This window comes from Tinamus guttatus, unplaced genomic scaffold (assembly GCF_059628265.1).
Source record: "Tinamus guttatus ecotype Peru unplaced genomic scaffold, ASM5962826v1 Tinamus_guttatus_pri_ptg000397l, whole genome shotgun sequence".
NCBI classification, from domain to species: Eukaryota; Metazoa; Chordata; class Aves; order Tinamiformes; family Tinamidae; genus Tinamus; species Tinamus guttatus.
In genome coordinates, this window is record NW_028288931.1 from 2974021 (window position 1) to 3034968 (window position 60948).

Consider the following 60948-nt stretch of genomic DNA (forward strand, 5'->3'; position numbering starts at 1 on the left):
ATTTTAGCTGCAACTCAACAAAACACTAGAAGGATCCAAAAGACTCTCTTTACTGGCCATCTGACAGCCTTGCCAGCTGAGTGTAGTTTTAACCTAAATAATTGCACTGCATTAAGAGTTTGAAACAATAGCTTATGATTGTATTGATTAAACAGGGACAGAGCAAAAACACCCTTTAACTGAAAATTTCCTTTAGTGAAAGAGTTAAATTCAGTTAAATTTATGGTATTTTCCTTGAGTAGTTTCACCGAATCGTTAACCTTCTGTTTTGTCCAGTCTAAATGTATTTGTGTTTTCTCCGCTGCATGTGCGTGTGAAGTGACGTGCACAGTTAGAAGAAGCAGGCAGCCTTTGCTCAGGTTCTTCATTCTGAGGAATAAAGCAGCTATGTTAGTAACAGCTGACAGGAGGAAATGTGGCATTTGTGAGCCTGTAGTTGCAGACAAACAGGTTGTGATACGCTGCGAGACACAAGCAAGGAGGATGAGAGATGAAACACGCAGACTGCTTCAGTTTGCACAGGTATTAGTCCCAGTCTTCAAGAATCTGCCCCACAGAGATGTGTTTGCAAAGTGTGGTTCCTCTCTGTGCATGTCAAAGTCTGCTTGCAAGCTGCCAGGTGCAAAACCAGGTTGATCTACTAGTACCTGCAAATGGCAGAGCTGCAAGTTGAGCACAGATGAGCTTTTTTTCACAGGTTACATTTTTTTTCTGTGAGCTTGCAGCTCCGCAGATACAACTGAATATGAGCTGAGACACTGAAGCTGTTGAAAATCGGAGCCTGAATATTCAATGCCCCTAATGCAAAGGGGCGTTCTGGGAAATTCGAATAATTTTGAATTGCCAAACCACAGTTCTCAAAAAGAGAATTTACTAGACAATAGAAAAACGATTGAGAGGAAGAGAAAGATGAAAAGTGACTATTTTAACTTCTTTTTTGCTCCGCTACTCTGTCATGTGTTCAGGCTACTTTAAGCAGCTGCTTAAGGAGACCTCCTCTCCGCTTTTCCATCAGCCTAAGTGGGGCTGCTCCGTGTGCCAGCAGGTTCCTCGGCCCGCTCAGCATCCCGGCAGGCCGGTCCATGGATGTGGGCTCCCCCATGCACCCAGAAGAGGCAAGAGCCCAGCAAGAACTTGCTGGAAAGTGCTGACCCGAATACGTGGGGACTGCAAGGAGGTATTTAGAACAGCGGCCCAAATGGCAAAGCACACACGGCACCGTGCCCGTGCATCGCATCGCTGCACCGGGACTCGGGAGAAAGGCCAGATCCCCATGGCCTGTTGAGTGCAGGGGGAGTTTGTTGGCCCACGGTGCAGCTAAGCAAAATACAAGAAATTCAAGCTGTGGGACAGATCACAGCTCAGATGAGACGGTCCTGTAACCAGTCTGAGAAGTGCTGGGCCCGTGCCAATGAGCTACTTAAAACACACAAGGAACAAAGACAAATTTGTCTTTGAACCATGCTGGTCTATATCCTGAAGAAGACCAGTTGCATTTCTGTATGCAGTATAAATCATACACCAGGTTTACTACACTGTACTTATTCCACACCAAATCCCTAGGTTTTCAACCCGAGAAAAGAAAGCAGCTGGTTTGTGATTGCAGATCCAGCATGGGAGCCCGTGCACGGACATTCCTGCGGGTTGCACCAGGCGGTGGCAGCCGACCTGCTCCTGCAGCAGCCAGAACTGCTCCTGCCATCCCAGCCATCAGGGTGGCCCTGGGTGATGGGGACAACCTGTGTTCAGGCCTCTGTCTTCTCTGAAACACAAACAGCTTATGAAAAAGAGATGGGAAAACTGCTATTTCTCAAGAGTTGCCTACTTAAAACTGGCCTTGTGGAGCTGTGAATTAGTCACTGCTAGAGAAGGTTTCTCTTCCAGAGATGGAACTAGGGTGCAGGGGAGATCTGGCCTCTGTCACTGTAGATCTGATGGAAGCTTTTTTAAAATCCGGGCAATTAAACTCTGTTTCCGCAGCTTTTTCAGGAGCAGAACAATGAATGTTTAAGATGAGATCCAGGGTCTTGATGGTGGCCGCAGTGTTTGTCTAGCAAGAGGATGGCCTCAGTTCGGTGTCGCTGGGAAAAGCCGGGACCGTTCTCTATAGACCACATTCCTCCTGAAGGCAGGGGCTAATGAAGGGGGACCAGCTTCCAGGAGCAGAGCAGAGCCATCCTGCTGGCATGGAATTAACCCCTCTTCCCATATAACCCTATGGAGAGGTTTTTTTACTGCCGTCAGTGGCAACAAGGATCAGAGTAGCATCTTAAGGCTCTTCCCCTGTAGCTCAGAGGAGTTTAATGGGATGGGAAGTCTAAGTTGTCATTATTTGGCTTCTGCTTCTCCTGCAGGAAAGAGTTAATGAAGGCAAAGCCTGTCTGGTGGAGGGACTGGTAGGGATCCAGCGGAGCCGTGACTCACACGCTGAATATCCTGCCAAGTACGGGGCAAGCTCCTCGGCCTCAGCATTCCTTATCCCAACAGGAATAGTGTGAATAGAGTTGGTCCAGCATCATGCTTGGAAAGGTTCGTCCCATGTAGCATTTGCTCTTTGCACTCAGCTCAAAATTATTTATGTTCATAAGAGACTTTGCATCATTTTCTCTCAGACGAGATGCTCCACATATGACTATATCACGTATTTCTGCAGCGCTGACACCAACAATCGCACAAGGGCTCTCTACAGGACCAAAGGAGTTTAGCAGAGTAATTTAAATTGGTAAGGAAATGGCCAAAGGGAGGGACAGACAAAGAAAAAACGATGGGAAGTGACCCACAAAGAGAAGCTCCTAGGGCAGTTGTTCAGAAAAAGATGAGTCCTGGAGCTGACCACGTTTGATACTTCTCATGACTCAGCTTGGCTCATAAAGAGGAGCAGAGAAATGAAAATTGTTGATGGCATCAGCCTCACAAAACAGGATTAGAAGAATAGGATGAAGTTGAAAACTGGAGTAATAAAAATGTAATAAAACTGCGATGAATTTCAGTAGTGCAAATACCTGATAAGAGCAAGAACTACTACTTTAAACAGGAACTTAACCAGACGGTAATGATGCAGAGATTCGTCTTAGATCTTTATTTTATCCCAGATTACGGCGCTTCTGGCATGGAGCCACAGGGAAGAAGGCAAAGGCAACTGCTGGATGCACTCGTGCTGCTGCAAGGCCATGGTGAAACATCACTGAACGTGCAGGGGACCGTGATCGCCTGTGGCTGAGACGGCCTCATCACCCTGGGAGAGACACAGAGACGGGTGGACAGAATCTGAGGAAAAACCACCTGGTCATGGGCAGATGACACTAAAGGACCTTGGCTAGCTGACCCTAGTGAGACAAAGACATGGAGAGGACATATTTGCTATAATATGTCCCATATAAATACATATTGATTATAAATACAATATGGGAGAAAATACATGGAAGGAAAAAAGCTTTTTAAGCTATGGGACAAAGTTTGCAAAAGAAGAGAGAGATACAAAATGACAGTGACTGCAAGAAGCCTGAAACACAGGATTCAGGCCCTGGAACACTTTTCCAGAGAAACTGTGGAGAAAAAGCATGCAGCTGAGGCTCAAAGGCCAGGGAGCTTTTTGACATCTGCATATTCTTCCACACATGTCATTTTGGATAGTCCAATGACACGAGTCAACCTGGGAAGCCTTGCCTGTCGGTGCTGAAAGACCACCTCCGGAATCACGTACTGACAGAGCAATCAGTGGGGAGGATAAAGAAATGCGCCTGTCCTACCCTAAAGCTGTTTGGAAAATGATAAAAATAACTGTTTTCCGAGTAATCCGCATTGCTCAGCAGCCAGGTTTTGCAGGTTGCTGCACTCTGACTGCAGTCACTGCTGGCCAGCGGCAAGGGACGAGCGTCCGAGAGTGCCCGAGTTGGGCAAGTTCCAGGCACGGAGGGTCCTGAGGAGCCTGTGACTCGTTGCACACCGGGGAACGTGTGATGGCTTCTGCTTCAAGCTAGAGTTGGTGTTAGATTGACAGGATCAAGTGACAACACAAGGGTAGACACCTCTATCTGCTGCATGCATAATCCTCCATGCTGAACCCCCACCAAACTCATCCCCAGGTCTTATCTTTCCTATCCTGAGTGTTTATTCATGTGGTTGTTTTATGTAAACTGCAAAGAGCCTCATTCGTTATTAAGGTGGAACAGAGCTCGGAACACAGCGAGATGTTCAGTGAAATGGGAAGGCTGCTGTGTCACTTGGGGGTGAAATATTTAGTGCCTTGGGCATCAGCTGCTGCCCAGGGCTCAGCCCAACCATACCCCAACCTTGCAGCCTGGGGCTGAGGGGCACTTTTTTACCAGTGGTTTTGCAGACAGAGCCCCACAGCACAGGAATGTGGGTGCTCTCAAAGTAAAACACCAGCATTTCTGTGATTCCACATTCTCATGTATTTTATATATGCTAATGAAGGATTTTGAAAGGAGGCAGACACAAGTGCTTAAGAAAGTACAGGCGGTGAACGTGTTTGCGGATGATTTCTGCAGTATTCCCCTCCGTCCCTGCTTCGCCGGCCATGGGGATCATGCAGCCGCTGCAGCACATCCAGCGCCACGCAGGAGTCACAGCGTTCTGTTCCCAAGTGGTGTGCAGTGGCTTATCTGGCTAAAATGAGAGAAGGTAACAAATCAATATTAAAAATTTGCATCTTTCTTTCCAACAGGCAACTTTTCAGGGACAGCTTGTTTTCCACAGCAAGGAACTGCCTTTTTATTCAAACCGTTCGGCGACATTAGCATGCTCGGTGCAAATCTGCACGCTGTCATACTTCTTATCTCAAGGACAGAACCTGTGACAGCAAAATGCCCCATCCATCACATGGAAATATTAGCAAGTGTCCAGTCCTCTTTCGTGTGAGTAAAGCCTGCGACTCGCTGGTTTCCTGCCAACTTGACCACTTTCCAGAGCTGTTACACACTGCTCCAGACACGAAAACAGACCGTTTGTTTCTTCGTGGCAGCGGGCGGGCATGATTAAGCCATCGTCTGCTTGTGAAAAGAGCTAGAAAAGGTAGAAGGTGACTCGAGTGGGAGCCTGTGAGCAGGACGGCCGCGCTGTGCCCAGGCCCCGCGCTGCTGCCTGGTCCTGGTTTCTAGCCCTGGTGCATGTGCACTCTGCGCTCCCGCGTGTTTTGCTTGGCTCTTTCAATCCCCTGGGGCATATCTCTGAGCTGGAGAACTTTAGAGCTGATATCGCTTTTTAAAGTGGGGATTATGTAAATGCATATTATGGGGCTTTCATAAATAGGGATTATTTGCCGAATACATTTGAATGCTTCCTTTGGAGCCATTAGGGTCTGTTGTGTAAATAGGAATTTAGTGACTGCTTAAGCTAGACTTCATTGATTCAATAAGGACTACAACAGCATTTTTTGTTTCAATTTTGGCCTCATGAAGAACTATTATTGGACAATTTTCAAATTATTACAGAACTGTATATGAATAAAGCTAATCATACTGGGCACATGTGTATTAGCCATTCTCCACAACTCCTTTGCTCTCTCTTCCTTTCTGGTTCTGTGGGTAGGAACACCGTAGATTCAGCCACCGACTTGTTCATTATCACTCGCCAAGTCAAGAAGGTGTTTGCAAGTCCAGGTGAGCAGAGTAAAACGATCTTTTACTGAAAAATGCAAAAAGTTACAGCTGTCCAAAGAGTGGTAGATTAAATTACCTGTGCTCTCCTCCTTGATGAATGGCATCTGAACAAAGCTCCAGAGGCTCTGGGAAACACTGTGTTGCCTGCAGAGAGGGCTGGGAGCTGGGCAGGAGGCAGCACCTCGTGGACCCGGCAGGACCCCCGGGCCAAGGGCTCTCCCCGGTGCTTGGCCTCGGCGCTGGCCCTGGGAATAGCAGGGGTGTTCCCAGCAGCTCTGCTCCCCGCGGGAAGGCCCCTGGGAGCACAGCTGGGCACATCTGCAGCAGCTGCACAAAGAGCCCATCGCCCTCCCTGCGGGTCCGTGCTTGGCTTCCCCCACAGCTCCTGGGCATGGGGGTCTGTCCCCACTGATGGGGTGGCTGAGGAAGGGGCTGAAGGGGGATTTCTCATCTCTCTCTGCTATCTATAATGTTTAAATGTGACTTTTATTGAGCAAAACAAGCCCAATATGCTTTGGTTGGCAAAGATCATTAGATCAGGCATAAACCAATATTACTGTCTAAATGGTCTGTGATGGGGCCCTAAGCCATCACACACATATTTTCTCCTTTGGTGAATTCTGAAATAGATAAACAGATAAAAGTTTGAAATTAGATCCAGTCCTTGGCCTTTGGAAACGATTAACTTCTACTAATGATTTACACACAGTTTATTTGCATAAAGTTAGAGCTAAGCACATTTAAAGTGGATATAAATATCCAAAGCAATTGGCTACCAAAAATTTGAATATTCTGGCACTGCATTGTGGAAAGCTGACATGAATATGAGTCAGGGTCAGGAAAGAATACACCGAAAATTCTTATCCAAGTATGCTATTTTGCAGCATGTCACCGAATCCTTGGGAAGGGTTTGCAAACAATATATTTGAAAAAAAAAAAAAAAAAAAAAAAACTTCCAACCAGTGCTCCTGCAGCCAAAAATTGCCCTTTTCTCACCCACGTGCGTGGGACGTGGCACAAGCCGGGTACAGAGGGACGCGGCCGGGGCAGGAGTGTGGGCGAGGGGCCCCATCCCGCGCCCCTCGCGGCCTCCGCCGCCCTCTGCCCCGGCAGCCTCGCACCGGGCGGGCCCGCGACACGCGGGGCGGCACGGGGGTGGGCGTGGGAAAGGGTGGGCGTGGCCGCGGTGTGTGGAAGTGGGCGTGGCGTGGGTGTGGGCGTGGCGCGGGACGGGCGCGGCGCGCGTGGGAGCGGGCGCGCGGCCCCGGCCCACGTGGCCGGTGGCAGCGCGGCATGAATGAACCGCCCTCGTCCAATGAGCGCCCACGCTGCCGCCGGGCGCCCGCGGCCCCGCCCCCGCCAGCGTCCGCGCCGGCCAATGGGGCGGCGCGCGGGGCGGGCAGACGGCCAATGGCGAGGGCGGGGCGGGGCCGTCCGGCGGCGGCGCGGGCGGGCCAATGGGGCGCGGGGGCGGGGCCGGCGCGCGGCAGCGGGCGCCCCGGCGCGCGGCTCTAAAGCGCGGCGCGGCGCGGGGCGCGGGCGCAGACGGCCATGGCCGCCACGGCGCAGTACCTGCCGCGCGGCGCCGCGCTGGGCCCCGACGGCGACCGCCTGCACCCGGGCGCCTACCGCGAGGTGCAGAAGATGATGCACCACGAGTACCTGCAGGGGCTGGCCCCCGCCGCCGGGCACGCCGTGGGGCTGGCGCACCACCAGTGGCTGCCCAGCGCCGGCACGGACTGGGGCAGCGGCGGCGGCGGCGGAGGGCATCTGCCGCCCGCCGAGCACGGCAAGGGCGGCGCGGCGGGGCCCCGCGAGGAGCTGCCCGGCGCCTTCCACCACCGCGCGCACCTCGGCGCGGCGGCGGGCGCGGCGGGCGGCTGGGCGCAGGGCGGCGCGCACCACCTGCCGCCGCTGTCGCCGCCGTCGGGGCAGCCGCTGCTCTACGCGCAGCCCTACGCGGGGCTCAACGGGATGCTGGCGCCGCCGGGGCCGGCGCTGCACCACGGGCTGCGCGAGGCGCTGGGCGCCGAGGAGGCGGGCGCGCACGAGCTGGCGGCCTCGCCGCCGCCGCCGCTGGGGCCGCCCGAGCCGTCCGACGAGGACGCGCCCAGCTCCGACGACCTGGAGCAGTTCGCCAAGCAGTTCAAGCAGCGCCGCATCAAGCTGGGCTTCACGCAGGCCGACGTGGGGCTGGCGCTCGGCACCCTCTACGGCAACGTCTTCTCGCAGACCACGATCTGCCGCTTCGAGGCGCTGCAGCTGAGCTTCAAGAACATGTGCAAGCTGAAGCCGCTGCTCAACAAGTGGCTGGAGGAGACGGACTCCAGCACGGGCAGCCCCACCAGCCTGGACAAGATCGCGGCGCAAGGCCGGAAGCGCAAGAAGCGCACCTCCATCGAGGTGGGCGTCAAGGGCGCCCTGGAGAACCACTTCCTCAAGTGCCCCAAGCCCTCGGCGCACGAGATCACCTCCCTGGCGGACTCCCTGCAGCTGGAGAAGGAGGTGGTGCGCGTCTGGTTCTGCAACCGGCGGCAGAAGGAGAAGCGCATGACGCCGGCGGGGGCCCCGCACCCGCCCATGGAGGACGTTTACGCACAGGCGGACTCGTCGCCGCTGCACCACGCGCTGCCGGGGGCCGTGCACTGACTGCGCCGCCCCGCCGCGCACCGAGCGGCCCCGGGAGCGGGCGGCCCCGGCGGCGGGACACGCTCTAACTTATTCCTCAGACTGGCCCGGCCGAGCCGCCCGCGCCGCCGTCGTATTTATTGGCCCGCCCCGGGCGCCGGCTGCCGGACACAGCAGCAGTAGCCAAAGGTTTGCGAGCTCTAATTTATTCCCTCCCCGGCGGCGCCGGCCGGGCCCGCCGCTCGCCCGGACGACACGCCGAGGCTCCCTCCCGGCCCGTTTCTATTTATTTGCTAACCGTGCGCGGAGCTCTCGCCCTCCCGTTGGTAGGTTCGGTTCCTCCCCTTTGGGTTCGGTTTTTGTTTGTATCTTTATTGAGGGGGAAAAAAATGTAGACTGCGAGGGTACGTTTCTATTTATGTTATAGTAAATATTTTATTACTTACATAAACCATTTACCCAGGAACCGGTCTCGTGTGGTCTTTGCGGGCTGGAGGAGCCCGGGGCCGGGTCTCGGCAGCGGCGCTGCCCCGAGCGACCCCGGGCCGGGCCCCGTCGCCCTTCCGCGGCTCCGCGGTACTCGCTCTTCTCCCGCTCTCGGGCTTGTGCGCTTGTGTCCTGTCCGCACCTGTGTAAAGTGGCCAAGAAAAACGGGTTTAAGACGGACTGACATCGCTCAAATGACACAGCCGCCCGCGTGGTGCTGGGGGTGCTCGTGGCGCAGCTCTCGCGGTCCCCGCCGTGAGCAGAACATGCTCGAGCCGAAACTTTGGTGCATCCCGGGCCGCAACAACAAGCGCTGCCGAGGAGTCTCCCCGTCCTCGCGCCTATTTCTGATGTCGCCAGGTGTCCCCTTCGTGGTATCATGCCCTAGCGTTTTGCGGTTTATGCAAAGAAAACCTGAAAACTTAATTACTGCATTCTCTAGAGGGTTCAAGCTGTGTCTCTTAAAACCCTTTTCATTTAGCAAATCTCAGCAGAAGTCACACGTGCGGATTCCCCTTTCTTTTCAGATACTTTGTTTCTTTCAATATTTTATGTGCGGGAAAACTTCCCGAAACTCGTGCCTGTGCGAGCTCTTGGGCTAGTAAAATAACTGCTTAGCTGAATGCGGGGTGAACGACCGGATTTTTTTTTCCCTCTCCTTTCTTCTTTTTTTCGGAGAACTTATTTGTCTCGGGCATTTGGTGCTTGCTGGATTCCTTACCTTACCTTGGTGCAATTTCTATTTTGCGAAACAGCAGGTTTAAATGATTTTTTTTTTGTGATAACCTTGCTTCTTGCATATAGGTCCAGATATGCATATATATTTTTTACATATCAAATATAGTTTACACTTGAAAATCCACGCGTGAAAATTCTGTTTTGCTACAACTTTGACCTTTTTTTTGTACTCTGTGCCTTTGTGTGTGTGTGTGACACTTTGCTAAGCAACTGCATTTGCAAGAGATCATGTTATAAATTATTGCAATTTCCACGTCTTTTAAAATGTTATTGTACAATAGATAAAAGTTTTAGTTCTCATTCAAAATCTAGTGAGGTGATTTTTTGAGCCTTTAAAATAAAAAGTCACTTTGAACAGTTATTGCCTTAAATGCTTTGTTTGCTCAAATATGTAAGGAAATGTTCATCTTGCAGTACATATAAGATGGAAAATACTGCAAATTAATGCATTAGTAACTTTCTTCAGCATACAGAATATAGTAAGAAACCTTAAAGGATTTGGTGTGAATTGTATGTTTTTGACAGTTTTTGCTGGGAACTCGGCTTTCTTCCGTTTTTTTCATAAGACTGAATATTTTTGTAGAAAAGCACAGAATTACAGAAGAGCTATAGAGAGCCTGAATTCAAAAAAAGAAATATTGTAATTGCCGAATATTTACTATTTTCCAGCTTGCTGAGCACATGGAGTAGCTTAGGTGAGGTACTCCTGTTTAGGGGGAAAAAAAAAGTAAAGGAGCGTGGTTATAAATTAATGGAAACAAAGGTTTGAGCCTAATCATGTGAATATTTTCATGCTGCGTTTTCAATTTTAATTTTTTTTCCTCAGCTACTGTGTGTTCTTCCGTGTGTTTCAGGCACATAGTGCTGCTTTTAAGGTTGGGTAATGCTGCAATTCTGCAGCCTTTTTTTAAGACTCTCTGGGTGATAATCGCGCATCAGGGGAAGAAAAAGAACAATCGGACGCGAACAAAAGTGTCTTTAAAAGAGAAAAGAGCCCCTTGTCCGCAGCTGAGGCCGGGCTGTGCGGAGGGAGCGCGGCCGCCTCCCGCGGCGCGGATCGGGCGCTGCCGGGCGGCAAAATAGGAGAAACTTAGTTTCCGCAGTGCTGAAATGCTCCGCAGCTTTGACTCGCTTGAAACGTGTTAGTTCTCTCGCTGAAAGATTAAATAGAGATTACGGCGGGGCTGGTTTCGCTTCTTGCCGAAGCGACAGTCGTGGGTTGGTGCCTGCCATGAGGCCGAGCGCTGGTTCGGGGAGGGGGAACCGAGGCTGGACCGCGTGGGGCGGGATGGAAGGAGCGGCCCGGGGGGCTTTTGCTCCGAGTTGAGCCGTGGTTCTGCACCGAGCACGGCTGCGGTCAGCCCGGTACCAACGCGGCTTTGCCGGCGTGGACTCTGCTGCTCCGGCTGCCCTGCTGGCGCTTGCGCCGCTTTGGAACCATCGGGGTGAGCTGAGCTGGTTGGTAGCCAAGTAGTCTCTGGCTACCAGCAGCACTAGGGACTTGCTCAGCTCCGTGAGGCCGCTGTACTCATCAGGGCGCTCTGCCTTTCCTGCTTTTGTTCCAGTAAGATCCAAGAGGCTCTGGCTGTTTCCTACTGTCGGGCAGTTCATATTGGCCCGTCACGGCCAGCGCACCCTGAGCTGGCAGTGACTCTGGCCCTGGGCACTGTGCAGGGCCGGTACCTCCAGCGCTGGCTGCGCTCGCGCGTGGAACACACAGGGAACACACACACACACGCATATGGTCCCCGTTGGACCGCGGCTGCTCTTGGGCCAGTCTGCAGCAATCGGAGGGAAGCACCTGGTCAAGAAAGCTCCCTCTTCCTGGGTTAGGGCTAGCGAGACCCGGCTGCTCCGTGCCGCGGCGTTGGCGCTCGGGGTGCTGGGTGCGGGGTGCATGTCACGCTGGCCTCGTGCGCGGTGTGTGCTCGCGCTCAGCGCTCTCGCAGCGGTGCCGGGGAGCGGGGTTGTGGCCCGACCCCAGAGGGGCCAGGCTCATCCCGACGCGGCGAAGCTCTCTCGTTTTTCCATGTGTTCCTGCCCCTGGGCAGCGCTGCTTGTGCACAGGGCGGCCCATGGCGCTGGGGAAGCGCCCGCTCCGTGCCAGCCCCTGGCATGGGTATCGGAAACCTGGGGGCATTTCACAGCTCTTGGTGTTTTTTCCCCTCGTAGAAACTGGCCCTGTGGTTCTCCATTCCCATGAGCTCAGAGCCAGTCCCAGTGGATTTGCAGCACTGAGGCAGCACCTGGTTTTAAATTCTCAGGCAGCCAAAACTTCGGGAAGTAGGAGAGCAGCTGACCAATGTGTTTGCATCTTTTGTGGTCCTTTACAAAAGGGTTTATTAAAAGTCTGATGATTGCACCAGGTGATTTAATTGTTTTGTTTATGTATTTTGTGTATATCTGTGTACTTATATACAGACGCGCATACAGTTTCAGGCTGGAAAAGCTTTTTCACGCTCATGTTTAGCAGGGATGGAGGAGGATGCAGATGATGCAGGCAGGTGCTGCCCTTGCAAGGAAATCCACAGAAGCTTCAACGGAGGCGAAGCGGTGGCAGCAGGACAGAGAAGGAGGTTCTACTGCAGCAGCAGAGGTTTCCTCAAAAATCAGTGTTGCAGCTGCTAGGTTTTATTCAAAGGTCTCCCGTTAACATCTTGAGGTCAATGAGAACCGTTTTTGTAACTGTGCTCCTTCGAGCAGCAGGACTACAGCGGCTTTTTGGTATCAGGGTCGTTGTGAGGCCCATTCCCACCCACCGGTCGCAGCGGGTCGGTCCCTGCTCATCCAGGAGGGATGAGGGATGTGGTAGCAGAGGGGTCGTTGGCAGCGTGAGCGGCTGTGCAGGTGCAGCCCCTTCTGGGTCACAGGGCGAATCCCGCGGTGCCGGGTCCTGTCTTTATTCCGTCTCTTCTCCTCCGTGTGCTGCTGTCCCACGAGCTGGAGCTGCAGTCGGCAGCCTCACAGCAACCGGCCCAGCCAGCACTTCCATAACCTGCAGCAGCACTGAGGGATTTCACCAGCACTGGGAGGATCCTTGTCATTTTGTTTTCTGAAAATGGCTTTATTTGCTCTCAATAGCAACAGGCATGCTTGGTTTACAAATAGCAGAATACACCCCCTTCGCCTGCTCCTGCAGCACCCCTCTGTGTGGCCGTGGTGCCCCACGTGCAAAGCCCAAAGCTGCCCTGTTCGTGTTGGCAGAAGCACAGGGCCCTGTGTTGAAACCTGCAGTGTTTGATATTCTGCTTGGCGAACACTTGCTCTGTCTTTAATTATTGCTGCTAAAAGCACCAGGGGACAGAAAGCCAAAGCCAGGAATAAATAGCAAGGGGTGATCAATTGGGAATGAAACCCTTGTTATCGATCACCTCTAACCTCTGCTTAAGCTAATGACAGAGCTGCCCTTTAGCTGTCCCCGGTGCAGCACCACAGCTGCCGCCGGTCCCCTCTGTCGCGGTGGCCTGGGATGGGACCCAGACCCTGCCTCGAGGCTGGGATGCGGACTGTGGGGATGGAACAAGATGGGACGAGACAGGATCCTTCCACGGGGATGGTGTCTGGGCCGCCTCAGGAGGTGGCAGGAAAGCCCAATCCACCATCGCTTCCCCTCCCAATGCTGGGATGGGCGATCCTTGCAGGCTCCAGTCTGAAGCACCACGAGGAGCCGCGGGCGCTGCAGGGCCGGCCGTGTGGGGTGATGCCGCGTGGTGCTGGGGCTGCTCCGCCGGCGGAGCAGGACACGGAGCCGTGCCGACGGCAGCACCGGGCAGGGCAGGACACGGAGCCGTGCCGACGGCAGCACCGGGCAGGACGCGGAGCTGTGCCGATGGCAGCACTGGGCAGAGCAGGACACGGAGCCGTGCCGATGGCAGCACTGGGCAGAGCAGGACGCAGAGCTGTGCCGGCGGCAGCGCCGGGCGCCGCGGGGCCTCCCCGGGGCACTGCGCCAGGCCGCGCTTTGGGCAGCTGCTACGGTGACACATTAGGGCGCTACATCCTCAGGTCCCCTGTGCCTGTGATGCACAGCTCTGAGCGCGGCTCCCAGCGATCCCTGCCCCGGGCACGCAGGGGAAAGCTGTTTTCCTGCAGGAACGCTTCCCTTTTCCTGAGGCGGCCCCAGATCCACCGGGCATCGCGTGCATCCCGGCGGAGCGACGCGGGGGTGGTGGGAACACGGCCCGGCACAGCACGGCTTGGCACAGCTCCTCTCCACGCAGCTGCCCGGGCTGCAGCCAAGCCCCGCACTGCACGCGGCTGGCATGTGCCCACTTGCGTGCGGGACAGGGGCCCTGCTCCCACTCGAGCACAAGACATGGTAGGGACAGATGGATGCTGCCGGCAGCACCATCGCGGTTGCCCTCCCTGGCTCTTGCTCCTGCACTTGTGCCCTGCAGATCTGGTAAAGGCAGCGTTTGGGAAGCTCCGCGGGAGCAGAGCTGGGCAGCCCCGTGTCCCTGTGTGCAGCGCACCCAGCCCGGAGCTCCGTGTCCTGGGCAGTGCCTGCTGATCCTGGGGCCTGTGGCACCGCGATGGCTCCCAAGCTACAGCCCCATGTCCACGTGTACCCTGAACTCAACAGGCTGCAGTGCCTGTGTGTGCCCAGCGCTCCCCGCGTGGTCTGGTGCACGTGCACCGCTGGCAGCCCCACATCCCCGCCGCGAGTCCTCGGCACTGGGTTCTGCCCTGTTCCCGTCTCCTCTCTCAGGCTGCCTTTGCCTGGCAGCATCTGCTCCGTGCGCCAGGAATCACTGAGTCACCTGGACTTTCCTGTTCAGTTCCCAAGAACCGCTCCGCTCTGGGAGCTCCCGGCCCTGCCACGGAGCCCAGTGCCACCCAGCACAACGGCCTCCTCCGGCGCCCTGCGACGGATGCCACTGCTGCCATGCAGCTGGTCCCACGGATGGGCATGGAGCACACCAGCTCTCCCCAGGTCCAGCTGCAGCATTTGGAGCTGCTAAACTCCTGGCCCCTTTATACCATTTTGCAGGAGCTGGCCTGAAAAATGCTGGCGCCGTTCTCTGTCTGAGTCTCGGTGCACCGAGGCTGCTCACCCCAGGCCGGCGTTGCAGCGCGCGGGCAGCTCACGGTGCACGAGCGCGTCGCTGTCGCAGCCCCTGGCCACGTGCAGATGTTTTGCCCTGCATGGACACTTTGCACCGGCCACATCCCGAGACTCTCCCAGCCTCTCCGCAGGACGAAGCGGGTGCCAGGGCGGCCGGTGCCTTGTGCAGCAGGGCTGGGAGCCGTTTCGCAGCCTGGGCACGGAGGTCCACGTGCTGCCGCCACCGCTCTGAGCTGGCAGGACAGCCCTGCTCCGGGCGCAGCACCGCAGCCGCCTCAGCTCCCGCTCAGCCTGTGTTTTTCCCCATTTAGTGAAAGCAGTTGGATTGTCTGAAATCGCCTCTCGACCCTCTCCGGGTCCCGGGCTGCCAAGACCTGAGTGACGCACTCGGTCACAGCAGTGGGTGCAGAGGAATTTGGCCGGAGCCCAGGCGCACACTCTGCGGTGCAGCCGTTCCCGCTGGGCTCGCCCGGCCCGCGCTGTGGAGCTCCCGCTCCCACCAGGATGCGGATGTCCCCCATCCCCGGGAACACAGGGACATCCGCATCCACCCGCGCGCAGCACGTGTCACTGTCACGAGCTGCCTCGGTACTCAGCAGCATTCCTGTGTCACAGCCTGCCCTAAGCAGAGCAGCACCTCATTCCCCAGGGGCCTCGACTGCGACTTTGGGGGATTTCCTGCACATTTTATGTGCACATTACCCAAACTGGAGCCCTGTGCGGAGTGGAGGGGCAGTTTGGGCAGCTTGTGGGAGCAGCGCATGAAGGGTGGGAGAAGAGGCACGAGCAGAGGGGGCTGTCACATCAAGCAGAGCTTTGCAACCTCGCGTCCCCTCATGCAGGACACCAGGGCTTCCCATCCCGTGCGGAGCAGCCCGGCAGGACCCTGCGGCGGGGCGCGCGCGGGGGCAGCGTGCGGGCGTGCGGATGCCAAGGCGCATTCCTGCGGGCAACGCCAAAGAGCGGCTTTATGCCGCGCACAGCGCGGGCCGGGCCCTGCCCGCGGCACGGCGAGTGGGCCGCGGCGCGGCCGCGCGCCCGGCACAGCGGCCGCTCTGTGCGGCGGCCCGGGGACAAAGGCGCCTTGGGGACAGCTATTCGCGGGGCCACGCTGTAGGTGGACGGCAGCGGATCAGAAGGAAATGCTATCTCTCGGGGCAAGTTCACAAGGACAGATGAAGCGAACTGGCACGGGCTGAGAGTGCCCATACACGCCCGGGAGAACAAAGTGCTCAGTGTGGGCACTCACCAGGGCCTTTTCTTCCCTGCAGGACCACAAAAGTTCAGCATGAGACCAGGGGCCACGTGTTGGCCGTCAGTTCACTACAAAGAGCGTTTGAGCCCGGGATGGGGAGTCTCAAAAACATTATTGTCTGTGTCCTGGGGCATTTGTTTGCTGGGGCAACACAGGACTGAAAAAATGTGACCCTCTCCGCAGCTGTGCCTCGGTGCTCTCGTCACACATCGGCCACCACGCGCGGCCACTGCCAGCCACCTCCGCCGGCGCCCCCGGCTCTTCCGCAGGTCGGGACACAGAGGTGCAGGGGTCCCGCCTCGCTCTGTGGCGGAGCTCAGGGCTTTGCTGCAACCCTCCTACTTGGGACCCTCCGTAGCGCGGCCCTGATGGCAACGTGCCCAAGTCCTGGCAAGCAGCCGGGCTGCCCTTCTGGGGCTGTGGGAGGATGAAGTTGGGTTGGAGCGCACAGGACCTGGTGGATCCTCCTGTACTTACATGGGTGCTCTAGGCGAGTGTGTTCAAGGCACCTCTGGGTCTGCTGCGACCTTCCTCAATCAACAACACTTCACCAAAAAGTGTCTGTAAGGTTTTGATCTAGTTAAGCCTATGGCCAGACTGCATAAGGTGCTTGGAAATCTGCGGGCAGTTTTCAGGAGGGTTTGTTTGGCACTTGGATGGTCTCACTTGCAAGAGGTTCAAGTCTGGTGTGCGACAACCCCAGGACAGCTCCAGAGTGGCCCAGGCCCCAGGGAAGGTGTTTCTGTGCCCCACGAGTGGACCAGCACCCCACAGGAAGAACCCAGGTGTGGGTGCTAATCCAGGCCCAGCCTGGTGCGAGTGTTAATCCAGGCTCAGCCAGGTGTGGGTGTTAATCCCAGCCCCGGCCAGGTGTGGGTGTTAATCCCAGCCCTGACCAGAACAATCATCTGGGAAGGAGAAGTCTCAAATGCCCTGGAGCAGCAGCAGGGGAAGGAGTGTCAGGTGTCGGCCTGTTGCTTTGTTGCCTGGAGCTGTCAGGTAGGAACGGGGCTGAGGAGTGGGATGGGGACACAGGGCAGGAGGGTCTGGAGAAGCCTCCCTGGGTGGCTCTGGACCGTGTGGCTGGGTCTGGTGCTGCTGAGGTTCCCTGGAGCCCCGGAGCCAGGCCCCGCGGCGCTGAGCTCCCCGCCGTGTGCGGCCCCGCCACGGTCGCTGCTCTCACAGAGATAAACTGGCCGTTGTTGCCAAAAATAAATGTTAGTGCTCTGAATCCACACTTCAATAGCACCAGCTCATTAGAGATGCATATCATTTGGCTTCAGTCCCACACCTTCCAGCTCGTTATAAATATGCAGTTGCTGCTGGCTCTACCCCAATCATCTCTGCAATCAGAGCTTTTAATTAGGTTAATTAAATTGTATCAAACCTCACAGGGACGCAGTTCACTGATGCTGATGAGGCAGCCAAAACAGACCTTAGCTCTGGCTCTAATGAAGGCCTTGCCACAGCTAACGACAGCGCATAATAAATTAGCGCTTCCCTAGAAAGGTGCATTGGGGCAGCTGCTCGGGTGCGTGAGGAGCCGTGTGCGCTCGATCCTGCTTCCCGGTGCTTCCCGCTCCAGGTCAGCGGAGCCAAGGGTGCCCGGGCACCGTTGGGCTCCTGCCTGCCTGGCCCTTGGGCTCACGGGTGTCCCTGGGGCTGCCTGCAGCCTGGTCCTGCTCTGGGCAGGTGAGTCCTTTCCTCTGGGATTTATTCCCATCCTATGGGACTGGAGACCCATTGCTCCGTTGGGAGGGGATGGCCAGGACCAGGGAGGTGCCTGGCAGGGGCACTGAGATGGGCAGCTGTGCCGAGTAGCAATCAGTGGCTGCTATTTTGCATTGCCCACCCTCCTCATCACGGTGTGAGAGGCCACATCTTGAGCAGAGGACCACAGTGACATGGGGCTGCGCTGCTCTCCAGCTCCTGCAGCCTTGGCCCAGCGACGCTTCTGCTGCTTGTGCAGCAACTGTTGCCGTTGCCCGGAGGTGCAGACTGCTATTAGCTTTTATACGTGGTCATTATCAATTGAGCTCTTCAGCTTGAAGGAGGAATTACATGAAATTACTGTACGGTGGAATATTATTGAGTCACCTGAAACCGGAGTGGTGAACCCGTGGGGTGTTTTGATATCTGTATCTTCCAAGCTGCAGGGAATCTCCTTGCTAGAGAACCGGTTGGTTCAGCCTCTGATGCTGTAATTACGGCAAGCAGAGAACAGCTGCGAGCGCTGTCCTTGCCCACAGGGCCAGCAGGAGGGTGGTGGGTCCCACCAGCATCTCCTCGCCCCTGAGCGGTGGCGGGGTGCTTGGTTTGGTTATGAGGCACTAACTCTTCCTGGTCTCTGGCAGAAGCATTTCAGTACTTTAAGATAAGGCAACTGCACTAAGGACTTCAGGGGTGGAAATGAGAGCAAGGGCTGGCAGAGGGCCTGGAGGGAAGGGTATAGTGACGTGCCCTGAATGAGCATCTTTGGTCCTGGGACTGACTCATGGGGAAATGGACCTGGGAAAGAGGCATCCTTGGCCATGAAGTGTCACTTCTGCTGGGGCTTTCATGATGCCACATATGACCACGTGCTGTGTCCTTGCGGTGGGGCATCCTGACAGGGCACGGGATGGCAGATGTTCCCCAGTGCCACGCTGGGTGCCCTGCAGCCCTTGGCCTGCAGAGGGATGGGAATGGCCATAGGAAGCGCTGGACCAGGGCACAGTCACTGCTGCAGCTGCTTCTGTGTGTCCTCCAAGGCTGCAGCTCCTTGGTGCAGGCAAGCAAATAGCAACACAAGTGACCCAGCTCCCAAGATACCCACCCAGGGTGTTGGCAGTAGTGATGTGCACCAACAAAAAGTCCCAAATTTGTATGTCCCAAATATATATGCGAATTCTCTAAGCTAGCTGTCCCTTGCTCTCTGTTTCTCTGGGTAGTGCCAGTCTGCAGCTTCCCAGGTTAATGAGTAGCTGGGCTGACGTCGTGTCGTGTCCCGGGACCCCTGGCTGCTCCATGTGGCAGTTCCTGCCACCCCACAGCCCTTGGGCCATCCCGCACTCCCCTTCCCCAGCAGCATCGGGGAAACCTTCATAGTGAGAAGCGCGATGGTTCCCCCTTGCACCTCCATGCTGTTTCTGTGAGGAAGAAAAGGAACTTTTTTTGCTATGTAATTTTTTTTCCTCTCGAGTTGTTCTGCATTGCTTTTATTCCGTTCTCCCAGTAGAAGGGGAAGACTTCTTATTCCATAAGCATAAGTCTTAACTGCTTTTAAAAGTGAAATACAGTCCCTCACTTAATGTTTCCCATTAAGGAAGAAAGCAAATAGATAAAGCCACATTTCTTTTAACTTGGTGATCTTTGTAATTACAAGAACTATATCCACTGCTACACTGAAGCTACACTTCAGCACCTGAGAAATTTTCATGCTTCCAGACAGGCTTGAAAAATCTTTGGATGTGGGAAGACTTTGAGAATCTTTTTTGACCATCTTGCATGGGCATGTGCTATTGGCAGCCACAGTGCAAGTGAGAGAGATAAGGGAAGGAATGTTTACGCCCCGGCTCTCCCGACTTGCCTGAACGATTCCAGGACACTCCAGGATGTCTCCATTGTTCTCGCTGGAAACCCTTCTCCAAGTACCAACACAGTGATGAGCACAACATAAACAGAGCACAGAGCAGGACAAAGCTCCGTCCTGCATTTGGCAGAAATCTCAGTACTGCCTCTCTTCAAAATTAGTAAGTTCTACCAGAAAGTCCTTGTGGGAGGAGCAGTGCCCCTTTGTAAGATATGGGATAAAGCAAACAAACAGCCATGTGTTTACACGTACTTCTTTGCAAGTAGCAAAGTCATTCATAAAGGATGAAATCTCTCCCTTTCCTGCACACTGGAAGCACCAGTAGCACCATTCCTGACTGGCCTTTGGCTAAGATGGTGCCTGAATTTAGCAATGTGCTCTCAGCAATGCCTTTCACCTATAACGTTTCAAGGGGAAACACTTTCTGCAGATAAAACAACAGAATAAGCAAAGACAGTTGGTGGAAAAAAAGGAAAAAAAAAAAGTGTTTAGAAAGATAACATTCAACTTCAACCTAGTAGAAAACTGATCTAGAATCTTGTGTTTGTGGCCATGTGGTCTGCTGGCCACAACTGAGGGTAACAAAAAGCCCGGGATACCATTTTTGTTTGTGTGCTGCCTGTTCTGCATCTTAGTTTTGACGCTGACATTTCAAGGACTGTTTACAGTGTACTTCACTAGCACACTTGGGCACCTCTTGTGGGTTTACACTGGAAACACCATGAGGATAAACTCTTGATTTATTAATCCATTAATTAGATACATGTTTATAGCTACAGAAGGCCCACAGTAATTTGTTTTGACACAGCATTAGACTGCAATGGAAGTCAGACTGATGTTGACAGCCTATCAGTACTTCATAAAGACAATCTTCCTTCTTCTACCAAAGCTTACATTAATTACTTCATGGAACAGTTAACGTTTCCGCTGAAATTTGAACTTGTAAATAGCTGGACTGTTTGTTGTCTCTTTCTTCACCTTCACTTTCTGTGTTTTGTCCTGGAAGAGAAAGAAAAAAAAAAATCTGAGTAACACAAGCTCTGCCTGTGACTGAAGAGGTGTCAGTGACAAGTGAGTATTTTCCACTATTCAGATAGGGATTATAATTCCATTTGCTTTTCTGCCTTTGGTTTGTCAGGTACAATCTGTTCTGCTCACAGGCACCAGAGGGTGGCAAGCTCAACTAAAAAAAGTAGTTTTTGGTCACTGGGATTTAGAAGATTTTCTTGAAACCTATAAAACTGCTTCCTTCCCTCTGCTACATGAAAGCATTATTCTGATACTTGAGAGGTGACAGCAATATTATTTGCTAAATCTTTGTCCTTTCTAATATGGTAGAGTTGTGATAGCAGATAAAATTAAAGTTACTAGTCTGTTACAAATGGAATGCTCTGAAACTCTCTCCTTGCATTCTTCATACCAAAGTTACCTTTAGGAGTCACCTAGAAATGTCAGTAGAAGACTGAAGTAATACATATAAAACTAGACTTAAAAACAGTACAGATCCAAAACAAAACATCCCTCACCAAAAGGTCTTTGCGTGTCTGAATTTTCTGTGCAATTACAAACATTGTCTTTTCTCGCTCAATACGCTGCTTCAGGAGGTCATACTGATTCTTCCTTTGTTTGGCTAATTTCTGGAGAAAAAACAAAAGCATTTTTAAGACAAAGAAACAAAACATGAGTCTGGAATTGATCTCAGAGGTTTTTTAGCATTTTAAATCTTAACAGTTTTACTAAAGAATGTTGCTTTTATTCTGTGGCTAGATTCCAGAAAATTGTGTAACATTGTTATCAGACCTGAGGTTTTCTAGTCAGGGCTTGATTCTCCTTGCTTGTTTTAATCTCTTAAATCTAAACCAGAAAAAAAAAAACTTCTAACCTGGCTTGAATATTATGGAGCCTTGTTTGGTAGGTGGTCTCTGGAAACCTCTTTTTTTTTTTTTTTTTTTTTTTTTTTAAGTCATCTGAACTTTAATGCTGAGTGTAAGAGAAAATTTAACTCTGAAAAGAAAGCTCAAAACTTTTATTCAGAGTGGGGAGGAAAAAAAGACCTGTGACCAATTCCTGAAGTGCCTAGAAATTACAGAGGCCACCCATCATGCAATTTGTTTGGTCATGTTTATCTGCTAAGAACTGATGGCTTTCCCAGCACAAAATAGTATTACTGCAGGTGTGATTTAAGTAATAATATCCAAAAAGAACAGTTCCCAACATGCTTACAATATGACTCAGACACTCAGAGAAGATATATCAATCTAAAACTTGTCCAACTGCTTTACTGACAAGTCAAAATGAGAAAGCTGGCTACAAGGAAGGCATCTGAATCAGAAGACAACAGACTACAAATTTACTAATCGGCGATTTCAGACAACTTTATCTTATACCTACTGACTCAAGCTTTTAAGAGTCTCCACTACATCAAACCTGCTTAGGCATTTACAGTGCTAAAGGCAAATCTAGCTACTTCAGGACTGAACTGCTCTGGTATTAAAACATCAGAATCAAAGTTGATTTTGTGTAAGTAATTAATGCTGAAGAATTATGACACATTTTAATTTAGGAAAGCTAAGAAATGAGAGCACAGCTTAAATGTCTTTGAGAAGAAAAGTGGGGGGAGAGCAGAAAGAGATGAGCCCTGAATCTCAAATCATATTATGCTCAAAACCTAACAGTAAAAAAAACAGTATGAGATCAGAATCCTAAATATTTTTATTTCTGCAAGGCAAAAATTACTATGATTGGTCACAGATATATCTATATTGGAAGAAGCTCCTTCACATCCCTTATCCAGAGGTAAGAGGGTATTTTTCACTTGTGGAGAGGACTTAACAGTGGGATGCTGTAAAAACTTAACTATGGCAATCTAATAAAAAGATATTCCCATAGGTATATGCTGTGTAACAGGAGAAATCTATCAAGTTTCTCAAGGAACATCTCTAATCAGATCTATAGCGCTCCACTGTGGCCCATAGTTCTGCAGAGTACTATAGACTATTTTTATTATTTCTGCAGAGAAATACAGATTATTTTATAATCTATAGCAGTCTGAGATATAAATGAACAAATTCTCCACATTGGTCCAGGATTTGACTATAAAGCTACAGATACTTCATGACTGTGACATACAGTATAGCCCCATGTCTCCAATAAAAATTCTAGGAAAGCAGAAAAACTTTGTGCTTCTCCAAAACATGCCAGGGAATCCTTTTGAGGATTTATTGCATAGAAGATGTAAAGTGTAAAGAGACCTATAATACAAACAGTGGCAGCACAAACTACCTTTAGGTGGGCAGGATCAGTAGCTCCTTTCAGTGACTCTTTCTGTAACGTTGCAATGGTCGGGCGGTTGTACACCCTGTCTACCAGCTCCGGAGCGGTGTTCAGATGAGTTGCAATATCAAACTCTTGAACTAAAAAATAAAAAAACACTCAAAACATCTGGACTAATACTCATTAAACCATCCAAATGTAGCTTATGTACAGTCAGTAATGGAGAGAGCCCATGTGAGACAGCTCCTGTGGAAAATAAGGCCTCCTCTAGGTATAAAATAGGAATGTTCTGAGCACTTAAGATTATTCTATTTTAGGAAAGTATTTTATCTGACAACAGATACATAAGATTATATATATTATTAATATATAATAATAAATATAATAACAACAATAAAGAAAGCTCTGTGGCATTTTACAGATTTTACACAGCCTGAAAGAAAACGTCAAAAAGTCCTGGACTTTATGTGCCTTGCCTTCTTTTTTGGTATCAAAGAAGAACACATGTTTGTTGGGCTGCTTCCCCTCTGCGTCCAGGAGATGGAGCTCTGACTTCAGCCTCTCGATTTTCTGCAGAAAGGAAAAGTTGATCTCAGTTTTGATAAACATCTGTAACAAGGTGGATTGTGTCTCCCTGAAGGAAATTCCTATTTGTTTTTCAAAAGCATCTGCACCTAAAAATTCCTTCTTGTTTCAATATTCCTTCAACATATCTAGTCTATGTGTTGACTATATGTTGTTTCCTTAAAACCTTCTCAGGTAGGTTACAATAACAATTTCCAGTGTTACCCAGGCAAATATGTAACATGCATTTTCCAAACAGGAGTGACCTGATGGCAGACAAAATAGAAAGGATCATCTTGATGGTACTAGGAAAGGTTGGATGGAAAATCCAAAGCTGACTTTCTTCAGCTTTTTTGTACGTGCAGAATGCTTCAGTACAGTTTCATTAGCAATGATGTGCAGAGCAATAACAGGCAACACATAATTTTCAGGAGTCAAATGCATGCAGAATATCAACCTATTTCAGTAAGGAGCCTCTATTCTTGCTAAACACGAGACGCCAAGTGAAGAACACGGAGCACAGGGCGGTGTTACCTTGGCTTCTGCCACTCGCTTCATCTCCACGTACTTGAGGTCCTGCGTCCGCATCACTTTGGCCTGCTCAGGAGTCACCTCGTCCTTAGGCTGCTTGACCACGTGAACTCCGTCCTGGAAGCAGAGAGGGGGTCACCCCGGTCGGTGGGAGCGGGGCCCCCCGGATGCTCTCCCGGGCGGGGGGCTCCGCTGCTCCCAGCCCGGCGCGGTGCCCACCTGCAGGTTGCTCCGGACCATCTGGAAGTAGAACTCGTCGGGGTTGCGCTCCAGCGCCTTCCTCTGCAGCGCCCGCAGCGCATCCTGCTTCTTGTGGTAGTCGCTGCGGAGAGGGGACGGGGTGAGGGCGGGCCGGGCGGCGCGGGGCCCGGCCGGGGCTCGGGGAGGGTGCGGGGGGTCACTCACTCCGCTCGCAGCCGATAGTCCTTCTTCTTCTCCAGCAGCCCCAGCTTCCGCCGCGCCGCCGGCTACGGAACACGCGGCGTCACGTCAGGGCGCCGCGAGCGCCGCTAGGCCCGGCCGGGCCCGGCGGCGGCGGAGGGCCCGGCGCGATCCGGGGAAGGGGCGGGATCGGGGCGGGAGGGAGGTTCGCACCGACCTGTGCTCGCTCGCGGTGCGGGCGCTGCCCCGACTTGGCGGCTTTCCTGAAGGCGGCCGACATGGCGGCGGCGGCGGCGGCCACGCGCGGCCGCGGGGCCCGCACCGGCGGAAACGCCCCGCCCCCGGAGGCCCCGCCCCTAGGGCCGTCCTACCCGCCCCGCCCGGCCACCGGCGGCCCCGCCCCTGCGAACCCGCCCATCCCTGTAGCCACGCCCCCTCGTCGTTGGCCCCGCCCCCTGCGCAGAGTCCCCGCCGTGCAACGGGGAGCGAAGCCGGGGGGCGGAGAGGCGGGAGCGCGCGTGTCTCCATGGCGACAGGCGGCTCCCGGCGCCCGCCCCGGCCCGGCCGCCCCCGGTGAAGCCGCCGCCGGGACCGTCGTGCCGGGCCGGGCAGCGCCGCGTGGAGCAGGAGCCGGCGCGCTCCGCGCGGCGCCGGCACCGCCGCTCCAGCCCCACCGGGTGGCGGCAGGCGCCGCCGAGCGGGCCTTGGGGGCGGCCCCGCTCCGCTCCTCCCCGCCGCGCTCCGCCTCCCGGGGCGGGCTCGGCTCGGCGCCGCCGGCGGGGGCGCCGCTCGCCGCCTGCCTGCCCAGCGCCGGGACCGGCGGCAGCAGCAGCAGCAGCAGCGAGCGGCGCGACCAGGTGGGGCCGGGAGCGGGCCGGGCTGGCGGGGCACGACCGGGTTGGGGTTCCCGTGTCCCCAGGCAGGCGCGAGCCCCGGGCGCGGCCGCGAGCGCTCCCGTCTCCGGGACCGGGGCTCGTGCCCGGCGCCGCCGCCGCCGCCTCCCCCTGCTGCGGAGCGGGGAAGTTCAGCGGAGCCCCGAGCTCGGGAGGGAGCCCCGGGCACGCGCGGCCGCGTGGCCGGCGCCGCGGGGGCCGCTGGTGCCCGGAGCGCCCGGGCGGGCGCGGGTCGGGGCTGCCCGGCGCCTCCTTTGTTGTTGTTGGAGGATGAGTTCAGCTCCCAGCTGGAATCTCCTTTGCAAACTAACCGAGCAGCCCTTCAGAATGTGCTTCACTGAACGCCGTTTAATTTTGCGTTGTTATATAGGGTTTTTTTTAATTATTGTGCTTCTGTTTTGTTATGCTTCTTTCTTGGTTCTTACTTTTCTAGGGATTTTTTCTTTCTTTCCCTTTGTGCGTGTGGTTCTATTACTCACTTCCCCCTTCCATGAAAGCTCCTGGAAATGCTCTATACACTCTATGGTTATCCCAGCCGAAGCCTGTTAAGAGGAGTTACTCTGCGCTTGTGGAAAGCTGGAGAGCTGGGATGGGATCTGTCCTCACTGTGCTTTGATACCGAGTGAAGTTCAGATTTAATCTGATTGTTGTCTCCCTGTCTTAAAAGCCATAAAGAGATATTGCCAGTGTGGAAAACCTCTTGTAGGAGCATCGGGAAGGCCTGGATGGGGCCAAAGGCCTGGAGAGCCGGTGGCCAGGGAGGAGCTGCGGGTCCGGGTGCATCTCGGGCTGCCCGACCAAACTCGAGAAGCCTTTGGCTTTTCCAGCTGCCGCTGATGTGTGGTTATCAAATATTCTGTTACTGTTCACTTTTGAGAAGCCTTTTCTTGGATATTTCCTCTGAAGCGTCTGATATTTTAAAATATGTTCTTGACTCAACTATTTTTTTCTTCTGTTGTTTGCAAAGAGGTTGTGGCTGCCTCATTTCCCTAATTTGTTTTGTCAAGGGATGACAAAGACAGGCTATCAGGCATATGGCAGGAAAGGGGAAATCTGCCATTTCTTCTGTCTTATTTTTTGTGTCATTTATTCCTTTTTATAGGATGAAGACCACGTGGTTGCCTCTTTCTCTGCAGCTTCTGCTGTAACTTTTCTTGAAATAGATACAGAGCTGCTGGCATTAGTTTAATTCTTACCCAGTTGGGGCTGTAATACTGAATATTTGTGAGGCTGGTATAGTGTTAATAGACAAAAACACAGGCAATGTGGTTAGTAGCTGCGTGCCCGCAAGTGGATGCTCCACAGCAAAACGTATGATTTGGACCAGAGCTCCATGAACACCTTAAACTTTTATGTTACAGCATGGTGGGCACGTACTAAAGGCAAGGTGGGTTTGGGACTACACCAAATCCCTTCCAGGAAACCCTGTGGGAAGTCCCTTGGTCCTCATGCTCTGGGGTATCGCTCCGAACGTGCTGGATGCTTTCGAGGTGCCTCTCCTTGAGGAGAGTTTGTCCCCTCCCGCACGTGGCGTCTCCCTTGCGTTCCGATGAGCTGGGAAGCGGCCGTGCGCCGGGGACCGGGCTGGTTCCTCGGCCTCCGGGAGGACGGTGGGTCGCTGCCCTGCCCCACGCAGGGTTTGCTCTCGGTTCTGCTTCCTGTTTACCCTGCGCTTTAGCAGCAGCAGCCGAGGTGACACAGGACGTGGCCAGCACCTGGGTGGCTCGGCGCCCTGAGGCTGGCACAGGGAGAAGGGCAGGGACCTTCTCTGGTCCGTGTCGTTGCATCTGCCCTGCTCACACATCCTTCTTCTGTAGGATATGGTCTTCATGTGGCTATAGGTGACTTCTATGGGCCAGTAGATTTCAAAAGAATATTAAAATATTATGTAGCTTTACCTCAGTGCTGCTCAAGGGGCACTTCTGTCTGGAAGCTGCTAGGCCTTAAATGCGTGACTGATGAGTGAGGAAGAACTTCTCTGCAGGTGGGTTCCTGAACTTCCTGCACGATTGCTCCGGTAAGGAAACGGTTCCTCCCCGGGATTCAGCATCCCTGGATGCCAGTGTCTTCAATGGAGCATCTAGCTCAGGCTGGCATGAAGGTGCTGGTGGCACTTGCTGTTCTCTTGCCTGCTGTTCTCATCTAGTGTGTTGGCTGCTGCCTCTCCTTCCTGGTGGTTCTTGGGCTATTTCTGCCTGTGTAAGTGCTATTTTGAGCTTCAAAGTGGGAAAAAAACAGAAACTGAAAACGCTTTGTCTGATATTGTCAGAATACTTGCATAAAAACAAAAGAAGGGAAAAAAGGCAGCTATAACAATAGCCACCAGCTGCATCCAGGAAAGGGGCAATCCCAATTGTTAGGGGATACAGAGGAAAACTCTTACCAGTATTATTTAGTCCTAGATTGTTAGCAAGGGTTTTAGCAGTCGGAATTACTTTTAAAGGACAGGACATTTTAGGTTGAGAATTCCCAAGCCAAGGGGTTCGGCTGCTCGTGCTCTGCTGCTTTTGGGAGCTCTTGTTGTCCATTACCAGGTTCGAGAGCTCTGAGTGTCCTCTGTGAAGCTGCTGCAGGGTATTCAGCTCCAGGGTCCTCCAGACACAGCACATGGCGTTTCCCACCGTGACCGATGTGTAGCTGTTAGATTTGATCCATCAAGGAGTGGAATATCTTTAGCTACAGCTGGGAGGGAAAAAATGCTGCGTTCTGGGGAGGTGTCGCTCCTGAGAAAAGTTCTTGGTCTTTGTTTCTCCTCTTCCTTCCGTTTTGCATTGGCTTTGCCAGGTGTGAAACAGAATTGTCAGCAGTTTGCAAGGAGTGGGGAGTGCTGGTTTTCCTGTTGAAGAAAATACCAAGGGGCTGATTGCGAAAGGAAAAGGGAAGCTGAAGAATGCCCCACAGCTTCCACCTTCCTGTATTTCATCTTGCAGAGTTGCCTCTGCTCGGTGACTCACTTTGTGTCTGTTGATGTCTGCTAAACGGAGAACAGTTTTAGCAAATGATTCTGCCTTTACTCAATAGGAGCCCTCTAAGACGATGATATTGCTCTAAGGGGAACCAAAAAGACATGGCTATCAAAAGTAAGCTAATAATCTTAAAATTTTTAACTGGGAGTTATTTAGGAATGTGCTAGCCTGGAATACAAATAGCCATGGAATTAAGGTCCTGAAATTTCTATTCTCGTCCTTAGTACAATCTCAATTTGACTTTGTCTCTGGTCATCTGGCTGTTAATGTTAACTTGCACCACTTCTGATCTGCCTCTGCATATATCACTGTAGATTGACCCAAGGGTGCAAGTTGGATTGTTCTTTTATTGTAAAGTGTTTTGAGCTTCTATACAAAAAATAATTCTTGTTAAATCAGCACCATGAATAAATAAATAAATTTTGGACCCTTCTGCCTGGAGTCATTGCTGGACAAAAGCTTGTTTTAATGCTTGTGCCCAAGCTGCCCAGGGCCAGTTCTGTTTAACACAAGTCAGCTTCCAGGACCCGAGCTCATGCCAAGGACAAGATCTTCACTGCTTCAATCTTCCTAACTTAGTTTTGAACGTCAAAACCGTAGGCTGGAGGAATGTGCTATGTCCAACCCGGAGCTCCTAGAAGCCCGAAAACTCATAAATTCAGCGAGTGGAGATGTCAGTACAGGTGACTAAACAGCTGGAGTTGTTCTCCCTGCGCACAAGGGAAAGGGAGCTCTGAGCTGCTCAAGGAAATACTCGGGGCTGGTGGAACTGCTGCGGCTCTGCTTCCCGAGTGCTTCCTCCACCGCACGTTGTGCTTGACCCTGCCAGCACTAAATGCCAATAGGAGGCAAGTCATTGTCCCCAGTGGCAGATTAAACTGCTTTGCCATTGTTGAGAGTCCAAGATTTTCCTCTCTCACCCTGGTTAAATGACTGCTTGGATGTGCAGCCAAAGTAAGCATGAGCTAATAAAAAATGTAGAGATAACAGATACTGAATAGTTGTTACAGCCTAAACAGTCATGCTTTAGCACAAAGATGTGTGGGTTTTGCTTGCCTGTTTTCAGCTTTAGTTTTTGCAGCTCAGTTATTTGAAATGATATGGATCAGGTATAACTTTCAGCTGCCATAGGGAGTGTATATACTGCTGTGTATATATGCTTTGGAGAAGAAAGTGGTCTCTTAGGCTACTGAGGATCTAGTGCCTGTGCAAAGGCTCTTTTGCCAAAACCTCTGCCTAGCACTTCCTCAGCTGAGAGCTGATGCTGTGGCAGTCGTGTGGCTCTGGAATGCTTTCCTGTGTTCCCCAACAGTCTATCTCCTTCACAAAAAGTACTTTATCAATTGACTTTTTCCACTTACTCAGAACAGAGCCTTTGAAGCTCCCTGCTGTAAGAGAACGTTGAGATCGGTGGCCTGGGAGAGTTTAGAAAGAGAAGAGCTGTCTGTATGCGTATCAGGACCGCTTAGACTTACAGTAAAGGCCAGGCTGCGTTTTGGAGAGGATCAAAACCCTCTCGGTGTGTGGAAGCGCCGTGGAGGGATCGGTGCTGGGAACTCCCTGCGGTCCTGTGGAACGTGGAGCAGGGCTGCCGAGTGCTGTGTTATTAAAGGGGGTGGTGCTGAGGCGAGGAGCTGGATGAGTTTTCAGATATACATCTGGCGTAAGTGCTGCTAGCACACGCACTCACTGTTTGTCTGGAGCTGGCTGAGCTGCCCGAGCCCTTTTGCAGTGTCTTCCCTGGCTTTGCTTTCCTGTGGGCTGGCTTGGCATGGCCTCAGGCCTCGGTGAGTTCATGGTCTATCCCAGCGGGTCCTGCAGCCGCCTCTGTGGCGGAATGGGAAGCAGCTGATCAAAAGGTTGTGGAGAGCCTGGAGACTGAGAGGGTGAGATGGCATTAAAGGATTAAAGGCTGCCGGGCAATAATTACCATGAATGATGCAGACAAGTCCAGATCTAGGAACAGTTTTCCCTCTTTCATCCCAAGCCAGTCAGGACTCATGCTGACAGCACACCTGGAAATGAGGTAATTGAATACTCTGCCCACATTGTTCAGATTAGTTTGGGCTTGGGCACAGGCGAGCATGTGTTTTCTCTGCTCCTGGGCAATCTTTGTTCTCCTGCAGCCAGGAAGTCTTGCTGGCGAACGGAGACAAGCCAGGGTGCTTCTCTCTGTCTTTCCTGGGAAAGATGCCCCTCAGCCACATGCCGTGTGACTTTCCTGAGAAACACCTTTCCACATGTGGAGTTCTTGCTTCTACTGAAGTGCGAGGAGGAGACGCTTCTAGAGCTGCCCAAACATGTTATATAGGTCAACTGCAAAGGCAATGGCAACATGAATCAGAAAAGGAGGTGGAAGAGGAGGAAACTCAGCAGATTGCACCTCTGACATCCCCTACCAAGCTGGAGATCACAATTCCTCCTGTGCTCCCTGCATGATCCTGTAATCATGAGCAGCTGTACTGGAAGTAGACAGCCTCAGACAAAAGTCTTCCCTTTATCCTGCTCTGCAGAGATAGGGAGGTTTCCTCCTTGTCTCTCCAGGAAACAGGCTGCATCCAAATAATTGCTCTAACTGCATCCACTTGGGGTGAACGAGCCCCCAGAAGATGCTTTTGTGGAGACGCAGCCATCACGTTTCTGTGGCGCCTGCCTGCTTGCTGCTGGAGCACTGCAGAAACAGCTGATTTTCACAGAATCATAGAATGGTTAATGTTGTAAGGGACCTCTAGAGGTCACCTAGTCCAACCCCCTGCACACGCAGGGTCACCTAGAGCATGTGGCACAGGACTGCATCCAAGCGGGTTTGAAGATCTCCCACCAGGTAATGGACACGCACGGTTCGGTGCCCTGCAGCGGCTCGGGGAGCTCGGGAGGGCACCGAAAGCCAACGGGCCCAGCGTGCCAGGCTGGACGTCTGCCTGAACCGACGTCGGTGACGGTGGGAAACATCCTAAAAACGTCCCTCAGCTGGGCAGGCTTTCACACAACCTCCCTTCCAGGGGAAGCAGCCTAAATTTACCTGCTGCTCTGCAGAGACCTGTAGGCTAAAACAAATTATTCTTACGCAGTGGAAAACATTGGAATTTACCTTAACTGATGAAGCAATTTGCCAGCTTTTAGCCTCAAGGTCCCTCATCCCTAAGGGCTTTCCAGTGTAATGACTTCTGCTGGTTTCCCAGAAGGATTCCCTTGGATATGGGCTGTTGGCGATACACTGGCCCATTACTGCCCTTTTTCTTTTTTCCAAGAGCTTTCTTGTTAGTTTTCTTGTTTTTTCTTGTTAGCTTCGTTCTCACAGTATTGTTTGCTTTCTAGAAGATGCTTTTGCTGGCCCTTCCAAACTGTCACATGGGAATTGCTTACTGGCTTAGGGCTTTTTTTCGTTTGTTTTGTTTTGACCCAAAGCTGCGCTTTGCTCCCCTCTGTAACACTGCCAACATCATTTCCAGTCTCTTTTAAGCGTATGTTTTGCAATAATATATAAACTCTTGGCTTCAGATAACTGCCTTACAGAGAGATTAGTATCTTTAACAAAGGAACTGAGAAGCTAATAGTGAGAACAAAAGAAGTACCTGGAGATCCTGGAAGCCGATCCTGACGCTTTGCAGCGGTCTCAGCCCCGACTCCCATCCAGATTGCAGGTAGCAGACGTCGGGTGGACTGCAGTGGGTTTGCGTAGCCCTCTGCCCAGTCACTGAGTTTGCTGGAAATGTGCTCTGCACGTTGCTGCCATCTGGACTGGCCTGTGCTATTCTTATACTCTCCAGGGAGCCTTCCCTTGCAGAACTTAGCTCTGATGGAAGTCCTTTTTGGCTGACCTTGCGCTGGGGCAAGTATTAGCAATGCGAGCTTTAGAGATTTGACAGCAGCGTTCTTTATAAGAAGAAAACTGGCTTGGGAAATGTTTTGTCATGGCTGGGACAGGAAATATGGCACTTGCCAGTTGGGCTTTCTGGGTGTCTATCTGATTTCTGGATATCTAGCTGGGTGCCAAGTATTAAATTAGGTGCTGAGGAAGTCAGTATTAATGCTTTCAAAACTCCAGGAGAATGTGCTGCAGAAATGCAAAGACTTTCATGGAGCCAACTGCAGAATTACCTATGCTTTAAGGAGGAAAACTGATGTATTTCCCAGGGAAAGCTGGGAAGGAAATTGTGGCAAGGCCGTTCAGCAAATTAGCTGCAGATGTGGACATATACCTTGTATCTTCTGGTATGAAAAAGCTCCTCCTTAGTTTGCATCAACGTGTTTCTGTGGGACAATTTGTCCTCCACAGAAATAAGGACTGATAGTTACAGAATTGGTATTGGTAATGAAATTTCTCTCTAATTAGTGCATTGCTCAATGGAGTTGCAGGTGAGTTGAGAGATGTTCCAGTTGCTCCATGTGTTTTGGAGTTTGGTGCTTGTTAGCGCTTATGACCACTGTATATGAGTGCACACATTCCAGCATTTCCCTACGACTAAATAGAGTTTAAATATACTTACTGGGTTCTTGTCCACAAAGCATTGTAGCAGAAGAGTGGAATCATGTAAATTTGATGCTGTGGTGCTTGTCAGATGAGACCATTTATAGCTATGTTTCTATCCTCATTGCTTCTTCCTTTGCACCAAGGTAATGTCATGGATCTGGAGGGTATAAATTGCAAGATAAGTTGTACAAAATGGGTTTGGGGCAGTTTTTGCTTGAGAACCTCTTTTACTGTCCTTGTAAAAACAAAACCTGATGTATCCGACTAAAAATAGTCATCAGAATAGATCCTCTGTGAATGTTTTCTAGTATCCCGGAATTGTGATTCTTAAAACTTGTGTTCAAGTGGCTCCTGTCACAGGCAGAATGAGGCTGTAAGTGGCACGAATTACTGCCCCTGGCAGTGCTATTTACTTGAGAAGTAACTAAGTTGGGTCCTGTGTGTTCTGACCTGCTCGAGTCACAGGTCAGCTGTTTGTGCCAGCTGCTGCAGTGTCCAGTAGGATCTCCTGCATTACTTTTTAAAGCCTCCTATATGCAGGGACAAAAAATAGCCCGGAAGACTCCCACGTATGCCATGAAGGTCCTTTTCCTGACCTGTGTGCTGTGCAGCCACCTTTTCCTCCAAACTCTTTACAACCAGCCTCATCTCCCCGTGTTGCTGCAAGGATTTTGCCTTTGTTTTTATGAGTGAGCCGGAGGTCTTCCCTTCGGCCGATCCTTTGGTAGGGCAGGTAGCTGGGATACATTGAACCCAAAGCTCTGGGAATTGCAACGGAGTTAACTAACAAAGAAATAGCAGCTCAGAGGCGGAGGCCGGAGTTGGGCTCGGGAGTCCTGACAGGAGGCAGGGCTCGGAGCTGGAGCAGTCGTCTGATTTCCAGAGAAGCTGAGAACTGACTTTGCCTGAAGTCAAAAGGAGGGATGTAGGTGCTCAGCATTCCCGAGACAGAGATGCCAAGCTACAGGCTGCTAGTAAATAAATAAAGAGCTGACCTCTCCTCCCAGGCTGCCCTGGCTTGGAAATGCAGCATCTGGGCTGCAGAAGGATGTGTCCCTGCTTGAGGACAGATCCTGCTGTCCTCCAGGGAGCAGGGTGGTTATGTTCCCGTTTTATGGTGCATCTCATGTGCACTGAGAACTGGGCTCACTCTTAAATCACTGTGCTCCATATTCTGCCTCTTCCGTGCTGGCTTGCGGAGTACCGACACTACGTGTTTGTCCTCTGCTTCCTCCTGCCTCATCCAGTCCATCTTTAGTGAGGAGTTTCGCTCTGTCCCAGCCTCATGGGCTCTGCTCTCCTGCGCTATTTGGAGAGTCCTCGAGGCTACTTTTGATACAAACTCCTAGAACTCGTGTCACCGACCCCAAAAGGCTCCCCTTGGAGTGTGCCCTCTGCTCTGGCCTTTTGTTTCCCGGGCGTAAAGGCTCCTGCCTCGTGCACGTCGCTCCCAGCGCAGCGGCCAGCCGCCCTCTTAGGAAATCTTAGTGGAGAGCTAGACCTGGCAGATGGAGGCCTGTTACCTCACTCCACAAAAATGCTTTGTTATTGAGAAAATGGAAACTGTCTGAGGTTTGGGAGCTGAATAGGATCATTGGTGTCTGTTTTAACCGCAGCTTGGTCGTGGCTGCTCGACGTTCCCCTAGCTGAGCATTCCCTCTTTCTACACCCATAATCTTCAAGTCATTGGAGAGCTGCAATGATTTAACTCGTTAGCTGAGCGAATGCTAAACACTGCTGCATACTCTGCAGAAACTTCACTAAACCTCAGCATCTTTTAGCAGAAGAAAAATGGCTAGCCAAGAAATAACCCTTTGTAAACCTTTGCCCAGAAAAGTGAGTCCCTGCGGATACCAAGCAAACTTCAGCTCCTTTTTTATGGTCCCAATTGTTCCCTATGCTTACTCTGAATTTTTAGAAAGTTGTATTAGATTATGCAGGAGCTTCTGCTAATCAGTAAATTTTAAAAGGAGGTTTCAGTATCTCCAGGGCACTTGATTTCGGAAGGTAGGAGACAGAGGAAGAAAGGAAACAGGGATTCAACCCTTTGAAAGCTGGTTTTCATATTGCTGTGAATGACTTGGGTTAGTCTATATCAGTTCATAAAAGAACATTAACCTAAATACAAGGCTTGTTTTAGTTAACAGGTATTTGTAGGCATTTGTGAAACTGTGACATCTGATACCTCCTGCTAAGAAGATTGCATAAGTACCAAGCACTCTAGCAGAGCTGACAGGAGCAGTGTTAGCTTTTTTGGAAGTAAAATGAACACTTTATTTATGTATTTTTAAACTAATGAATCTTAGCAGGTCAAATGAATGTCTTCCAGCTGCTGCAGATGTTTTACGTGAATAAATATTTTAGTGCATAGAAATCCCTAGAATATTGGAACCACAAGATTATAGATATTTAATTATTACCCTGGAATGTAAATATGACTTTGATATTTTGGATTTATTTATCCAAATTTCAAGTGCTCACACAGAAACCCCCTCAACACATACAACTCTCAGTTTCTTTTCTGGGAAGAAGAGTGATTACTCAGCATCTTCCACAAGTGCCTTTGAGTATCGGAGTGGGTTTTAGGAACAGAAATTTGCTTAACTGGGGAAATAATCCCAGATGTTCCAGGCAGGACCCACGATCAGTGTTTTAGCCGTAATGAACTGTTTCCGTTCTAGACCCCTACTCTCTGCGGGTTTACAGTGTGACCATAAAAATCCTTTCCAGACTGAGTTCTGGCTCCTGAGGTCTTTGCAAAAGGGGGTGTGTGTTTTATTATGAAATGCAAATTGTTAAAACAACTGGCAGTTGATTTACAAACCATATCTTTGCAGTTTAAAGCCCGTTCTGGACATGCAGGAACAGTTGTTCCTGCAACCCTGAAGCAACCTGATTTTTGAACAGTCCAAGCCTACGTGATTTCCCTTCTATCTGGGAGCTCAGATCTTGATTCTCTTTTTCCCTCTACCTTTTTACAGCTTGTGCCAATATCCTCCAGGGTGTGGGTCCCAATGCAGGGGTGTAATAACTCCCTGCCCTGCAGGTGCTGGGAGGGTAAATACTGTTTATGCTGGTGACATCTAGCAGGGGATGGAGGAAGCTGTGATCCTATGGGAGCTGCAGGATTTCAGGTCTACTTAGCTCTGGAAACTAAGGGCTCTTCCACTTCTGGGCTTGCCCTGGATCATCACATATGTTTGTGGTATCTACAACAGGGAGAAAAGGAGCTAAACTACTTTCCATTTAAGGATGCTAATATTTAGTTCATATGCTGGAGAGAGGATTAGGTAATTTCACCAGCCCCTTTTCTCAGTGTGTAGAAATTTTTACATAGAAAAGCCAGCAATGAAATTTTAAGGTATTTTGCTGGCTATCTCGGGGAACGTTTTGATACCAAGAAAAAATGATGTACTATATCCATCCGAGTGTTCTGGCTTATGTAGAGTAATAGCAGTGCTTACCAAGGAGTCATAAATAGCAAAAAGTACACAATGTGTTGCATGGAGCGCAGCCAAGAGGGGTTTGATTTCTTGTATTTCTCAGCCCTCCACAAACGTCATGCAAGTCGAAGAAAGATTAAGTGTGGCCCCCTGAGCTCGTATCCAAGTCTCGCATGTGTTGCTTTTGGAGCCCCTGAAGAGCTGTGTGTGGAAAATCACAATTGCACTTTGAGTTGGTGAAGGTGTTGGACCATGTACGTGGATTATATCATGCTTCATGCTCTGCGGAACAATGACTCAATGAAGGAATGGTGAAATCTGCTTTCACATCCTCTCTAGTGTGGAGTTTTAGTTTAGGAAGAAGGTGCAAAATTGCAACTCTCAGTAAGAGGGGAAAAGGGCAGTTTTTACTCAATTTTTGGAATAAATGGACCCCAAGTAGATCATTAGGATTAGTGTTATTGAAACATTTCTAGTAGAAAGCCATGAAAGTTCTGCTGCTGCCTTCGTTAGCACCTGACCTGTTGGGTAAGGCTAATGATGTTGTTTATTAGCATTTTACTTTGTTGAGTCTTGTTTGCTCCTCTTCTTGGTCACCATAACATTGAGGGGAAAAAAAAAAGATTTTAAAGTGAATTATGCCTTAAAAAAAAGAAAAAAAGGAATCTTTTTTTTTTTATGTTTCATATGAAAATTTAGAGTAACTTTAATTGTGAGAGTCCAATTTCCAGCCGCAAGTAATGAAACCCGAACCTCTGTAGGAAACGCAATCCCTGTGCTGAGGTCAGGCCCTGGTTTATGATGTGCCTGCTTTTGTTTCTGGGCAAGCGCTGGGGTGTTTTGCTGGTGGAGTGATGATTTACTAGCGAGAGGCTCTCGTGTGTCCCACCTGCTGTAACCGACCCCGCGCGGGTCCCCGCGGGAGCCAGTCCGGCCTCGGCTTCGGCAGGAGAGCGCGCCGGGCTGCCCGCGGAGCCGCCGCATCCCGCAATGCAAGGTACCGCTTGGGGACGGCTCTTTTTGCTTGCAGGGAGCTGCTGCTTGGGGACAACGCTCTGTAAATGAAGCTTTTTGCTCTGTAAATGAAGCTTTTTTGCTCTGTAAATGAAGCTTTTTCTGGTCGCTCGGGAGAGCGGAGGGGAGGCAGCAGGGTGGCCGTGTTTCCGCGTGCAGCCCGCGGGCTGTGCGTGTTTGCACCCTGAGATCCCAAAGGGGTTTTATTTATTTTCGTTAATGCGCGCTCGGCAGAGCACCCTGCTGTTTGCCCTTCAGGGCGCTGGTGCCACTGCATGTCCCTGGGAAAGGCACAAGCTGCCACTTTGAGGGAATGAGCAGGAAATGGCTTCTCCAAAGTTAAGAAACGGAGCATTTCTTCTCACCTCTGCTCGGGGGCCCAAACCTCAAGTCTCCCTGGTCTTCTCCTTGGAGTCTGGGCGAGAGGGCCCTCCTACCCCAGCTGTTCTGTTCTTTCCTTATCTGTGACAAATCTCCCTATAAATATAATATAAATATAATCTCCCTCAGGTTCGTGGGAGAGGACGAGGCACTGGAAATGAGCCAAAGGCCTGGATCAGAGGCTTCCTAACATTTCTTTGGTTTCCGTAAGGTGTTTTCTTTCCGAAAATGAGCCGTTTTCATCTCCTCACAAGTTTTTAGGCAGATCAGCACGTGTGCTTCCCTGTGCTGCTGCCAGCAGCATTGCCGGGGCTGCCGCTGCCCAGGTTGGAGCGCTGCAGGGGCAGAGACACCACAACCTCCTGTTCGGCTGGGTGACACCCGGGCATTCAAGCTCCACGAGCCTTTGTGCCCATTTGTAACGGCCGTTCCGCTTGGTCTCAAGGTTGTGATGACACTGTCCCTCGTTAGACGTCCCAAGGACGCTCTATCCCAACGTACCACAGCAGCGCACTGCAGAAATCAGAACATGTGCTGCTTCCTGCAGATCTCTTTCTAGATCTCCCAGGGACTTGCTACTTAAAGATTTTGCATAAAATATGTGATATTTTAACTGGTGGCTCCTCTTTAGAATTTTTAATTCTAAATATTTAATATTTAGAAATAAATATTTAATAAGAATATTTGAGAGTAACCTAAAGGGATGCGAGTGATAAACGCTCTTAGAAAGAGCCTGGCTTGTGGATAACTCTGTATGGTGAAAGTAAACGACACCTGGGGACCAGCTCCTCAAGCCAAGAAGGCATCAGCCGCCTGAGATGGAAACTTGGCAAGGCAGCGGCTCAAGATGATCTTGTCCTCGTGCTTTCCAGGATCCGCCGCGCTCTCCCTTGGGCCGTTCGCGCGCTCACGAGGCCCAGCTATGCTGCCCTTGGAGAGTTACCTTTTTCCAGAAGGCTGCAGCTGGCACACACAGCATCTCCCGGGCAACAGATGATCTTAGTTTTGTTTCAGACCACGCAGTTCTCGGACGGTAACCTGAGCCGGTCGCTCTTTGCCAGGATTCAATCCTTCCCCAGATTTAGAAGGTGCTGATATGCTGGGGTTAGGGCCGTGATTGCCTTTCCTTGCAAGGGACACCAGCAGCTGTGGAAAGTCCTCTAGACAGAGGCTGTTATTACTCGTCCTGCAGGTAGCCAGCACGCAGATACCCGGGGTCCTGCTCATACAACTGATGCCCATCAACAGATGGGCAGCTGGCAAGGACACGTGGCCAAGAGGGACATTCCCTCTTGTATTCCCCCCTGTACCCAGCACTCACTTTGCCCTGCTGCTTTTGTGTACCAGGACAACAGCCCTGAAAGGCACAAAAGTGCCAGGGTCACACTGACTGCAAAGGTATCTGGTTACATGCAAGAAACTAACTACAAATGCTTGAGTTTGGGAAACAATCCACTAAAAAAGGGCAAATTTTGACCAACTGTAGCAGAAAAATAAGTCTCTTCTCTCTTTAAATAATAGGCATGCATTAAAAATGTCTCTTTGGTATGCGTGTTTGGAAGCAAGCTTGAAGCAGCCCCTTGAACGCCCTTCTGTGCAAAACAGAGGTGTAATGTGGTAGGTGCCTTTTATCCAGGGACTACAAAAGGCTTTGTAAACACTCGCTTAAATTATATATCACCTTTGAAATCAGAATGGCTTCATCCTCCACTTGAAAAAACCAAGTGCCTCTGTGGAAGAAGGAATAATGAAATTGAACTGAAGAAGTATGTTAGGGAAAAGGAACAGAATTCCTTCATTTTGCAGTGATTTCTGTACAGAGATGTGTAGACCCCCAAATGTAGTAACTAGAACAGTCTGATTATTTTTTGCTACATGGAGGCTGTGATGTCTGTTTGAATTGCTTGATCTTGGTGTGCTGAGCAGATCTGAGATGAAGGTGAATTAGCCTGAGCGTGCAGTTAGTCATTTCCTGTCATGCTTTCAGTTCCAGTGTACCAGATATGACCTTTATTGCATGGGGCAAAGAGATTTTGAAATCTTATTGCCAGAGTCCTCCATTTGTACATTTGAATAAGCAGTCAGGCATTTGCATGGCTAAAGGCCAACTTTGCCAGTTTATAAGGGCATAAATCAGTTCAGCTGAAAATGAAATTTTATTACTAAATTATAATCCTCAACAAGTACTTACTCTGCAGGGCTCCCTTTTTTTTTTTTTTTTTTTCCTATTATCAAGGGTGTTATGTTGATTTTACTGGGTTTCTGCCCTGGGAATGTTTAGTGATTTTCTGTGGCCGTCTTTGGCTCTGTGTAAGGAACAAAGTTGTCTTTCGAGTTGGGGGCACAAGTGTTCAAAGCTACAGTGTGCACACACAAAAAACACGCTGAAACAGGCAGATAATATTAGGTACTGTGTGTGCCAATTTGTAGTTTTGTGTGCATTTATATCTACTCTCATCACAATTTTTTGTTGTTGAAACCTCATCCAGTGCCTCCTTCCCACTCTTTTCCATCACTTTACACTGACAAGGACAACGCAGGTTCACCTATACATTAATCCATTTCTAAGCAACAGGCATTTGGCTTTCCAGATTAGCTTCTATACAGACCCAGTGTGAAACTTAGGGCCTGGAGGGCAGCCGCTGCCCGTTAACTTGCTTTGCATGCTTGATGGCTATCTTTAGGGGTTGCTTGTTTGTTTGCATTGCTGTTTGTTGCCAGTAGCATGATGATTAACACACAGTCTGCACAAGGTGTCTGCAATGCCCAGTCAGCCTTGTGCAAGCAACAAGTTCCTCATTCTGGCCCAATTTTCCACTTGAAAAATGAAAATTAAGGAAGCCCATGGGTTTCACGTTGGCTTATTGTTGTGATATGATTTGTCAGGCCCTTCAGTGCTGGCGTTTCTGCTAGTCCTTTTGAGGCCAGGCCAGCACGGGGAGGTAGGGATTGGGCATATTGGCATGTGGAGACCTTCGTGGAGGTGCTGAGGGGCTCCGACACGGGCAGCCCCGTGGCAGTCGGGGCTGCTGCTTTGCCCGTGCCGCGGAGCGCGCGGAGCCGCGGGGCCTCAGCCCTGTGGTTTCCTTTCCCTCTGAGCCGTGCCGCCAACAACGCAATTTCCTGTTGGAATGGGAGCCCGGGGAGTTTCGTGATCAAAATTAGCATTGGCAGGGTTTATTTTCTCAGACTGAGGAAGCCTGCAGCCTGCGTGCACCCGCTCGCCGCGCGCAGCCCGGAGGGGTGTTGGAGCAGATGACCGCTCCGAAAACACATATCCCAAATCACAGAAACGCAGGTCTCCCTGGGAGCATCTAGGGAAGGCAGCTCTCTGGATGTTGGATTCAGTGGCTGTTGGAAGTGCTGTGCCATGGCTCACCATGTCTCTTGAAACTAGTTTAAGAATATATCTGTTTATGGAGTTTCACGTTGGCTTTTACTTTCTCATCGCTGAGGTCCACCAGCTGCTTTCCCGTGCATCCATCCTGCCTCTTGAAATATTGCTTTTTTTTTTTTTTCCTCTCCTCATCTTTGGGGCATTTCTCCATGTCACTGACTCCTACAGCAATATAATATCTGCTGTTTGGAGCTGTCGTTATCGGGCCCTCCGCTATGCCCCGCTCTGCCGGGCAGCGCGTGCCCTGTTCTGCGCCCAGTCCCCAGCGCGGCTCGGCCATGCAGGGGACACAGAGCTCCACAGAAATTGCAGACAGCCAAAATGATCGGGAGAAAGATCCTGAAAGCTGCTCCTGCATCCAGCTATTACCCCTAGGACCTGACAGTAAGCCCACCAGCTGAGGGTGCGAACAGTTTTTTAGCTTATTCTGATTCTTCTCCACTGTCCTTCTCAGGTGTTTTCGTTATTAATACATTTTTTTTTTTCTGGAAAAGAAGACATCTTGGGCTGCCAGGCTTGTGTAATGGGAACAGATGGGCTTCAGAGAGGGGGAGCCCTTTGGAAGAAAACCTGACGCAAAGCGGCCAGAGTCAGCAGCGCAGCGTGGAGCACTTTGTGCCAGGGAACCTCACTTTGGCTCTGTTTGGGAAGAGACAGCAAGGCAGAATTCACCTTTTATAGAAGAAGCACATGTCACTGGAGGGAAAATGCCCTGGAGATTTAGGTTTTTTTGACATCACTGTTACCATAGTTAAATGGGAGCCGGCCCTTCTCTCTGCAGTGGGATGACTCACGTGCTCGTGGGCAGAAGGGCGCAGGAGTTCAGCGCGCAGTTGCACGCTTGCTCTGGACTCCTTTTTAAGAGCTGATAGGAGCAGTCGCTGCCAGGCCGGTGCCTCCGCGCTCCCCGTGTCGCACCGACGCTCCTGTGTTCGGTCACGCTCGCCGTACCCTGGCGCTCGTGTCTTTCTTCCTATTATGGTTGCCCTGGCCATGTCTGCAGCTGCTGCCGGCCGCCCCGCGAGCGCCGCGGAGCAAACGCGCTCGGTGCAAGCGCTGGGGCCAGGCGGCTCCCTGGGCTCGCTGGGGCTGCAAGGGGGGTTCCTGCAGGACGTTGCTTGGCTCCGTGGGGCCTCTCCCCTCCCAAACCTCTTCCATCCCTTCTAGGCAGGAGATGAGCTCGGTAGGGATCATTCCTGGCAGCCCAAAGCCGGGGGTTTTCTAACCATCTAGGGAAAGAGACTTATTTCTTCCAAGGTTTGGGAGAAACTTCTGATGTCTCCGTATCTCACTCCTCTGTGCTTGGGCTCCCTCCTTCAGCTAAGTGCTCTGTTTGAATCACGACAGATCCAAATGTTTTCAATTCCTGACTTCCTGTTGAATACCAAGAATGTGCTTAGACCCGCTGGCTTAACTAATTTTGTATACATTTTCAAAATAAGATTAACAGCTGATCTCTTGAACAAACATTCGGTTTTCATGTCAGGAGCCATGGGGTGCATCCTGCCGGCTCTGCCTTGGTTGCTGTGCTGTCCGTCCAAGATTGCCATCTGAAGAGGGAGGGTTTTGCTTGGAACCTGAAAGAGTTTGGCAATCACAGAATCCTTAAGGTTGGAAGGGACCTCTAGAGGTCATCTAGTCAGCATTTAGTGCATTTTGGCTCTAAAATCTTCCTATATTGGCTTCCCAGGTGAAGTTTCTCATTTTAGGGTGGCATGGTACAAACTTTCTCGTTTTGTTTCCTGACCCTGTAAGAGTTGGTTTCCCTGAAGAACACAAGGCTGGAGCAAGCGCCGAGTTGCTGTTGCCTTCCCCGGGCCCAGCCGCCCTCCTGCCCGGTAGGGCCCTCTGGACGGGATGGCGGGAGCTGCGGGGCCTCTGCTGCTCACGGAGCCGCGGGGCAGCCCCCGGCCCGGAGCGGAGCCACGGGGCAACCTCCGGCCCGGAGCGGAGCCACGGGGCAGCCCTCGGCCCAGAGCGGAGCCACAGGGCAGCCCCCGGCCTCCTGCAGTAGCTCCGAGGAGAGACCCACGGAAGAAGTGACTCAGCGGGAGCAGCCGCGTGCAGGCCTGACGCAACACGGCGCCGCGCCGGGCCGCCCGTTCCCATGCCCCGGTGAAGCGCTCGGCTCCGCGGGTTCCCTCACGCGCCAGGCAGGACGTAGCTCCCCGCCGGCCTGCGCTTGCCCCGGGGCCTGCGCTTGCCCCGGCCTGACCACGCTCGCCCCAGGGCCCGCGCTGCTGCTGAGGCCTCTCAGCCCACAGGCGGCTCCGGGGCCGGGAAGCTTGGCCGAGACCGGCACAGGAGGCTCCAGGCACGCTGAGGCGCCCGTAACCTGGAGCGAAGGGCGCTCGGGAGCCCCCCGACTGGGGGCGGCCGCGATGCCGAGCGGCGGCGCGGGGACAGGGACGGACGTGCTCCCTCTGGCCGCTCCTCGCGCAGGACAAGCGGCAGCTGGTTTCCCTTTTAGGGTCGGCCACAGGCAGCAACTTTACACGGATTCCAGGAGCTCTAATGAGCCTGGAAAGCCGACAGGGAACAAGAAGCGTTGTTCTCCTCTTCTGACCCCGGAGCACTCGGAGAGCCTTCCGCAGAGCCTCGTCCCCGGCCGGCCTTGTCCTTACATGGGGACGGCTGCGTCTCCCGCGCGTTTGTTTAGGCAGGGGCTGCCAGCGCAGCCCGGTACGGCGGGAACAGGCAGGAGCCCGACACGGCGTGCGAGGCAGGTCTATTCCTGTGTCCTGGAAAGACGAAGCCTCCTCCTAGGAATAGCCGCATGGGTTGCTCTGGGATGGCTCCGTCGAGCAGCTGGTTGGGACCGGGCAGAAACAAAAAGCCGGTGTGAAGTTACAGCGGGCTGCCGGGCACCATATAAGTGAGGCCTCTGGCCAGAGGAGCCTGCGGTGGCAGGAGGTGCCTCCAGAGGAGGGTTGGCCTCGTGCGTGGCTGCGTCCCTCAGAGAGCCTGGCCCTGAGCAGCCTTACCCCTGCCTTGCTCTCGCAGGCCCCGGGCTATAGAGGCCGGGATTGCAGTAATGATCCCATGAGCCGTGTGCCGGTTGCTGTGGCGGTGCGGTGCTCCGCGTGCGGCTCTGCGGTTACAAAGGGACGGAGCTGCACGTCCTCGGCGGGCGGCACGCGGATGCTCTCAGCTCCGTCCGGACTCAGCAGCTCTGCATCCCGGGACACTTCACAGGCTGTTTGTGAGGAGCTCCCATTCCCGGGCTGGTTGCGTTTGGGCACAGGAAGGGAACTAAAATTCCTTTTCTCCGTGCAGAAAAGTATATCTATTAGCAAACGGGAGACAGCTGGCAGGCCTGTGATCTGTTATTTATTTTTGCCCTCGAGTGGGCAGCAAGACAGCTGAGAGGACCCTGGGGCAGCTCTGCCGTCCACGCTTGGGCAGATCTTATCCCAGATCCGTGCTGCCTGCGCCCGCAGCGCTTGCTGGGGCTGCCCTCAGCCCTGGCACCCTGCTCAGGGCCTGGGTTTTGTCCTGCAGCCTCTGAGGTGGGAGAAAGGAAGGACTTTCTGCCCGGCAGCCCGGCGCGCTGGGCATACTAACTCTTCAAAATCGGGGTCTCAATTACAGCTTTCATTTGGTTTTCGTATACATTTTTTAATATCTACCTCTTTTCAGCATGAATAGAGAAATTTCCAAGTTCCTCGTGATAATCACAGTAGAGTCGTGGGCTTTTGTACTATTTTCTGCTCCATTTCTTTTGTCTCACCTTCCTCCTCTCCATGAACTTGGTCTCCAGCAGGGCCGGGTCCTTGGGGCTGAGGATGCAGTGTTTGCTCTGGCATTGCTCAGGGCTTTAACGCCCCTTCCCAGCGCACCCGAACAAAGAGCACGCAGATCCCTTCCTCGCAGCTTATCTAATGCAAATACCCCCAAGCAAACTTCCTGGGTCTGCTCTTTATTCCCGGAGCAGGAAGCATGGCACGGATTGCGCGTGCTCTCCCAGTGGTCTGCGGTGCCGCAGCGCTGGCGTCCGCTGCGCCAGCGGCCGGGCCACAGCCGGGGGACATGGAAGTCACCCAACCGCCCGGCCGTCCCGGGGAGAAGCTCCTCAAGGGAGGAGGCAAACGCAGCAGGGAACGCAGGGCGCTTGCAAGGGCGGCTCCGGGCACCGTGTGGTTTCCACCCGTCCGCAGCGCCCGGGTTGTGTTGCCCTCCGCGGGCGCCTGCGCCTTGCCAGGGATTCACAGCAGTGCCCTGGCAAGCGCCTCGGTGCCCGCGGAAGGAGAAGGGGGTTGTGGCTGGCGGGGAGATGAACAGGGTTGAGAGCTGGGTCGGTGTCACTAGGGAGAGCCAAGGCTTCTCCCATGCAGTTCTTCCTCCTCTCGCGTTTTCGGGCGTCCTCTGAGCTGGGGTGGCACAGCCAGAGATGGAGTCGTCAGGCAGCGCGGCCCGGGCAGCGCCGCGGCTGCTGGCTACGAGCGCTTTCTGGAGGCCCTTTTATTGCAGACACACCTTGGAAAGTTCCTATCCCTAGCAGCATGGGAGGAGGAGGAGGAAGGTTTTGATTTGGTTTCTCTCTGTGCAGAGGAAGGTTCTGGACGGCCTTGGGAAGGGCAGAGGAGGGAGCTGGGTGTGTGGCACGGGCTGGCGGCAGCGCCCTGATCCTGGCGCTCGGCATCAGCCTGGCATCCGGCTGGGATGTCAGGTCTCCCCTTGGAGCCGGGCTCGGCAGGGCCCAGGATCCTCCTCGGCCGCCCTCATCCCGCCGCGAGCCCGGCTGGGGCAGCGGCAGAGGCTGGAGGGAGCAGCTGAGCACCGGAATCGTCTGAAAAGGGACTTTGTTCCCGGCCTGTCAGTCACGTAGCCATGCAGGAACAGTAGATTTATTCCCCAGCAGCCCTATCCCGGCGCTGGCCAAGCCTGACAACAGCTGGGAGCCGTGCGGCCAGGCGGACCCGGAATAGCGCCGGCTGCGCCGAGCCGGAGCTCCCTGCGGAGCGGGAGGGAGGGAGGTGGCACTGAGCTGCTTGTCCCCGTGAGGGCCAAATTGCAGGTTGTGCCACAGCAGCTCCTTGTGAAGTGGGCGGTTTCGCAAAGAAAACTGCAGAGCGCGGCGCTCCGCGGCCGAGCACTCCGCTGTAATTCTGTGGGCTTGTCTACACTTGACAGCAAGTTGGTATTAAGGAAGGGTGTGAAGGTACAAGTGAAGAATTCCATATTTAGGAATAAGCAGGTTACGCTGAACAGGCGGAGGATACTTTTATTCCTGAGTTCATGTTTGAGGTAAACTGAAATGGTTTGTCTGGAGGATCTCCCCAGGCCTCCTGTCTTGCAGGAGATGGGGCAGTGCCTGGTGTCCTGCCCGCAGAACCCAGGCGCTCTGTCGTATGTAAAGCACAAACCCTCCCCAAACTTTCTCCCTTGAGAGTACTGCTAGTTGGAGCTCCACGTGCAGAGATTTGTTGGGATGCAGCCTTGCAGCTGGGCACGGCGTAGGCTCCTGGTTTCTGCTTCCCTCTGGAGCAGCTGCTTTAAAGTTCTGGAGAGGTTCCAGAATTTGAGCTGCTACAAACGAGACCAGCTGAGGCCCTGGCTCACACACTGTCAGGGAAAGCTCTGCCGTGGGGCCGGGCAGCTGAGTTTGGGTCTGTGAGGGGCTCATGGTCACACTGATGGCCCCCAAGGCGGCTGTCCCTCCCGTGCTGTGCACGCGTGTGGACCTGTTCTGGGTACCAAATCCAAACCTTTCATGCAGAAAGGTGGGGGATTTTTTCACTCTTTTGGTCATAATTCACCCTTTGCTTCCAAGCAAGGAGACAGACAGTTAGAAGCTCGTTTGCACACGTAGGTGTCTCGGTTTTTCTGAGCATGGCTCTTAGTGCTCATGTATAAACCTGAAGATTCATTGCAGCACCGATTCATGCAGCAGCTTCTGGAAGCGTGGGCAGCCCAGGAACAGATGCTCGGGTCCCTGTCCTGCCCTCTTGGTGGCTGCTGACGGGCCCGGGTCCCTACGATGCCACCCTTGTCCCCAGGGCTGTGCAGGGACACCGCGGGCAGGGTCAGCCCGTACTGACCCAGCACCTCTGTTGATCCCTTAGCAGGCGAAGGAGGCCCCCAAGCTGGCACCATGACGGAGTGTTTTGACTGCGACAACTGCAAGGAGTCCCTGTACGGGCGCAAGTACATCCAGATGGACAAGGGCCCGTACTGCATCCCCTGCTACGACGCCCACTTTGCCAACACCTGCGACGAGTGCAAGGAGCTGATCGGCCACGACTGCAGGGTGAGTACGGGGCTCCGCGCCAGGAGCTGGCGCCAGGACCCGTCCGTCCCCTGCCCTCGTCACGTGCCGCTGTCGTCCCCAGGAGCTGTACTACGAGGATCGCCACTACCACGAGCACTGCTTCCGCTGCTTCCGCTGCGACCGCTCGCTGGCCGACGAGCCGTTCACCTGCCAGGACGAGGAGCTGCTCTGCAACGACTGCTACTGCAGCGAGTTCTCCTCCAAGTGCATTGCCTGCGAGAAGACCGTCATGCCGGGTAGGGGCACGCGGAGCCAAGCGCTGCGCTTGTTCCCAGCTGCAGCGTGCCCGCTCCGCTGGGTCACTTGGTGGCTGGGCGGGTGGAAAGGCCCGATGAGCAGCACTGTGGGGTGCCCTATGCAGTCTCCTTGTGACCTAGGGGGGTGATTTGTGCCTTTGTGTCACACTGAGAATGGCTTTCTCTACAGGATCCCGCAAGCTGGAGTACAATGGGCAAACCTGGCATGAACACTGCTTCATATGTAGCAGCTGCCAGCAGCCCATCGGGTCACGGTCCTTCATCCCAGACCAGAAGGATTACTACTGTGTCCCCTGCTATGAGAGCAAGTTTGCTCCTCGCTGTACTCGTTGCAAAAAGGTACGTACGGAGGAGGTGTCCCCTCATCCTGCTGTTAAAGGCTGCTGTAAATGTGCCAGGAGCTGCTTCCTGCGTTGCTCTGCTCCAAATCCTAGCTGGAAAGGGAGAGCAGAGGACTCCTCCACCTCGCTGGCCACCAGCTCCACATGGTGCCACGTGTCACCCGTGTGCTCTCTCTTCCTGCAGTCCCTGACTAAGGGCGGAGTGACCTACCGCGACGAGCCCTGGCACAAGGAGTGTTTTGTCTGCACGGGCTGCAAGACGCCCCTGGCTGGCCAGCAGTTCACCTCCCAGGATGACAACCCCTACTGCATCAAGTGCTTTGGGAACCTCTATGCCAAGAAGTGCAGCGCCTGCACGAAGCCCATCACGGGTGAGCGTGCGGCGTGGCCCCGGCGCGTCCCTCCGAGGGGGACGTGACTTCACCTGCCCTGTGTCCAGGCGGGAGGTGACTTCTCCGAGTGAAACTGCCCTCAGCGGTTCACGTGTGACCCGGCTGCCCACACTGGGAGGGCAGTTGCCCTCTGGGGGAGCCTGGACACGGCTGGTGGCAGGAGAGCTTTTTCTCACATTTTGTTAGTATTTGCCTTGGAGGGACTGCTCCAGTGTCCCTGCTGGCTGCTCCAGCGCAGTCAGTCCAAGTGACAGAGCAGCTTTGCTCTGTGCTCCTATCTGGGGAGGAAGCGATGGAGCTGGTCCAGGATCTCAGCCTTGCACAATTCCTGTGCCAGGTGGTGTTGCTCTTCCTCGTGCCCACGTAGTGCAGGGATGCCCGTGTCAGATCCATTCGCTACCGTGGGGTGTTGGGTGCTGCAGTGCAGGGATGTGCATAAGAGAAGAGCTCAGAAGAGGCTCATTTGTGTGCAGGAAGCTTGTCCTAGTTTCTCCAGCAGCTTTAACCTTGTTCTCTGTCCTTCCTGCAGGTTTTGGAGGCGGGAAATACGTCTCCTTTGAGGACCGTCACTGGCACCATAACTGCTTTAACTGTGCCCGCTGCAACACCTCGCTGGTTGGGAAGGGCTTTATCCCTGACAACGATGAGATCCTCTGCCGCGACTGCAGCAGCGACCTATGAGCCTCCAAGGCCGCCGTGGGGCAGGGGCTTTCTCTACTCCTCAGGGTCTTTGTGCCAAATATCCCCAATCGCATTTCAAGGGCAGAGCACAAGGCGCAGGAGATGAGGGCTGACCCCGAACTGCGGTGTGTTCCAAAGGGTCCCGTGTCCCTCCATGAAGGCTAGAGTATGCTACGCTAAGGCTCTGTGCAGAGCCAGAGCTAAATAAAAGTGAAAAGGGAGCTTTAAGGTGCCCCATTATTTAGTCTTTCTTTTTGCTTCCTGTCTGATTGGCGCTAGCTGAACCCAGGGCCGCAGCTGAGCGAAGGGCCGGCCGCGCTGGCAACTCGTAGCCGCTGCTCTCTGCACAGTGCTGATTCCTCCCTTTTCCCTGTGTGCTCCCTGTGCTCCGAGCGATCAAGGCAGCAGCTCCCGGGCTGTGCCAACGGGCCTGTGCAGCAGGTGCCTTTGCAGCACAGCCCTTTCTCTGCACGCGGTTTGGCAGGTGGCACTGCGTGACACGGGAGGGCTGGGGACAGCGCGCGGGAGCGCGGCCACAAGAGCACGCGTCGTGCCACGTGCGGAACAGACCCCATTGCTGTAGCCACCTCACCTTTCCTGAATCCAGAGCCTTCCGCAAGGCTCCCTGGAAATGTTCTTGCTCAGACATGGAAAGAACAGGAGCGCTCCAGCCCTGCCGCCTTTCTGTCCCTGTCCCTGTCCTGTCTGTGCCGGCATCTCCCCCGGCCGCCTCTGCTCCCTCCTGCAGGGCTGAGTGTCCCCCCGTGGCCAGCAGAGTGAGGGGCTCCCCAGCCCTGCTCATTCCCATTGTGTCCCCCCAAAACAGAGGCAAATCAAGGGGACATCTGGCCTTGCCTGGGCAGAAACTTTCAACCTCCTAAGCTTTGAATCTCCTAAGATGTCCCCGCTTTGGCCCTAGCTGTGCGAAACAGCTTCCCGGCCGCCGAGCCCTCGCGGTGTCACACGGGGCTCGTGCTGTCCTTGCTCCAGGCTCTGTGGGACCTTGTGCCACCCTGCCTTTCCAGCGCCTTTGCTCTGTCTTGCTCAGGGCGCTCGTGCCAGCCCTGCTTTCCTGCTTAGCCATGTGCTTTTCTCAATGCAACTTCTTGGATTTTTTTTTTCCTTTTATATACTCTCTCGTCGTGCCTGTATGGCATTTTGTACCAGACCGCGGGCTGAAGGGGCTAGCCCCCTGCCACAGGCTTCACCTACGAGTGGGGAATGTTCTGCATGTTGAAGAGTTGTTAATTCTGTACTCAGATCCTTGCTGACCCCTCGTCTGGGAGCTTTGATGCAGGCAAATTGGAGTTTGTGCGGTTGCTGTTCTGAGGAGCTTGGAGCAGTCTCTAGAAGGAAGTGTCCCCAGCCTCCTGTATGTTTCCTAAGGCTTTATATAATAAAACTGTCTTAGTGAGCCTTGCTCTCGTGTGTTTCTTGGGCCCGCTGGTTCTCGCAGCCCTGTGCGTGGCCTCGGCCTTGGGGAGCGGAGGCCACGGGGGCTCCCTGCAGGTTATTTCCCCAACCCCACACGGCCTCGTGGCCGCTCACGGTCCCCCCTCCTCGCTCCCCTTCCCAGCCCCGGCTGTGCTGCCACTCCCGCGACTGCGGAATTGTGTCCCCGGGGCAGGAATGTGTCCCCTGCTCCGGAGGCCGGGGCAGAGGCTGCTGCGGTCTCCGCTGGTGGCCGCAGGCACCTCCAGGCAGCCCTCGCTGCAGCCCTGCGCTCGCTGCTCCCTTTTATCAGCAGGGACCCGTTCATTCCCTCAACATCTGCAACTACTTTCCGCAGATTCCTTTACGTTTACTAACAGCTCCACGACTTCCTCTGGGCTCCTGGGCCCCGCTCTGGCTCCCCCTCGGCGCCGCTCCCGCGGGAGCCGCTGGCGCCGGCACCACGGAGGCAGCTGCGGAGCTCGTGCCGGAGCCGCCGTCCTGGCTCTGCGCAGGCTCCCGGGAACAGCGGCAGCGAAAGGCTGTTTTTCCACGAGCTTTTGCGGCCGTGGCCGTTTTTCCACGAGCTTTTGCGGCCGTGGCTGCGCTGTGACCCACGCGCGCTCTGGGTTCGCTGCTGCTGGGCCCACGCAGGGCTCCGCGGAGCCCGCGCCGCGCGCCCGGCTCCCGCAGCGCCCGTCTCGGCAGCGGCCGCGGAGCGTTTCCGCGCAAAGGGCCCCCGGGCCGCTCTTCCAGGCGGCCTCCGGGGCCTCCCGTTTTTAGCCAAAAAAGGCAACGTCGCGAGCGCGCGGAGCGCCGCAACATCTGGATCTCATCCCGGCCGCGCGGGGGGAGGCGGCTGTCACGCGCGGACCCCCCGGGGCCGGGGGGGAGCCGGGCCGGGCCCCTCGGCGGGGCGGGAGGAGCCGCGGGCCGGGGGGGGGACCCGCTCCGGGCTGCCCGGGACGCGGCCCCGCACGCCGCGGGCCCCGCTCGCCCATGGCAGCGCCGCGTTGGCCGCCCTGACTCCTCCCCGCCGGCCGCTGTTGCCCCCGCCCGGCGGCGCCTGAGGCCGCGGGCTGGAAAAGCGGGAAAAACCGGAGCCGAGGCGGAACCTTCCCGCGCGGCGGAACCTTGGCGCGCGGGCGCCGGCGGGGCCGGGCGCGGCGGGACCGGAAGCGCCCAGCGGCGGCGGTTCCGCAGGCGGCGCGGGAGGATGGAGACGATCCTGGAGCAGCAGCGGCGCTACCATGAGGAGCGCGAGCGGCTCATGGACGTCATGGTCAAGGAGATGCTCACCAAGAAGTCCACGGTGCGGGGCCGGGGCCGGCTGCGGGGCCGGGGCGGGCCGGCTGCGGGGCCGGGGCCTGGGCCGCGCTCACCGCGCTCTCTCCCCGCAGCTCCGCGACCAGATCAACTCGGACCACCGGACACGGGCGATGCAGGACGTGAGTGCGGGCCGCGGGGCGCGGGGGAGGTGCGGGGGGGCCGGCCGCGCCTCACGGCGCCCGCTGTGTCCCGCAGCGCTACATGGAGGTGAGCGGCAACCTGCGGGACCTCTACGACGACAAGGACGGGTGAGTGCGCGGGGCGCCGCCCCCACACGCAGTTTGTCACCCGCCCACGGTCACTCGCGTTCGGGAGGCCCTCGAGCTGCCCTCAATGTCCCTCAGGAAACCCCCAGCAGGAGACAGGCCTCGAGTCTCAAAGCAGGAGCCTGCGAGCTCCATGTGCGGCTTCCTGGGTGCCCGGTGCTTTGTGCCAGGCCTGGGGCAACCAAAGGGCAGCGCTGGGCACGGGGCAGGGTTGTAGCGGTGCGGAGGTAGCCACGGGCTTGGCCTTCCCTTTGTGATCTCTGTTTCGTGAACTCACAGCTTGCGAAAAGAAGAGCTCAGTGCCATTTCGGGGCCGAATGAATTTGCAGAATTCTACAACAGACTAAAACAGATTAAAGAATTTCATCGGAAGCACCCGAATGAGGTAGGTAGTTGTCTGCCTTGTAAGAGCAGGTGACCTGTGGTCTGCTGGACTTCGTCCCCGCAAGCCAGTGTTCGGCCAGGTCGTTCCCTTACTGCCCAGCACTGGATTAACAGGTAGCATCTTTTCTTCTTTGCACAAAAGCAGTGGTGAGGGAATTCTGACCTTACTGCTGTTGGTGAGCTCAGGACCTCTCTTCTGTGCTGAGAGCTAATTCTAGTAGATTTGGGACAGCAAAGAAATTTCTCTGTGTTCTGCTGCTCTGTTTCTTCCATCTCCACATGGGACTGTGGGCACCTCAGAAGCTTTTTTGCTCTCTGTAGCAAGAAAAGTTGCCCTCTGCTATGCAACAAGTTCAGCTACACAGCATGTATACGTGCAGGTAGGGTTGCCCAGGGCACAAGTGAACATTATCCGAGAGGAACCAAGTGCCCAGAATCAGCAGGGAACTGGAATTGTTGGGTTTTTTTTTTCCTCCATGTTATAAGGAACTAGGATTTGGAACAAGGTGATCTTACACTGTGCTGGATGGCTTTTCAGTTATTAGATTCCTACTGTAATTTCATACTGCTTGTCCTGGGAAGTTGGTTGAAGTAATCTTTTTTTCTGAAACTTCTGCCTGTTTTTGAAGATCTGTGTTCCAATGTCAGTGGAGTTTGAGGAACTGCTGAAGGCCAGAGACAACCCAAGTGAAGAGGCGCAAAGTAAGTCCCGTTCTGGGGCTAATTTGGGTTAAAATGTGTTTGCTTGAGAGGAGTTATTTAATAAGCTATGTGGGCTGTCTTGTGTGTTTCAGAATTCTACCTCCCTTTTACCAAAGTACTTCAAAAATTGTTCTTATTTAATTTAATTTCTCCCAAACTGGTGGAATTCCACCCCGGAATATTCAACAGTAGTGCTGCCTCTCTTGGGAAGTGTTGTGGTGTGTTTACATAGCAAAGCAGCCAGGTATCTTGCTTAAGCATAAATGAATCCATAATTAATCCTTTTCAGATTCTGGTGCTTGTGTCTTATGAGTCAGGAAGCTTAAGCTCATAATAAAGCTCTTCACAATCTCTTGCACAGATCTAGTGGAGTTCACGGATGAGGAAGGATATGGACGATACCTAGATCTGCATGATTGTTATCTCAAATACATTAATCTGAAATCCTCAGAGGTAGGTGGCTGCATGAGTTTGGGGACATAATAGGGTTCCATTACGCAGCACTCAGAGCTGTGCAGTTTGGTTTTGGGTTATTATTTGTTTTACATTGAGTAGTTTATTTCCAAACCGCTATTTCAAAGTCACTTTGTGGCACATACAGTTTGACAGCATTTGAATTCTGAATGCCTTTTTGTGGTTCTTCTTTCATTACCTTTAATTTATGTTTTCTCTCTGACATTGGTATCAGTGATGGCCTTATAAAAAGACTGTCTGGTACTAGACTGGTGTCTGAGGCGATGTATTAGAAAGCACCCAGAGACCACTGGCCATATGTGCTCCAGAATAAAGGCATGAGCTGGTGGTTTTTGTTTTTTTCTGGCATGGTAAATAAAAACTGGATGTTAATTTGGCTTCCTGTGTATAAGGTCTGACTGATTTTTTTATTTTTAGAAACTTGATTATATCACTTACTTATCCACATTTGACCAACTCTTCGATATTCCCAAAGAGAGAAAAAATGCTGAATATAAGAGGTGAGCGTTTTTGCCATGCCGCTGTTGTATCTGGAAAACATGTTAAAAACTGTCAAAAGCTTCATGTCCTCTCTTTGGTGTAGCAGATGCAATTGTGCTTCAAAGACGTGATTAGAGAAAAATGTTAGATTTTGACCTTGTGCTCATGATTACCCCGTTAGGTACCTTGAAATGCTTCTTGAGTACCTGCAGGAGTACACTGATCGGGTGAAACCATTACTGGACCAGAATGAGCTTTTTGGGAAAATTCAGACCGAGTTTGAGAAGAAGTGGGAAAATGGAACGTTCCCTGGCTGGCCGGTGAGCAGCAGCTGAGCACGTGTGAACACTTCTGTTTGTGATGTGTTTTCTATGAACCCTGTGCTAAGTCGTCACAGAGTGATGCAGCAAGGTGTACGCCGTGTGTAGCTGCACATCACAAAGATGCAGTTTGATACTGATTTATATGTCCGTTAAGATCTGCTGCTTTTGGAATCCTTTCTGTTATTCCATTGCTCAGTTTAGTGGTAGACTTTTTTTCTCTTTACAAATTGAATTGCCTTTTTTTAGAGTATTATATTGTTCAAGTGTTGCACCATATCTCAGAGATCTTGCGCGTGGCTTTTCTTGCAGAAAGAGACCAGCAGTGCGCTCACTCATGCTGGAGCCCACCTGGATCTCTCCGCGTTTTCCTCTTGGGAGGTAAGTTTTTAGTACTCTGCACATGGTGCTAAATTTTGGACAGGTGAAATTTAACCACTTTGTGTGTCCCCAGAATTTTCATTGCTGGGATTGCATCTGTGGGTCTATGCTCTAGATAAGACTTGGCTTATGCAGCTGACTTCCTTTCTTCCAGTAAAGGAGATGTAACATGAAATCTCTAGGTAGACTTGTCACAGACTGCATTTCAGTCTGGGCAAGCTCTGGAGGTGTGGGATAGACGAGTGGACAGTGAGATGGATTAGGAACTGGCCGGATGGCAGAGCTCAGAGGGTGGTGATCAGCGGTGCAGTCTAGTTGGAGGCCTGTAGCTAGCAGGGTCCTCCAGGGGTCAGTCCTTGGTCCAGTCCTGTTCAATTTATTCATCAATGACCTGGATGAAGGCACAGAGTGCTCCCTCAGCAAGTTTGCTGATGACACGAAACTGGGAAGAGTAGCCGATACCCCAGAGGGCTGCGCTGCCATCCAGAGGGACCTGGACAGACTGGACAACTGGGCAGTGAAAAACCTCATGCAATTCAACAAGGCCAAGTGCAAGGTCCTGCACCTGGGGAGGAATAACCCCAGACACCAGTACAGGCTGGGGACTGACCTTCTGGAGAGCAGCTCTGCGGAGAAAGACCTGGGTGTCATGGTGGATGAGGCAGCAGTGTGCTCTTGTGGCCAAGAAGGCCAATGGGATCCTGGGGCGCATTAAGAAGAGCGTCTCCAGCAGGTCGAGGGAGGGGATCCTGCCCCTCTACTCAGCCCTGGTGAGGCCACATCTGGAGTATTGTGTCCAGTTCTGGGCCCCACAGGACAAGAGGGATGTGGAGCTGCTGGACAGAGTCCAGCGCAGGGCTACGAGGATGATCAGGGGCCTGGAACATCTGCCCTATGAGGAGAGGCTGAGGGAGCTGGGCCTGTTCAGCTGGAGAAGAGAAGGCTGAGAGGGGACCTGAGCAGTGTCTAGAAGTACCTCAAGGGAGGCAGTGAGGAGGATGGTGCTGGTCTCTTCAGTGGTGGCCACCAACAGAACTAGAGGTAATGGCCACAAACTGAAGCACCAAAAGTTCCACAGGAACTTAAGGAAAAATTCCTTCACAGTGAGGGTGCCAGAGCACTGGAACAGGCTGCCCAGAGAGGTTGTGGAGTCTCCTTCTCTGGAGATCTTCAAACCCGCTTGGACGCAGTCCTGTGCCACGTGCTCTAGGTGACCCTGCGTGTGCAGGGGGTTGGACTGGATGATCTCTAGAGGTCCCTTCCAACCTTGACAATTCTGTGATTCTGTGATTCAGTGAGAGGGAGGAGCCCATCTTGGTGAATACTGCTAGTTTCCTTTAATGACTTAATGTAAATCCACATTGTATTTGCTTAATAGCTCCTCCTTATTGAGATTTTTTTTTAACTAAACAGGAATTGGCCTCCCTGGGACTGGATAGGTTAAAATCAGCTTTATTGGCTCTGGGTCTGAAATGTGGCGGGTAAGATACAGTCGTTTTATAGATCTTTTCCAGTTTTTGATTTTTTTTTCCTTTCTGTCATACGTTCCTTTTATGGCATACTTATTCTGTCTTCTCTCATATACAAGAATTATTTTCATGATGTTTCAAAAGATAAACCACTAAAGACTAATCACGGGGGTGCTGTGCCTTGAAGCATGCTATGTGCTCAAGTGTCCTCTGTAGAAGAATTTGGCCTAAAGAATGAAGACAGAGACGTTTGTAAAAACTTTATTGAGTCAGACTCCTTAACTGGAAACATCCTGAATGGTTCTCGGTGGTTTTCATATGAGATATGACCTTTTAAAAGCTCAATTTCTAGTTTTGTTGGAGGAATTCAAATGGTTATTTTGACATGAATCCATGTGGTAGACTCACTCCCTCTCTGCTTTTCTGTAGGACTCTGGAAGAGCGTGCTCAGAGACTTTTTAGCACTAAAGGCAAATCCCTGGAGGCACTTGATCCTTCCTTGTTTGCCAAGAATCCAAAGACAAAAGGAAGCAAAAGGTGAGTTCTTTAAGGCCATTCTCAGGTTGCAGTTGTTCCCTTCACTTGGATGAGAAGTTATTCCATAAACATCACTTCTTACAGTTACGACAGAGACATTCCTGGGGCATAAAAAGCCTTTCATGTTGGGTCAAATGATTCCTGAGCCAAATAGAAGATATTTGAGTCGAATGGCCTGTGTGTGTGCAGTTTTGTTTATACGAGCTGTTTGGTATTTGTTTCTGTTTTTTTTTTTTTGTTTGTTTGTTTTTTCATTTTCTTCTTCTATCTGCAAGTCAAATGTGTCCTTAAGGGGCCAGCGTGCACGTGGTGTTTGCAGTTCTGGAATGGATTTCATAAATTTTCCATATCTATTTTCAGAGATACTGAAAGAAATAAAGATCTTGCATTCCTGGAAGCTCAGATATATGAGTATGTAGAAGTGCTTGGGGTAAGGATTTCTATTTTCCTTTGAGCTACAGAACTGTTGAGTAGTGACTGGAAGGTCATCTCTGTCTGCTGCTTTCTTAGACAGTGTATGTAGAAGAGAGATATCAACATCCAGACTCATAATGTTCAAGAGCTCATATTAACAGATAGTTTTGTTTGTTTGTTTTTCCCATTAGTAAATAGAATCTGTTGCCTTAAAGTTATGTTTCTAATAGCTAATTATTCAGAAAGCTTTTGTGTTTATCACAGTTCCAGATATGAAGGCTACAGTTTCAGCTGGAGAAGCCTTTTTTTTTTTCTTTTATTCTCTTGAAATATGAAATATTGTACTAAAATCTCTTAGATTGTTGGACTAACTGAAAAAGAGAGCTCTCTCTTTCAAACCGTGTTTTCATTTCTGTCCTCTATACATTGAGGAAGTGTTTTGTGCTGCAAGAGTTTGCGCTTGTTTTTGCTGCTATCTGTTTTGTGAACATTTCCTTCTCTTTTCCTGTGTTCTAGGAACAGAGACACCTTACTCATGAGAACGTGCAGCGTAAGCAAGCACGGACAGGAGAAGAGAGAGAGGAGGAGGAGGAAGAGCAGATCAGCGAGAGTGAGAGTGAAGATGAAGAAAACGAAATAATTTATAATCCTAAAAATTTGCCTCTTGGTTGGGATGGCAAGGTAACTGAGGTGGACTGCATTGAAGAAGTGGGAGGATATTTCACTGAATCCAGGCTGCTTTTCAATTTGAACCTGTTTTGCCAGTGGGTATAATCTGTGTTCCTTTCTCGTTGACAGCCAATTCCTTACTGGTTGTATAAATTACATGGTTTGAACATCAACTACAATTGCGAGATCTGTGGTAACTACACGTACCGGGGTCCCAAGGCCTTCCAGCGTCACTTTGCAGTAAGTGACCTTTGCTACACAAGCATCACTGCAGCTTTCAAATAGTCTTGATAGAAAGTAACCAATAAACACAAGTGTCTGAGTGGCACTTCTAGCTCTGTTTGAAAATGTGGGTGTGGGCTGATGATACAGGGCCCTGCTATTGGAACTGTGTATATGATCCTGCTAAGATGTCTTCTGCCAGGTCCTGTGGGGTCCCCTCTTGTCTGAGCTCTGGTTCCAATGTCTGGGATTGGTGCAGGACACCCACTGTCTGCCAGGGTATTGTTGCTGTCTAAAATATAGAAAAATATATATTTTGTATTTTTATTTTTACAGAACTTTTTAGGACCAGTAGATTTGTATTTTGATCCTGTATTTTGCATCCCGTCCAGATTTTCATACATTAGGTTAGTTGCTCACACTTCCTCTCACAATACTGATCTCTTTCCTCACCTCTTAGGAATGGCGCCACGCTCATGGAATGAGATGCCTGGGCATTCCCAACACTGCACACTTTGCCAATGTCACACAGATTGAGGATGCTGTCTCACGTAAGCAGTTGAAGCATTTGTTTGCACAGAATAGGGAACGTGTGCCATAAAAATGGCCATTTGAGCTCTGGCCAAAACTTGATTTTCCTTCCATGACCAGAGACTAACTAGATAAAAGAGTGTAAGAAACAGGGTGTGTGGGGCATGACCCTTTCTTAGATAATCTCTTCCTGCTTTTTCAAGGGAGTGGCTTATTTCTCCTTGGATACCTGTATGAGCAGATGTTTGTTAGAACTGTTAGCAATGCTTATTCACTGCAAAGTATTTTGTCTGTGATGTTTCATGTGTGGAATCTCAGCCAAGTGTAATAGGACAGGATTTCTTCAGGCAAAGGGTGTCTGCATTGTTCCCCAGTGTCTACAACTTATTTGGTTTGTCCGTCACCATCTCTCTTCCTGGGTAAGCTGGAAAAACCTTCAGAAAAGGTCGAGCCTATAGGGAGAATTTTGAAGCCTACAGTACCTAGGACTTGTAGTGATTCTGATTTGACACAGCCAGTCTATCCTGGTATCTTAACAGTGAGGGTGACAGAGCACTGGAACAGGCTGCCCAGAGAGGTTGTGGAGTCTCCTTCTCTGGAGATCTTCAAACCCGCTTGGACGCAGTCCTGTGCCACGTGCTCTAGGTGACCCTGCGTGTGCAGGGGTTGGACTGGATGATCTCTAGAGGTCCCTTCCAACCCTGAGCATTCTATGATTCTATGATTCTATGATTCTATGATCTTGAGGGTACCCCTGCAGATACTGTCTTTTGAACCTGCCTCCCTTAGGCTAACAGATACGTTATGGTTCCTAGAGAGAAACCAATTCTTGCCAGGAAGAAGCCATGCAGGGAAAATCTCAATTTCCCAAACAAGCTATTGTCAGCTTACTTCCTTTGGAGCTGAGTCTCTGAAGCACTGTTTTTGCATCTTTGTTTTGTTTTTCTGTCCCATCCTGAATGTTCACTTTAAAGCCTTGTTTGTTTTAATTCTGTGCCAGAATTTCACCAGGCAGCATTGCTAAACCCTGGACAGAGGGGTGATGGATAGTAGATACATTCCCAGATTGCTGAAGTGATGAGGAATATTTAAAAAATAACGTTGTGTGTGTTTCTCCAGATTAAAAGCTAGTTTTTCAAGGGAAATGGCATTCAGATTCTGTATGACTTTGTATTTGCAGTGTGGGCAAAGCTGAAACAGCAGAAAGCTTCAGAGAGATGGCAGCCAGATACAGAGGTGAGATGTTTTTAGAAGCATTTGGATGTTTCTAGTTTCATGCACTTGGGAAGCCCCTCTTAGCCTGCATGAACTGTCTGGGTCTGACAAAGAATTCCTGCAGGAATGCCATTCCTGCTGGAGAGCTAAGTAGGAACCTGCACTGCTGGTTGCACAGCTCCTCTTAGTGGTGGTGGTTGAAAAGGGCTTCCTCTGCTGCCCTGCAAAGTAGTTCTAAGAGGGCAGGTTGAGCCCTTTGTCTCTTAGGTGTCTTTACTTTGCTCTATTATATCAGTCCTGTGTGTCCCATGAGAAGGAAGAGGACCTGTTTATTGAGAAGGATGTTCACTTCCACTAGTGCCTCTTCTTAAACTTTTGACTCAAAAGGTCCTGCAGGGGACTGGGTAACAGACAGCTCTGGAGTGCAGTGACAAATGTAGCCTGCACGTTTAACTATTCTGAGCCTGGATAAACCATGGTGGGTACCAAAGTGTAAAAGTGCTTCATGCCCTCGTAACCCCCCTTAACTGGCAGGATGAAGCTCCTTTTGTGCAGCCCGCTGGTAATCTACTGTATACTTGAATATAGGTGGCTTCTTGGTGGCAGGTCACGCTGAGGAGAAGTTGCTGGAGCTGAAATTCAAATGCTGTGGTATAACCTGAACCAGTCTGGGGCTGATACCTCTAAACTGTTCATTCCATTTTAGGAGGAATATGAGGATTCCAGTGGGAATGTGGTGAATAAAAAGACCTATGAAGACTTGAAGCGTCAAGGGCTGCTGTAACTTTTCCCAAGAAAATGATTTTGCATCTGAAAATCAAATGGAGAAGTGTCAGCAGCTCCGACTTCTTCATTTTCTGTATTTTCTATTTTGCATGACTAGATTTCAAGGATACTTTATAGAATCACTTTCTAGTAAGCCCCTTGTGAAAAGCATACTTGTGATAGTTTAAAAATTCTGTTATTTTGTATTACAAATGCTGAAAATAAACTGATTTTAATTTAGAAAGCGCAGAGAAATTTGTCTCCTTTTGTATATTGGAAAGAAGGGATTAACTTGGTTATGATATTTTTGAAAAGCTTTTGCACGGTTTCAAGTGTCAGAAATAATTACTTCTGTCTTGTTCCAGCTTTGATATAAATTTTTATGGTGGGAGTTGGCCTTATTTTAAAGCACACATGAAATTTTGGGGCTTAAAATGACCAGTGGTCCTAGCTGTCCCACAGCACTGGAGTTAGGCTGTTCAATCATGGGACTTTTATCTTCCTTTTGCATTAGGAAAGTGAAGCGGAACGGAGAGCAGAGGTGAAAGGCCGTTAATGCGGTGGGCGTTCCAGGTCAGTCTCATCTTCGTGAGGATGATTTTCACTAGGATTTGGAACGGATAGAGAAAAAGAAACGCTTTTCTCCGCAGGGCTGTTTGCATCCGTGAGTGCGGCGGAGCAGCAGGTGACAAACCGCCCTCCCCGGGTGGCACAGCTGCTGGTTGGCAGGGGAGGA

The 60948-nt window shown here is 52.0% G+C and overlaps 4 protein-coding genes across 4 annotated transcripts; 3 read left to right on the plus strand and 1 right to left on the minus strand.

Annotated features, from left to right (window-relative positions):
- The first annotated feature begins 7172 nt into the window (after nucleotides 1–7172).
- On the plus strand, nucleotides 7173–8270 carry POU3F1 (POU class 3 homeobox 1). The gene has a single exon (XM_010223736.2). The coding sequence runs from the start codon at nucleotides 7173–7175 to the stop codon at nucleotides 8268–8270; it is 1098 nt and encodes a 365-aa protein (XP_010222038.2).
- Nucleotides 8271–20111: 11841 nt separating this feature from the next.
- Nucleotides 20112–24454, minus strand: UTP11 (UTP11 small subunit processome component). The gene is made up of 8 exons (XM_088531159.1): nucleotides 24331–24454; nucleotides 24138–24199; nucleotides 23952–24054; nucleotides 23736–23849; nucleotides 23114–23207; nucleotides 22647–22777; nucleotides 20891–21001; nucleotides 20112–20363 (listed from the first exon to the last, which is right to left on the minus strand). The coding sequence occupies exons 1-8, from the start codon at nucleotides 24391–24393 to the stop codon at nucleotides 20280–20282; spliced, it is 762 nt and encodes a 253-aa protein (XP_088387285.1). The 5' UTR covers nucleotides 24394–24454; the 3' UTR covers nucleotides 20112–20279.
- A 22268-nt stretch (nucleotides 24455–46722) lies between these two features.
- Nucleotides 46723–48844, plus strand: FHL3 (four and a half LIM domains 3). The gene is made up of 5 exons (XM_010227564.2): nucleotides 46723–46931; nucleotides 47014–47188; nucleotides 47379–47548; nucleotides 47735–47921; nucleotides 48472–48844. Exons 1-5 carry the CDS (start codon nucleotides 46776–46778, stop codon nucleotides 48621–48623), a joined length of 840 nt encoding a protein of 279 aa, XP_010225866.1. The 5' UTR covers nucleotides 46723–46775; the 3' UTR covers nucleotides 48624–48844.
- Nucleotides 48845–51246: 2402 nt separating this feature from the next.
- On the plus strand, nucleotides 51247–60456 carry SF3A3 (splicing factor 3a subunit 3). Its single transcript, XM_088531161.1, has 17 exons — nucleotides 51247–51366; nucleotides 51455–51502; nucleotides 51579–51631; nucleotides 51929–52034; nucleotides 52663–52735; nucleotides 53097–53188; nucleotides 53627–53709; nucleotides 53871–54009; nucleotides 54322–54390; nucleotides 55804–55871; nucleotides 56289–56396; nucleotides 56757–56826; nucleotides 57327–57491; nucleotides 57609–57719; nucleotides 58162–58252; nucleotides 59413–59468; nucleotides 60154–60456. Exons 1-17 carry the CDS (start codon nucleotides 51271–51273, stop codon nucleotides 60229–60231), a joined length of 1506 nt encoding a protein of 501 aa, XP_088387287.1. The 5' UTR covers nucleotides 51247–51270; the 3' UTR covers nucleotides 60232–60456.
- The last annotated feature ends 492 nt before the right edge of the window (nucleotides 60457–60948 follow it).

Coding starts and splice junctions, on each gene's coding strand:
- FHL3 (XM_010227564.2), top strand. CDS start 46,776: ATGACGGAGTGTTTTGACTGCGACAACTGCAAGGAGTCCCTGTACGGG. Junction 46,932..47,013: donor TGATCGGCCACGACTGCAGG/GTGAGTACGGGG, acceptor TGTCGTCCCCAG/GAGCTGTACTACGAGGATCG. Junction 47,549..47,734: donor GCTGTACTCGTTGCAAAAAG/GTACGTACGGAG, acceptor CTCTTCCTGCAG/TCCCTGACTAAGGGCGGAGT.
- UTP11 (XM_088531159.1), bottom strand. CDS start 24,393: ATGTCGGCCGCCTTCAGGAAAGCCGCCAAGTCGGGGCAGCGCCCGCAC. Junction 24,055..24,137: donor GACTATCGGCTGCGAGCGGA/GTGAGTGACCCC, acceptor CCCTCTCCGCAG/CGACTACCACAAGAAGCAGG. Junction 23,208..23,735: donor AGCGAGTGGCAGAAGCCAAG/GTAACACCGCCC, acceptor TCCTTTCTGCAG/AAAATCGAGAGGCTGAAGTC.
- SF3A3 (XM_088531161.1), top strand. CDS start 51,271: ATGGAGACGATCCTGGAGCAGCAGCGGCGCTACCATGAGGAGCGCGAG. Junction 51,503..51,578: donor GGACACGGGCGATGCAGGAC/GTGAGTGCGGGC, acceptor TGTGTCCCGCAG/CGCTACATGGAGGTGAGCGG. Junction 58,253..59,412: donor GATTGAGGATGCTGTCTCAC/GTAAGCAGTTGA, acceptor TTGTATTTGCAG/TGTGGGCAAAGCTGAAACAG.
- POU3F1 (XM_010223736.2), top strand. CDS start 7,173: ATGGCCGCCACGGCGCAGTACCTGCCGCGCGGCGCCGCGCTGGGCCCC.